This window comes from Scardinius erythrophthalmus, assembly GCF_964197995.2.
Source record: "Scardinius erythrophthalmus genome assembly, chromosome: 16".
NCBI lineage: Eukaryota > Metazoa > Chordata > Actinopteri > Cypriniformes > Leuciscidae > Scardinius > Scardinius erythrophthalmus.
The window spans coordinates 10,817,820-10,889,908 of NC_138236.1; positions in this window are offsets into that span (position 1 = coordinate 10,817,820).

Consider the following 72,089-nt stretch of genomic DNA (forward strand, 5'->3'; position numbering starts at 1 on the left):
CGACAGTCAGAGACAGAGGTTAAGGTCGTCATTTTCCTTGGTATGGCTACAATAATAGCATTTTACAATATGCATTTTACAAGGTCAGGCGTCACTGTGTGAGGAATTGCAAAAATATTCACTACTAGGGCCTCTTGTGCAAGGCTGGCATGTGATGTCAGTCTAACCTTTCAGCCTTGTCAGTGCATAAATTCCTGGAGAATATCAGTGCCGTGTTTTAGGTCAGGGTGACTCAGAATGCCCTTTGAAATGCTTGCTGGTGATCAGAGAGAGCAAACCACTGCCCTTTTCTCTCTCCTTTGGAAGGAGGCGGACCAAGAGATCGGCCACTATAGTTTCTCTTGAGCCTTTGTGCTCAGTCTGAGCGGCTCTCATTACCACGGCCTCGGGTTCACTTGTAGTCTTTTAGATTCAATTAGCTCCAGCGCCCAGGAAACTGTTGAAGGGCATTTTGATCAAGCGAGGCTTTGAGCGAGCTGGAAAGGTCAGCAAAGAAATCTCTTCCAACATGCACAGAGAAATCTCACATTCGGAGCTGCAAATACATGTAATTTTGCAAAAGAAAAGTTTACATATGTAAATGCTGTTGTGTGTTGCCTAAATTTGATCATTTCTTGTTCTAATGAACTATTTCCGAAACACCTACAACATATAATATAAAAGGCATTATTTAGGTTAATTGGGATTTGCTGTTGTTTCTCCCTGTGTGTCTGCTTCCTGTGAGGATGACCTTGGTGGGCAGCAGGTGTCAGCAAGAAGGAAATAATATGCCTGAAATCACCTGCTGGAGACATAAAATTCCCAATTAAACCTCACAATGCCTGGATGCATGCAGGAAACTCTGCACGTGCCGAGAATTGAAAGAACTAGCTGAAAAGTTTTAACCCTGTTAATGTAAGAAGGCTGAGCAAAATAATCACTTCTAAATATGATGCAAACATTTTTAAAACACAAGTAGGAACACCTGTTTGTCACATGATATTCTCCTGATCTATATGGATAATGTGTGCAATGATAAAAAAAAAAAAAAAAAAAAATGAGTTTGAGGTCATTCATCCATTTTTATAAGCATTATTTAATGACAATCACTGAAACTATCACATATTGTAAAACAAGACTTGTTTTTTGCATTTTTTTCAAAGCTATTAAATCAACAGTTTTTATAGCCTAATTGTTTAAATTGTACTGTACTAATCAGTTATACTGTGGTTAAAATGAAATGCCAAAAGTGCTAAATAAATAAATAGTCAAATGTGCATATATACTATATAATGAGTGTGTATGCATATTTGACTATATATATATATATATATATATATATATATATATATATATATATATAATTGTTTATATATATATATATATATATATATATATATATATATATATATATATATATATATATATATATATATATATATATATATATATATATATATATAATTGTTTTATATGTCACAGATCTGTATGACCCACCATCTAAAAATATAATTTTTTCTCAACATTTCCAGTGTAGGCTAATGCAACCCAAAGTTGCTGTTGAGTCAAAGACACTGAAAATATGTGCAAAGTTATTCAGACAGCCTCTTCACTTTGTTGCTCCCAACAAATTATCGAGAGATTAAAAGGTTGAGAAGAGCATCTGTTTGTGTCAAGAGAAATTAAACAACATTCAGCTCTTCCATGGGACATTGGGTATGGTGAAACAATATCTCTTTATTAAATAGCAGCACCGTCATCAAAGAAAAGTCAAGGACTCTCTGTCCTCAGAAGTTAACAGTATATGACTTTAGTTTCCTGCGGTATTTTGGAATAATCACGCTGGATTTAATAAACCGCCTGCCTCTCAAGATGCCTGTGTTGCATGAGATTTATTGAAGAGGTAAATGGAGCTTGCATCAGGTCAGGAGAAGGAATGCACAGACACTTTTCCCACAGTAGTCCACAGAGATGGCTGTCCTTCTTTAAGTGGAAATTGTATGAATAATGAATGTTATGTTATTATGTGCTTGACTTGCTGTAGTTCCCAGTCTTGACCAATTCTTACGCTACATAGAAACAGAGCAAAGTGGCGCTGAACGCATGAGCGGACTCATCGAAGATGTGGAATAATCTTTTTCTTTTGGGTCATGCTGTTACCTAGTGACTATCTTTCTTTGTGATCTCTAAAGCTGCACCAGGAACATAAATGAGCAATAAATGATACTGTGAGGAAAAATCAGTCTAAAGTGTAGAGAACTCATGAATCAATTGAATGGCACTGCCTTTCATCTGCAAACGAAACAACACAAATGGCTAAATGGATTGCAACACTCATGAATTAATCTTATTCTAGGGAACTCTCTGCCTCTCTAGTTTAAGTCTGACACAACAATACTAAAGTTGTCTTTCAGAGATTCAAATTATAGGATAAGCATCATACTGTAGTGAAGTGATGGGACATACAACAGTCAGCAAGACCAAAATCAATGATAATCAGATGTGCCTCTACCATCTCATTTTTCTTAGGCTCAATACTTGACAATTAACTGAATAAATCTAATTGGTGGCATTTAGTAATGAAAATGTTGCAGCATTCATATATGTAAATTCAATGATTCAGATTGAATGCGGTCTGGCTGTTTTAGTGCATATGAAACGAGTATAGGCATAACAGATTTACTATACTCATCTTTTAAACTCATATTTTAAGAAAACAAAAGGAACTCGCATTTGAAGAAAACGTGAATATTACCATATAGCTCGGTATGCCATTTATTCCAAAGGTCATTTTGAATGTACAGAAAACTGGAATTTGTGTGCAGTGGAAATGGCAGAATTTATCTTAAAGGTTAGCATACTATATATTACACTTCTGAAGATGTAGCGATATTATGAAAAAGGTTAAGTCTAGACCAGAAATTAAATGAAACAAAATCTTTACTTTTGTTATGATGACCCTGACTGACTGAAATATTTGCAGTGTATGTATTAACATATCCAATATATGCATGTGTATTATAATGATTGATTGGTGGTTAACAGGTGAAGAATGAGAAACCCAAACTTCAGTTTTAAACACCCTAAACCACAGTTATGTGATAAGCATAAAAATGCTGTCAAATTGTGTAATTGAGTGATTTAGCTTTTAATCAGTGTATATTTTATAAACTACGCATCCTCAGTGGAAGATTTCAATCAAACTATTTGAATGAATATAAAAGTTAAAAGGGTTGTCAAGCTCAAATTACTAAATAGCACAACAAAGTATCATAAAAATGGATCATATAATGGTTGACAGTGGTAATCAAAGCAACAGACAGGATTTAAAAAATCAATCAGTGCAAACTAATAGACCTGCTATGTCTTTTCTGTTTCTATGTAAACATTTTCACTTGACCTTATTGAGCAATGTTTAACCTACTTAATTGAAAATTATTTGAAGGCTACAAATTCTTATAATTCTTTAATAGTTGATTTAAAAAAAAAAAAACAATTGATAACAATTGACTGTTATCAACTAATTAAATTTAGACAACATTATTTTCTCCTTAAAATCACTGTTCCGTATCACTCAGCAACTCTAAAGTCCAGGCCTGAGAGAACCATTTGTATTCCAACAGTGAATATTCCATCCTCTTAAACAGTTGGCTTTGCCAAAAACAAATCTGTAAATAGAAACACATTAAATAGCTGTGCTCATATAGGGATGGCCTGGTTCTGCTGTGAAAAGGCACTCAGGGGTGTATCTGAGACAGTGGAAACATGCTTCGCTAAAGGTCTCCAGCATTCGTCTTGTCAGAGCGAGCGGTTCTTTTATACTTGCAAAAATGGTCGAGCATATTTCATAAGGACAGCAGGGTATCTCTCAAAAAAATCTATCCTTCGTCAGTTGGCTGAAGACCTATTGGTATTTCAGATGTGCTATGGTGAACAAAGAACCCCCCCCCCCATCCCATGGAACACAGAGGGCTGATCACCCACTGATCAGAATTCTTATACCTGACCAGGGTCTTTCAGAGGGGCACATGCTGGAAGGGCCTGCCAGACACCAATAGGCTGCATATGCTGTCTGCAGTTAGGCTTTGAATGGTGAGATGAAGAAAAACAAAAATCAATCAATTCAAGTCTCCAAACACTCGACCAAGTATTCTCTCTGACATTTAGCTTGCGATGAGCATTAGTTTTAATGCAGTTCTTACAGCAGGTGTTGGTGGTCATGAAGCAGAGTGGAATTCGATATGTTCATGTTTTTTTGTTTTTTTTAATTCATTTGGGCATATTGGATTGTTCGTAATCCTTTATTCATCAGCAATCAATTCCAATCATTCCATGACTTGCACTTCTGTTTGACTCTGCATGTTGCTTTGATTTGGTCTGTCGTTACTCCATTAGAATCTCTGTTTTTGACACAGCAGGCTAAAGTGGATATTGAATAAAAACAGCTGAACTCAGAGAGGTTATCATCTATCACCAGCAGCGAATATTATGTATTAAAGGGTTAGTTCACCCAAAAATGAAAATTCTGTTAGTAATTACTCACCCTCATGTTGTTCCAACCCCGTAAGTCTTTCGTTCATCTTCGGAACACAAATTAAGATATTTTTGATTAAATCTGAGAGCTGTCTCACTCCTCCATAGGCTTCTCTGGGGTTGGCAGAGGGGGCCAGTGCCCCCATGTCAACAAGCTTGGCCCCTCCTCTGTCCCCCCTAAATTTGGAATCATATAATCACATCAAACAATTTTGGGTACAATGTGCAATTTGTCCTGTGGGTGGCAGTAATGGGAAAAATAATTTGTTGTGCCGTAACTTTTATGTCAAGAAAGTGTGAGTCCGCGCACTATAGTCAAGAAGGAGTTTCACATGTACAGTGGAGCTGGCATAATTTATGGAACCTTACTCCCGTTTCTCTGTTTGCAGTGCGTTTTTTTTTTTTTTTTGCACCCGGGTCATTCTATATTTAGGGGTACATTTCATGTCAACCAAAAACTCAGTAAATCTATATTCTTTTTTGATCAATAAACTAGGTGGTTGAATAATATTTGCCCTTAAAGGGTTAGTTCACCCAAAAATGAAAATTATGTCATTAATGACTCGTTCCAAGCCTGAAAGACCTCCATTCATCTTCGGAACACAGTTTAAGATATTTTAGATTTAGTCCGAGAGCTTTCTGTCCCTCCATTGAAAATGTATGTACGGTATACTGTACATGTCCAGAAAGCTAATAAAGACATCATCAAAGTAGTCCATGTGACATCAGTGGGTTAGTTAGAAGTTTTTGAAGCATCGAAAATACATTTTGGTCCAAAAATAACAAAAACTACGACTTTATTCAGCATTGTATTCTCTTCCGGATCTGTTGTCAATCCGCGTTCACGACTCCGCAGTGATGCTGCTGACGTAAGACGCTGCTGACATAAGACGCTGCTGACATTAAAAATATATAAAAAAATATAGCAATACCAAAATACAAACAATGTAGAATAGCTTGAATACAGCGTGCGTCTCCCTCAGACTGTAAACGAAGCTCGGGCACACCAGATAACACGTCAACAGCGTCTTACGTTAGCAGCGTCACTGCGGAGTCGTGAACGCGGATTGACAACAGACCCTGAAGAGAATACAATGCTGAATAAAGTCGTAGTTTTTGTTATTTTCGGACCAAAATGTATTTTCGATGCTTCAAAAAGTTCTAACTAACCCACTGATGCCACATGGACTACTTTGATGATGTCTTTATGAGCTTTCTGGACATGGACAGTATACCGTACATACATTTTCAATGGAGGGACAGAAAGCTCTCGGACTAAATCTAAAATATCTTAAACTGTGTTCCGAAGATGAACGGAGGTCTTACGGGCTTGGAACAACATGAGGGTGAGTCATTAATGACATAATTTTCATTTTTGGGTGAACTAACCCTTTAATGTGCTAAATTAATTATTTGGCAAGCTTAAGCTCTAATGACTTTTTAAATATGTTAATTAACATTTGATTCATTATTTTGTCAACTGTGTTACGGACAAATGCTGTGTCAAATGAAACATGAATGAAGTATCACATGTTTAATAACACATTTGTTTGAATGTTTTTGAGTCTATTCACCAGATTTTTTGAGGTTATCTGTCTAAAATAGGAAAGTTATTAATAATAATTCGTAATTCGCAATATTATTGTTTTTACTGTTTTTTTTTATCAAATAAATTTGGTGAGCATAAGAGACAAAAAAAAACGTTTTAAAAAAATCTTACTGACATGAGTTATTTTTACAGGTGGGCATAGATTAATTTTTTTAATCTAGATTAATTTTGAAATTAATCTAGATTAATCTAGATTAAAATGGCTCATTTGAATTCTGCCGAAGGCATTCAGAATATGTGTGCTACCCAAATAATGACTATAAAAGTAAGTCTTTGAGAACGGGTTTCTCAAGTCAGGTGGCGCATTAGACCAGGGGCTCATCTCCTGTTTCCAAAATGCATCCCAAACTGCTTGAGAAAGCTGTTCTACTCACTGTAAAAGGTTACTACTGTACTGTTACCGTCCGTAGGCAACATTAGGTAGGCCTATGTTATTATCAACTACTAGCGATGTTGCCTAAAATCCATATTGTGATATACATTGCAGCCTCTTGCGATAACGATAATAAAACCATTTCAGAACAGGTTACACAGACCCTGCTAAACAACTGCTAAATGTATTTTTTTTTAAAGGGTGTATGTAGTTTTGAGAACATATATTGTGCAAAACTGTAAGTATACAACATAATTTTGCAGATAAATAAAATGTAAGTACACTAGCTGCAGAGACTTAAGTAGGTCTAATGTTTATTATGGCTTGGAGCTTATGAAACCCCAAATTTAAAATTAGAATATTGTCTAACTGATGTCTTTTCAGTTAAAAAGAAACACAACAACGATTCTTAAAATCGGGCGCAGACAGAGATTATGTTCTACACCACTCAGATATATTAGGGATAATACGCGCGCGCTGGTATTCAGTGATATGTTTCGTTTTGAATTTGAGGTGGTAGAACGGATAAGTCACGTTTTAACTTACCGAACTGTTACCTCACACACTCTGTCTATATAGTTTGCTGCTGCTCGTTGCACCGATCTTTTTCACCAGTTTTCACTTTCAGCTGTGTTACAGTGTTTACTTAGATGACGACGAATATGATGCGTTGCAGCCGGGTGTTCCTCGCGGCCGCGGGTAGATTGCGTCATCATAGCTTGTGTAGCTTGAGCCAGCTCCGAACCCAACTTGGAGAATAGATTAACGGCGATATTTTTTTTATCGCGCGATAAGAGTCTCGCGTTAACGCAGCGCGTTAACGCCGATAACGGCCCACCACTAGTTATTTTATATAGAGAATTAGAGCCTCCCCTTTGCAGTGAGTTTCAATGTACAAAATAAAAGAACATAAAGCAATTTGATATCGTTTTCTGACCAGATATTTTAAAATTATTCACAAAGTCTGTCTAAATGATTTGTTCGAATCAATCTACACCAATACCTGCTAATAGCACACAACTAAACAAAGGTCAGACATGCCAAGCTAATTGATTTGACAGCTATTATTCCAAGTCTTGCAAGGAATATGAAAAGTGGGGAGTGAGTGTAAGACATTTGGTTCAAAAAGGATGGATGAAGGTGCGATTAGGTCATGTCAGTTTTGTTTGCATTGCTACTGTAGAACATCCTTCGAAACACAAGACACATTCTGACCTTTGACTCATTCCAAATGCCCGTTTGTTTGATAGTTTGAATGTAACAAGGTTTAAAGTCTCAGGGAAGAAGGATGTGGGACTGGCAAACATTCACCAAACTTTAATTAAAAATGAAACTAACAACAAATTGAAAGTAAAGTTGTAGCCCCTCTCGGATGACTGCTGCACAAACATAAACAAAAGCACCGTCAACTCCAGGCCTGGTCCTCGTCTTGCACTGTCGTCACTCCTTTTTATCTTTCTGGAGCTCCTCAGTGGGACTCAAGACCGGTGTGACACACAGGTGACGCTCATTAGCACTCGCGCCACCGACCTCGCTCCGTTTCCACGGCTCTCGGCCCCGCCCTGCTTGCCACATTGACTTTAATCTCTTAATACAATATTCTGTTTCTTTTATTCAATTAACATAGGGGATGCGTGGGGTATATTCACTTGTGGAGAGCTAATGATGTATTTTGTTAACCATATACCTTACTTATCAAATTGTCGATTAGCGCTTGAAACGCAAGGAATTTCTTTTGTCAGTGCATGGCCCTCCCTCTTTCTTAAAATATTTTCTTCTCCACTCATTGTCTCAGCAACAATATTGATGCTGCAGTTTTTTTATGAGTGAGTCACTCTTTTGTATCTGCTTTGACCTTTTGTTGCTAGGCTTTGTGGTTGCCTGGATACACTATTTCCCCCGGCAACATATAAATCAGAAGAAATGAGCCATTAACAGATGCAGTAATTTAACTGTCACCCTCTAAAGAGACATGTCCATAAAGTGAGCTTTAGCGGTACATGAAAACAGATTAGATGGGAGATACAGACAGACTCTCCCTGCAGATGCTGTGGATGTGGTTAAAGGCTCTGCAGTGCTCTTGTGTCAAGATGGTGAACTATGCAAAGTGGGAAAGAAGTGGGCTGTTTATGTAATGGCTTTTCACAGTGGAGGAGGTGAAGAACAAAGATGGACTAGTCCACGTGTCATGCACCCACATTTAAAACGTACACATCTCTCCAACTCATCCCCCTACTCACAAGTCTTTATTGACTCTACTTGTATGCTTACAGAGCTCTTTCTTCATGTTTTGAGGTTTTTCGCCACTTTTGTGGTTTGTATTTTCGACAAAGACTTTCGGACAGACAGTAGAGCTTGCTCAACTGGAGGAGACCAACTGGAGTTCTCAGCCCGAGAACATTTTAATCTCATCTCTGATGTTTCTTCTAGATACATTAGGAGGAACCAAAAAGCTATAAAACTAACTAATGTGAAAATTAAAGCCTAGGTAAATTGGTCTTGAAAGATGAAAATTCTTGAATTGATATTGAAATGTTCAAGTTGACATGACCGAATCACATGGATGTTGGTGTCTTAGGGCCCTTTCACACCTACCTTATTTGATCCAGATTTTCAGACTTTTCAGTTTGGTCCGAATCAAAATTCCAGGTGTGAAACCTCCCCCGGAGAAATTTGATCTAGCCTCGAGTATTGTTGGTGCTGCAGGGAGTAATGCCATAATAATAAAAGTATAGTGGCAACGATATGCGTCTGTTCATTCATTCTTGTCAAAGTTACCCGCCGACTTGACAACACGCTGACGTCCGACGCACGTCCGTTTACAAACCAATCAATGTCACGATGCAGCCCATATAGATAATGACGTCAGGACGCAAGTACGTAATGTAAAGTTCTTTAGTGCGCTCGCATAATTGCAATGTGAAACCAAACCAAAACTAACCAAATGTATACAATGTATCAAAACATGACCTTTGATTCGGACCTTGGTGCAGACTTTCAGGTGTGAAAACGCCCTTAGCAAATCTTAGAAGTGACCTATTATAAAACTGAAAAAGACGCGTTTTCTTCATTTGCAAATCTCCATTTGCTCTCTATTGAATTGCTTTCTACAAAGTGGTTCTCAACTGGTTTTGCTTGAGGATCTAGATTTTGGAACCAGAAGCAGCCACACAACACCCTGTGACCCTCCAGTTGAAAAACACTCTTTTTCAGCAATTGAGACATTAAAGAGCCCTCAATTTGTGAACTCATTTTCAATGAGTTGTTTTTCTTGTACAAGTTTTATGACCTGGCTCATATGAACATAGTACTTTTCTCAAAAAGTCACAAAACGTGATTAACCAAAATCTATTTGAAGGTCACTGGAAAAATAAGATCTGGTAACGTGTGTGAGAAGTTCGGCCGTAGGCTTTGACCAAGTATGTCAATCAATGAGATAAGTGACCCCCCTCATCCTCCCCAGGGCTCAGGAAAGCAGAGACCTGAGAAACAGCCAGTCTCTTATTGCATTACACTTTCAATTCAGCGTAATGAAATCCACGATGCTGGACAATAGGCAGAAATTACATTTGAGCAATAGATGACCAGCCTTTAGATCAAGCCTCTCCACGCACCCCCCACCTCTTAACTCACTCGCCGTCTCCACCAAGGCACAGTGAGAACATCTGTAAAGATGGAATTTGCTTTAAAGATAATTTTCCTAATTAACCAACACAAGATTTAATTAAAACCCAGTCTGCTTTAATTACAGTGATTCTCGCTCGTGCGCTCTCTCCCTCTCTCTGGCTGAACAATGAGCGGTGCGTTGAGCGTGGAGAGCTGAGGCGTGGAGGGACTGCGTCTTCCATGAGGCCGAAGCAATATAACCTGATTGATGGGCTGTGAGTGTCCCTTCAGCATTGCCCTGTTTGATGTAGCCGAAGTTTTAGCTCCCGCTCTGCCCCCTTGCCCTCTTTTTTCTCATTCTCTCTATATCTCCGTCCCCGGGGAAGCGCTGACAGTTCACATTTTTATGCCTTTCCCAGAAGCAGGTCTGCGTGCTGACTAACGTCCTGTAAAAGAAATAAGCATTAATCACATTAAGATACAAAATCTGGATTGATCCTCTTAAAGAAGTGCGGGAAGAGGTGGTGGCATCCCATCCACAGAATCTCTACAGTGCTGATGTGTTTTTCTCCATACTTGCTGCATTGGCAGGTTGGCTCACATATAATGCCAGATTATTGTGTGTATCAAAGAGCAAAAGCATGGCGGTGACAATAAGCAAAGACAGATATGAAACTAATTAAGCTTATATCCCTCTGAAGACACAAGTGGTCTCAGAGAAGCTTCCTTTATAAATCAGATACACTCTTCAGATGGAGAAGGCTTCTCACAAACCGAGGAACTTTGGGATATGATGAGCTTTTATTGTTGTAAAGTTTGGTATGGTTATCTGCCCATAAACTTTTAAATAGAGTCATGCTGTCATCACTTGCAAATCAGTGCAACTAGCTGCCTTGGTCAACACATAAAAGGGATTGGTCACCCAAAAATGAAAATTGTCACTTAAAGGGGCCATGTGTCATAGCCTGGTTCTACCAGACTCTCGTACATTTCATTTGTACAGAGAGTCTGGCCTCGCTCCATTGAGAAACGTTTACTTCCTTGTAGGCGGGTACTCTGTTAAAGTTCAAAACTATTGGAACTGCCCAGAGTCACTCAGGATCTGCCATAGCCAATCGCTAACGTGTGGTCGTCCGAATGATCAGAGGATTATGTTTAGAATAAGCTGTCTGTCTTTTATAAAGTTTATAAAGCGACGAGAATACTTTTTGTGCGCAAAAACAAACAAAAAAAACGACTTTATTCCACTATTCATTTCCTTCTCTCTGTTCCTCGAGTCTTGATAAAGCAGCGCGTCTGTGTGTTGTACGTCACACGTAGGCTCACTATTGGCCGACGCTAGTCATGTGTGTGATCACATCAACGTCATCGTTCTCAGCCACTCCCTCTATTCGCTGATTGGTCCTACAAAAAATTTGTTTCTGGAAACCTAAGAATATACAGCAGTCCCAGACGTAGTACTGAAGGAAAATGAAATTGAGCGGAAGTACGTAGGAGGGCGGAGCCAGGCTACATGTGTCATGTCTGGCAAAAAAAAATCAAGTCATACTCCACATTCCATACCAGATGGGGGCGGTATACCTCCAGAAAGTGAATTGGTCTACTCTAGAGTAACAAACAAGAAACGGCAAAGTCTCTATGCTCCGCCCCTACCTTCTTAGCTGCACATATACAAGTGAAAATAGGGACAACATCTATTTAGAGTGTTACGTATGCTGCCCGCCTGAAGCTAATTTAGCAGCATATATCAAGTTTGATTTTCATTAGCAATACCACTTCTAGCTAAGTTATCATTAGTCACCAAAAAACATTTGGTCTCATTACACCTTGCAATGTTTTCCGTTACGTTTCGTGCGTCCAGGGTGTGTAAAGCAGAAGCAGCCTGGCCAGCGGCGGAGTATGCGCGATCCGTAAGTGCTGAAGACATTCTGCGCGGCTTTGATGGGTGCGCAGGAGGACACAAATGAGCGGCGACAGCTTCTTCCAGTGGCGGGAGCTTTTTCCTCAGCGCCGTCAACAGATAGAGCTTTACTAAAACTGTATACACCGCCGCCGACTTGAGCTGCAAAGAAGCTCTGGCCGCCCTGTCAAGGCCGCTTGTCAAAAAGTACGGGGAAACTTGACCGCTCTGAATATAGTGAGTGAGAGCGCGCGCGCGGCCGGGGCTCGCTCTCGCTCTCTCTGCTAGTTCTTAGAGGCAGAAGAGCGCTCGCACGCTTAAAATGTCATATTTTGGCATGAACGTTCACCCGCCAGTGTGGCGGATAGCCTTTTGAGATTTACTCTCCAAACAGAAAATCTACCCGCATATGGCGCTTGGCGGGTGTTAGTTTTGGACCCTGCGTGCGTCTATTTGGGGTTCATTATCATCGAAGACATTTCAAGCTTCTTAGGTAATGTTACATTTTAGCATCAGCTTGGTAGAGACGGGCTCTGGTAGATAACAGGTGAAAACCGGATCGGATCTGTGGGTAAGTTAGAGCTAATTATCAAACGCAGCTACGGTTAGCCATCGCTAACATTAGCACGTTTATCGAACAGCCTTCGATACATTTCTATGTTATAACTTCCCGAAAAAACTACACAAACATATAAAACAAACTTCCATCAGTTGTCTCCAGCGATGGAAAGCAGGGTTTACTCGGGTTCGGCTCCTTTTCTTATCTGATTTTATTTGTGCTTCAGAGCGCGGTTTTTCCCTGCAGCGGCAGGGTGGTGGTAGGGGTCTCTTGCCAAGGGCTTCAGCCATCCTTCCGCTCTCTTCCCTGAACTGAAATGTAGTAGTGAGCTGTACTTTCCACACGATTGACATCAGGTTCAAGTACGCCCACAAGCCGTGCGAGTTATTCGTGTATTGCATGTTTGGCTGGTGGTTATGTTGCCCGTATACCGCCTCCCATGGCCGAAACTGGTATTACGACACCTGTCGGGCCGTGGCTAGTAATGCTAATGCTAATTAAGGTTGATATCTCTGCAGCACTATAACTTGACATTTTTTAATGACATCATCGCCCTTAATTCTTCTCATTCTTTTGATGCGTGTAGCTCATTTTTGGGATATTTTTACCTCAATTTTTACACATGGCCTCTTTAACCTCATGTTGATCCAAACCAGTATTTTTTTTCATGCAGTTATACAATAAACAAGGACTAGCCTAAAGCTTTCAAACTTCAAAAAAATGCAAAAGCCCCATAGGTATTTTTTTAAGTCAGGTCTTTTTAATGAATCATTTTGACCCCGTTCACAAAATCGAAACCATTCAGACCAATTACATTTGCAGATAAAACAGTTGTATAGCTTTAGAAGACCTGGAATGTAGTCCATGATAATTTTATGGCGGTTTTAGCTAAACCAGTTGAAGCAAAACCAGTTGACAGTCACTTCATATAAAGGAGCTGTCACAAACGGTGGCTGTATTAGTAAATTCATGACTAAGGAGTAAGAACAAAAACAGTCTTTAATTAATCTAAAATAAACACTCAGGAGATTGCAGGAGAATAACGTAACCACGCAAAACGCTGACGATACGGATAAATGAAACACAGGAAACTGAGGGCTTAAATACACATGGGAAGCTAATTAAAAGAAACAGGTGTGTAACTCATCAGTAACCATAGAAACAAACCAGTGGCAGGAAAGGAAACAGGTACAGGAACTAGAACTAAACAAAACAGAGCATACGTTACATTATGCACCAAAACAGATGGCTAAGGAGGCCAAGGCGGAGGCCAAGGCAGAGCCGCAATGATGATCGTCTTAGGTGGAGCCAGGGGACTGAGGCGGAGCTGGTGGGAATGAGAATCTAGGTGGAGCTGGAGGGGACCAGCGGAGAAGGGGAAGCGGAACTGGCTGAATTCGGAATAGGAGAACGCGCAGAGAACGGTCTTGAAAGTTTGTGTGGCACACCAGTTGTAAAAAGTATAAAGAACAGAGCAGCTGTACTGCCAGTAAGTCTGTCTCTTTTTTTCTTTACTCAATTTGAGGGTTCTGTATTCTTTCACAAACGGTGGTCGATGAGTAAGTGCACAACAAAGGAATAAGAACAAAAATAGTCTTTAATAAATCCAAAATAAACACTCAGGAGATTGCAGGAGTATAACATAACCACGCAAAACACTGATTAACAGAGACAGAAGCAGGTGTTTGACTCATCAGTAACCATAGAAACAAACTAGTGGCGGTAAAATTAGAACAAAAGAAACAAGTACAGGAACTAAACCAAAACAGAGCATACATGTTACAGCAGTGAGATTCAATGGGGAATAAGTGGAGATTTTTTTTTAGACTGTTTCATAAATTTTTCTTCAGATTCCAGAAGTCTTTTCAGTTTCAGAAGAGAACACAGCTCAGATTTGCCAAGTCACCAAAAGACTCACTTATCCAATCACAGTGGTTAACAGCTTAGTGAAGGGGGTAATTATCAGTAAATGACAAATTTGTCTTTTTCCTTAAACAAAACAATCATTTAGTTTCAGAACTTGGAATATAGAGTTTGGATCGTATGGATCATTTTTGTACCCTTTTTGATGCTTGAAAGTTGCAGTGGCCATAAATTGTACTTGCATGGAAAAGAGCATAAATATGTCTCATTTTGTGATCTACAAAAGACAAAGTAATACTGGTTTGGAGTGACACAAGGGTAAGTAAATGATGGCAGAATTGTATTTTTTTGGATAAACAATTACCTTAAACACTCACTAATTGTGGTTTTACATTGAGGTATCACTGTTATGTCATAGTGCTAGTTTTTCTTTGCTTCTCTCTATGGACAGAGAAAATCCTTTGTTTACTGGGAAACAGACATTTTCTGTTGCCACATCTCCCTTGAGGACTGGCAGAGGGGACAACCAAAAATCAATGGCAATAAAAGAGCTGTGAAAAGAGGCATACAAATTACGGCACTCCATCAACACACAGCAGCTCAAACAGTAACTCACTCACCCCTCTCAGAGGTCTAACTGACTCCTTCAACCAAAAAAACAATACACACGATCAAGATACCATACAGCACTGAAGAAAAAGAAGAAAAAAAAAAAACTCTGCTGAAAACCGCTGGGATGCTCGTTGTGGAAAAAAAAATGGGGCTCACCTGTTGTCACAAGGTACGAAGACAGCGAATAAACACAACATTTGAATAAACATGGTTCCACTGAAAAAGTATAATTTGCCAAAATGTTCTCTGCCTCCTGATAATTGAAGCAGATAATAGTTTGTGTTCCTCTTGGAGGAGTTTTTCATTCACTTGCTGATAATTGAAACCAATCTCAGCTCATGAATAGCTCTGTGAAGTTTCTCTTGACATGACTCACAGCTGACATTTAAAAACATGCATTAATGTACAACATCATTGATTTCAGAAACAGACTTTTTTCCCCCGCCCATCTTAAAACAAAAAAACTAGTCTGACACAAAGAATGCCACATTTTCATTCAAGTCTCTCTAAAAAATAGATTGATAATTCTGAGCCTTTACCTGAGCTTTAATGACTGTACACAACAGCACAGGTCATGCATTTAAAAACAATCCCCTCTGTAAATATTTTGTTAATTTCTGGCAGGTTGCCTCTCCACGCCTTATGTATTTTGAATTATTTACCAGTTTAAAGCCTTTTGAAGAGATGAAATATCGATTCTCATCTCTGAATAAAACCGTTTCAGCAGTGAGTTTAATAAAGAGTTCTTTACACTCAGTGTAGTGCTCAATGACTCCCTTAAGGCCCCACACCCAACCACTTGCCTCCTAAATCTGACCACACTTAACCGGGGTGTAGCTAATAAAACTTCACTCTCAACTCAAGAATAGAAAGGGAATAGGTATGCATAGTTAAATATAACAAACATTAACAAAATTCTTATTTCCACACCAGTTTAAATTTGACCTTCTTTAACTGTTAACTTCTGAATACCAATCACCTCCAATATTTACCTGTGCCTCCGAATAAGCCAGACCAACGAAAACAACAGACACGACGGTCTCTGCTCGGTAGGATTATGCTAATTGTCTCCGCCAAACATAACTGCCCCCCTCCCTCGACTCCACACCCTACACTTTCCAGAAATGTGCAGCGCTTCAGGGAAGAGTTGAATGCAGCTGCCACTCCTACTCTCTCCATATTCACACACTCCTGTCAGCTTGCTGGAGAAAGAGAGAGGGGGATTTAATAGGATTTGAGGCCGCAGGCAGGCCGCAGTGTTTTTACAAAGGTGAACCGTTTGTTTGAAGATGATACACACGCAGCCCCTAGGGAGAGAAAACCCGAACACTGAGGCCTTTTGGAAGGCTAAGGCTGATTTGATTCTGTTGTGGCACATGGGGAAAAGGTTACATTCATTCAGTATTTCACCATTCCACCATTCTAAATAGTCAGAAACGTGTTTCGGAAGCATATTTTATTTGTAAATTAACTTTATCACGTCTCACAGAGCAAATTTGCTATGAAAGAACTGCAACCCATAGATGGCACTGTGTATTTGCGCTGTGTTGTTAGAGCCCGATGCACTGAAATGAAATTAACAAATCCAGTGCAAACATGCCCACAAATCTAGCTGAACTCCTGCAATTTGTGCATGCTATTTTAAGTGTAAAAAAGATTATTAACAGCAGCAAGAAATAACATTCTTATGCCAACACAATACTTTTTGATACCATATATTTATATCTGGCCCACGTTATATGCTGTAAGTGCACATACTAGACTCCTTAGATGCATAAAGGAATGAATAATACGCCAATAATCTTATCAAATGTGATGTTTATAAGCTCTTTCACCTTTCTGTCATGCGTGCACACACACATACACACCAACCAACCCTGTGAGAAAATGCATAATCAGAACCAATTATAAAGACCCATTTTCATTCATGCATTCAAACAAGTTTCAAAAACTCAGCCACTTCCTGATTGACGTTTCACAGTTCGCAAGCGTTGGTCCCGTGATTATGCGTGTTTATACGCCGTTCTCTCACTGAGTCGTTCTCAGCGCATCAGCAGATTTCAAGGTCAATTTGATTATTCAAACATTTTAAGATCTTATTTCTCAGCGAGACGCAGGATTAGGAGCAGCTGTCCCGGAGTGTAAGGGGTTAACAGAAGACAAATAACCTCCTGCGGATCTTGCCTTCACAGTGAGCCCACTGTCCCGCATTATAAACCCAGTCCCTGAAATCTCTCCCGCCTGCCTCTGTGGCTCTAATACTGCCTCTATTTGAGAAGGAACATCTTGCATGTTTCCGTATATTGAATCGGACTGGTTTATCAGTGTATATTTGTGGCTGTGAGTTTGCGCACCTGCATACTAAACATTTAGTGTGCTCTTTGTGTGTGCGTTTATGTGTGAGCATGTTTAGTGTTTGTTGTCTATCTGCACACAGGTTGGCTTACCCGAGGCTTTTGGCTGATAATACAGTGCCACTAGTCGTCAGCTGTCAGGAACTGCATGTGCTTGTGTGCAGTGAATCCTCTTGATCCTCTATGGTCCACCGGATAGAGACAAATAGATATTGGCACAGGCTGATTCCATGTAACTGTGCATGGGCTATTTGCTCAGAAAGACAAATTTAGCACACACACAAAAAAGGGAAAAGCTTTTGTTCTGTCTGTGACTCCATCTTGCGGTTACAAATCCCCCCTTTCTCTATACTTCATGCTCTACTAATCATTTATTGTAAAACTACAGTCATATTACACTTTAAAAAGTAGTTTGCTTCATTTTTAGTTTTTGCTAGTAGCTTAGATTGTAGACATTTAAATGGGAGGGTGCAACATTCAATATTTTTAACATTAACATTATTTTTAATATCTTACACTAAATACCAGCAATAAAGCTAGAAAATCAATATATATAGTGTATAATATATACATGTGTACAATATATATATATATATATATATATATATATATATATATATATATATATATATATATATATATATATATATATATTATTATTCAATGTAATTCTATACAAGAATAATACTGCCGTGCAAAGGCAAAAGACCGTAACTTCGTTTTTGGTCGAAAATGAGTTATTTATATTTTTGGCACATTCAAGACCTTCTTTATCATGTGGATAAGTATCTTGAATAAATTCCGTTTATTTTTTCGAGAAAATAATGATTTGTCTTAACAGTAACTTCCAAAAGCCCATGAGAAACCAAGGCAGAACACCGTAACATCAGTTACCGCTCTTTGGCTTTGTTTTGGAACGCTCAAATTACGAGTTACGGTGCTCTGCCTTTGTTTAGCCGCGCGTCAATATGAAGTTACGGTGCCGGTGATTAATCAAATAATGCTACCTACCAGATTGTAAGGTTATCTGCCTTTGTTTTAATGTCCATTAAAATTAAAATTACGGTGTATCCTGTGTACTTTGTACAGCTGCCATCAGTCGCTCTAACTTCTGATGTCCTCAGAGCGGTCAGAACATTTAGTATGGTCTGCTCCAACGACAAACGTGCGATTACGATCGCGAAGGATTATGCAGAGTTGACAGAAAAACGTTACACATTGCCGTATCAGATGAATACAACCATGAATTAAAGCTCGCAAACTAGCTGGCAGAGTGCCAAAACTTCGCCTTCAGCCCCGCCCTAAACGCGGTCGAGTCAACGCTGGACTAATAGGAGGTATTTTGTCATGTCAAATGTATTAAAAATGCCATCAGAATGCAACCAAAGCACAGGATAGCAATAAGTAGATGGCTATAAATAATTGTAAATCATACAAAATAAATGCCATGATCACTAGATTTTATACAGGTGTGTACTATAATGATTTTGTTAATGGTGATCAGCAACTAAATATTGATAATGTGGAAGTTACTGCCTTTTGCCTTGGTATGACCTCTCACTTTTTGCTGACAATACAAAGGCAGAGTACAGTAACTTTAAAATAGTGGTCAAAAGTCAAGTTTGAGCTCAAGATTTTTTTATGTATATAATTTCCATTACTAAAACATCTATTTGCCAAATTTCCAGTGTCCTACCTATAATTAATTAAGCGGGACAACTAAAAATCTTTAAAGTCATTTTTCTCAGTTCCACAATCTAGCGACTTAAGGTCTTTTGCCTTTGTAGGGCAGAATAGTGAATGAATTTAATTGGTGAATATTTTTTTGATCTAGTTCACTTAATTGAAGCTGAAGTCTGGAATCCAAAGACTGTCCATCCTCTCTTTTGACACTCCTCAGAGCCAGATCGAAAGTAAGAGAGAGCCAACGAGAGACGATCCGATAAGAATCGGTGTCAGCTCAGGTGATATCACAGTTCCACGGAGTCCTGCATTTCCTCAGAGGAAAACATTCACCCAGCACCAACTATAAATACACCCCACCCACCCAAAACCATTTCCTGCCTGATAAAGATCTATATTCCTGACGGAACTGGGAGAATGGACATAGAATAATGAAATTCTCCATTGGAGAGAAACGAGAGGAGGAACAGTGTGTTCTTAGTCTCAGTTGTGCGTATTTCTCTTCATTTTGTCCTCAGCAAACACGGACTGTGTGACAAGACCCGTCACCCTGTGAGGAAGAATGAGATACCGTAATGAGACAGAGAGAGTAAGAAAGTGAGAAAGAAAAGAAAACTGCAAGGGAGGGTGTGTGAGAGAGAGGAAGAGAGATATTAAAGCGGCAATAACCTTGTTTTTGTCCTTAGGGAAACCAAGAGACGGAAGCCCTAACTTCCGAAAGGTCAGTCACCATAAGGAAAACCTTCTGTAGAACAGAGAGCATGTCAGGGTATTCGGTTCGTAATGTCAAGTGACATGAGTGTTTACTGTAGAGATAATTCAGGAAGTTTCTACCTCTTTTATTGTATAATGGAGGTATTGCATAGTCACAGTGACCCTGTTAACATCAGCCCAAGGCGGTCTGAAATACTTGGAGATCCTATAATACCTAGAGAAGCAATTCGTTAGTATTATCATTCATCTGAAACAAAATGTCCCGTCTGATGTTATTCCCCTGGTAGTATTTGAAATCTGACATCTCAGTTCTGGAAATGGTCCATTTCACACTTGGAGAATAGAGAGATAAAAATTTGGTCACTGGTAAAACATCTACTTCTACAAAATATATATTTTAAAAAGTCATCAGTATACATTATACATTTGAATGTCCATAAATAAATGTCCATAAACATTCTGCAGCCAAATGGAACCATGCTAACCAACCATACAGTATATTGACCCCTTGAGCTGGACTAAAGAACCCAAGGTTTGTCCCCACAACTACTCGTCTATTCTCAATCATATTTATTTTTGCCTTACGAAAATTCTGTTCCTCACTTTGTGCCATATCATGCAGCTGAAGAATGGATTCAGAATTCATGAGTATTCTAACCCAGACCAATCAGACCACTTAGGCAGCCTCTTGACAAATTTTTCTCTGTCCTGCCACTTTAAAGGTTTAAGATAATTTCTAAATGAGAAAGAATTTGGCATGATTTACCACAGTGGCCAGGTGTGCACAATCATTTGAACCCAATTTGAAATGCATAACTCATGTCAGCCAACAGTGTACTCACTTACCTGGTGACATGAAGTCAACAGCTCTACTATTTGAAGAGAGCCAACTAGAATATGATGAGCCTGGTGGTCTACAGAACAAAAAGACCAGGTGTGTTGAACAGGTGTTTTAACATACCCATTTCTAACAGACCAAGGAGGCATATAACATATGAATAAATCCATTAACATTCCCTTTTATTTCAATGGCAGCTGCTCTACTGGCGCAGGACCCGCCAGAAGAACATGATTATAAATGTCGTTTATAATGATAGACGTTTGGCTGTGTGTGCCATGTTGGCATAATTGCCAATACTGATTTGTTGATGGTACTGCAAGAACATGCATGGTCCAAAGCCTATCTAGAGCTGTGAAAGGCAGAGGAAGTTACACTCAGAGCCGAATCAGTCATGGTGGGCCACCTGTTGTTCCACATCTGTCACATTAATAAAACATATTCATGATCGCAATGCTCCTTCTCGTATGTCTTCACGGTAAATATTATATTATTTCACACCTCTCAAAATGACCTGCACAGCAATCGGTCACTTGGCCACCATTACGTTTAGATGGCAGAAGATCAATAATTTCGTTCCTACATCATGAATGATGGAAAATGAAGCTTATTTGAGCAGAAGTGCAAGGCACTAACAGATTCGCTTGCCTCCCTCCAGGGTCAGTGGTCTCGTCCGCCTACTTTGTGTCTTTTTCCTTATGCTGGATCTGCACACATTGGCGGTGGGAGGGCTGACTCACCGCCTCATTGCACTGAATGGCCTCTTATGGGCTTAATTGAACATGAACGGGAGCTGTTGGAAATGCGGTGTGCGTGTGTAAGTGTGTGAATAGGTATGCATAACAGGGCCCTCTTTAGCTGTCATCCATAAAAAATTGCATGTAATGGCTCATCCCTTTAGAAGAAAGATGAGAGGGTGCAATCACTGTCATCAGTGACTACAAGCTGACAATTGGGCCAACAGACAAGGTTATAATACCTCACCCTCAGTTGGAAATCCGTAAGCGATCACAGGACTGTCACAGGAAGGGAAGAGTGTGTTGCTGTCAGATGCTTATGTCAGAGATTGTCAGTTCATCAGCCCCCGGCCCCCTCACGCAAAGCCTGCTAAAACACCTGGCGATACAAAAGTGTGTCCTCTATCAATCACAAAGAAAAGCATGTGGGAAGCAGTGACATCAGTGCAAGAATGTCCTCTTCTTGTAACGCAAGCTCTTGCTCAGGTTAATTGCATCTTTATCTTTTCCCCTTCGCATCTCGTGTCTTTCTCAGCACAGAGGCCATAATTTAGGGGCAGCGAACTGAAGCTTCAGCAAGCTGTAACTGTAGGTACATTTCACTCTGCAGAGACCCTTGCTGGGAGGAAGAGGGCAGGAAGGGAGATGGGATAGGAAAATCAATAAAGTCATCAAACATGAATTGCACTCTGAAATGACTTCTTAAGTCCCATCAGGCAGAGGTTGAGGAGTAGAGGGGACTCGGGCGATGACTTTTAAATGTCCTTCAGTGGCGTTGACACTCAGTCAACCTCTGTTCTACCTTCATTGAATGGAGCCCGACACTGTAAATGTGTTTGCCTATTCTCAGTCCCCTTTTTTCACTTCACATACACAGAGACACAATACCACCATTCAGCCTTCAAGTCCATGGGGCTCTTTTTTGTGGATGTTACTTAGACCACATGTTCAAAGATGGACAAAAAGTTTAAAAAACTTTTCAATCCATGAGTTTCAATCAGAATCACCGAAAGAGGAATTATGGAAATGGATTCAAAGTTGGTCAACATGATCACACATTTCGTTAGTCCAACACAAGTTTTATAAAAAATAATATGGAACATTGACTAATTATGCCTATTAATTTTCCTGAAATGCCTATTAATTTCCTGAAATGTTGATGCACTTTTTTAATTGTTTACATTTCTAAACTAATTTCAATATGGTCAAAACAATTAACCACAGATTTTAATATTGCCATATAGTGCCACAATATACACGTTATTGCATGATCAAATAATATACATTCAATATGTTCACATTTAAGCCTAATAGAATAGAATAGAACAGAACAGAACAGAACAGAACAACATAACATAATATGATATAATGTAATATACTTTTATTTCAAATTATAATTATGAGAAATGTATCAAATCAATAAAATATAATATATGATTTCATGAAGATTTATGATTTAATACAATATGATAAAATATGATAGAATATTACATTTAATAGCATTATATTCATATGTTTATGTAATATGTATCGCACTGTTCTTTTAAAACATCCAAATTCTAAAACTTGTGATTCAAACTGTTTATTCAGTGGGGATAACTTTTCTTAAGTTTAACCGTAAGCACTGATTATACCATGTTTTACATTCCCAGGATAGCTGAGAATCTGTTTCAAACATTTTGTACTCCCAACTGATAATAAATCCCTTTAAAAAGATCAGAATGTTTTATCCAGCTTGATATGTTGACTATTTATCATTGTCACAATCAATATTTAAAACACACACACACACACACAGCTCAAACGTTTTCACATTTATCTATTTAAAGGCAGAATCTTCAGATCTTGTAGTTTATAATCTGTAGTGTATAATCTGTAAGAAAGGCACCATCCCTCTCTGGAGGATTAAATGGCCTTGTATGCCCTTGTCTGTTCCCACGCTTGGGGTAAATAAAGGTGAATTAGCGAGATTACTCACTTATCCTAATTAAGCTGCTGTAAATGACCCCTTGACAGCGGCAGAACTGCCCTTACGAGCTTCTAACCAAGGCGGTGTAGGCGGAACCTCTTCATGAACATGGACTTTTATTTCTTTGAGTCACAATAGAGTCTCATCACGCTTTGAGGGTTGAGAGAGAAACATTACTGAAATAATTAATTCCCAAACACTTATGTACCCAGACATTTCTTTTTTTTCCACTAGTGCACTCACACATTTTTCTACACAAATATGAGAATATGGTTGTGCAGATTATCTTCAAACAATCCCCACACACATCATTATAAGGAGCACTGTCAATTAGCTGCACCTGGTGGCTTCGTCTCAGAAGAAAGAGACAGACTATTATTGAGGTCCACAGTTGAAGGACTCCAGTTAATCAGAAAAAAATGGTCCTGAATGTGAAGGGAGGTAATACAATGCAGGTTGGTCAAAAGAAATTTCAGCTATTCTTTGATCCGTTAAAGCAAAAAAATGGGAACAGAGAATGTAACAAAATTTTGTGAGCCTGTACTTACAAATATTGCACTAGCCCTATCAAACTAGGAAATATTTTTCCATTAATACCTTCCTCTTTGTTTTTTCTATATCTGTCATTTTGTGCAGTTCTGCACTTTCTGGGGCAGTAACTGTGTTTTTGGCGCTGTGGCCAGCAGCTGGCACAGCCTTTTCCAGCTGCCTTTAGTGATGGATTCATGCTGAGAAATGACCAGCTCAGCAGATAGAGAGGAAATAAGAAATCAGGTTGCTTTTGCCAAACAAAATCAAATGGAATCTCTACATGGAGAGCTGTGAATAACTGTTGTCACTTTTATGACTTTCCCAAAACAAATAAAGTTTTTTCTTCATCATGAAGATTTTTTTATGCGAATGGGGAAGTAGTCCATTTGAGGCTGAATTCTACACCAAGAGCCATAAAGAGGGTGTCAATGGAGGCATAAAAAAGCTTCCCCATTTAAAACAGCCAGCTCATTAGAATTTTTGTTTTTGTTTTTGATTAATTGATACACTGAAGTTGGCTGCAATAAAATAAAACAAGCAAAACACAAATGCCAGACACCCCCTGAATGGACAAATCAGACTCAAACAAGAAAAAGAAAAAAAAGTTTTTTGTTTTTTGTTTTTAAAGCTAAATAAATAAATAAAATTACTAAAGACTACTACGATTAAAATGAAAACTGAAATAAAATAAAAGCTAATTATAAACTATAAAAATAAAAGCTAATTCAACATTACAAATAATAACAAATAAAAATAATATACTAGTATATAAATAATACTAAAATAAAACTGCTAAAACTGTTAAGTACATAGCTAAAAATCTGCAACAAATGTATACCCAGAAAAACACATTTGACCTGATATTTGTATGTGTCCCTTAAAATCCCCAACATCATCTTCTGGGAGCAGCTTTATCTAATAATTTCATTGATTACCATCCACTCATAACAGCCTCCATCTCCCTTTGCTGCACATCTGGTACATCCACCACTGAGACTCAAGAGCACTTCAAGTGTTCCACTTTCCTAATGTGTGCTCACATACGCATACGCACACACACACACACAATCTGGTTCACTATCTTTGTGGGGACTCTTTGTGGGGGCGCAATGATTTTTATACTGTACAAACTGTATTTTCTATTCCCTAACCCTACCCCTAAACCTACCCATCATTTTTACATTTTCAGAAAAATATAATTTAGTATGTTTATTAACCCATTTCCCACGTGGGGTCCCCTGCTGGCGGTCCCCTGGCTGGTCCCCACAATGTAAGTGATCTCAGGTTTTACTATCCTTGTGGGGACATTTGGTCCCCACAATGTTATATAAACCTGTACACACACACACACACCTTAAAAGAACATCCTTATTTACCCCTTAAAGGTTCATAGTAGTACCTTAAGTTGCGTATTGCTACTCTAAGATGCACCTTTTAGGGGTACCAAAAAAAAAAGGTCACAAAAAAGGCCCCAGTGACAAGCCATTGTACTTGTACCCCTAAAGGTACAATGTTTACAATTATTTTTCTGAGAGTGTGCCAATACAACTATCCAACAAAACATTTCAGAAGATCTAGCAAACTCCAAACTGTTACATGCTCTGTGGCAAGAACCACCACAGGAGTGATGCTTGCTTCTAGTCTATGATGAATTCCCTATATCATCTTCCACAATCGAGAGACAAAAGAAGCACCACTCATTTATACTGAGGGATCTGGCGGCAGGTGATTAATCAGCACAGCCAGGTCGGGGGCAATGGCACGGATGAACAGTCACATGAGAGCACCGCTGGGTCTCAGTGGAGAGCCTACTTCCTGCTGAGACAGGAAGTGTTCTCATCTTTAGGCCAATCAAGATGTAATCTGCACTGCTGTGTCATGCAATAGTGGCCTTATTCTGAGGAGCAGGGTTGGGAAGAATGGGTTCTACAGTAGAGGAAAAAATAACAAAGTAGTAAAATTAAAATTAACAAAATAGTAACAAATAAAACAATCTGGCTGCATTTCTATTCATATGCCTATTGAATAAAATTAATAATAACAATCAGTGGTTATAATACTCTTCTTTGGCATTTGATCGCTGCTGCAGTAATCATTAGAATCATTAGATTCACTGGATACTGAAATGCCAACTGCTCTATGCAAATACTAGGGGTGTAATATATATCGTTTCACAATATATCACAATACAAAAATGCAACAATATGTATTGTGGATAGTGACAATATGTATTGTGTATAGTTCACCCAAAATGAAAATCACTGTGAAGTTTACAGAGTTTTAGTGTCAGTACTACATTAAACTACTATGTTAAATATAATATACATACCGGTAATAATGCAATGGGGGAATATCTGTGGGTCCTGCCAAATGTCTTATGTTACCAGTAAAAAGTGACCAACATTATTTTAAATATATCTAGTCAGTGAAAGAGTGCAAGCATGTTCTTCTGAAATAATTCTGTTTTCAGCTTCAGAATCATGAATATTTGTATTCTGGTGTCACCATTGTCCTGTGCATTGGGTTACAAGCACCAAGTCCAAGGCTATTCATTTACACCCACAATATAATATCAAATTTAGCATTTTAATCAACAGTTCATTTTTTGTTAACCTTTTACCATGTCTTAGAGTATCGCAATAATCAATAATATTGTATTGTGAGTTCAGTATTGTGATATGTATTGAATCGTGACATGAGGGGATTCGTTACAGCCCTAGCAAATACACAATTGTTTTGTCTTTGCGTCAAAAACTATTTCTGCAATGAAGACCACCAACACTATATTGTCAGGGAACTGTGGGTGAGCAGTTCTATCATCTCAATCAAGATTAAGATTCTGTTTCTGATTATACCCTCAAGTTCCGGACCCTCGCAGCGGCCAGTGGGTGGTACGAGCGCTTGCTCCTCACCACCTATCTGCAGGGATTAAATCCTTGACTGCGACTGCATCTCACTGCATATGACGATGCCATTGGTCTCGAACGGTCCATTCATCTCACCATCCGAACCAATCGTCGTATGCAGCCCTGCTTGGAAGACCTACAGGGCCAGCCTTCACCTTCTCTGCATCATCAGCCTGAGTTTACCAGCTCTCCAGAACCAGTCCCTATGCAACAGGATAACACTTGTCTTTCTTATACTGAGCGGCAGAGGAGGCTGACCCAGGGTCTATGTCTGTACTGTGGCGATGGTGGACACATTATTTCTGCCTGTCCCATCCTTCCACCAAAACCACATTCCTCATCAGTAAATATGAAACTGCTTACTACTGAAGTCATCCTTACTGCCTCACATGTCTCTCTTCCAGTACACGCCCTCCTCGACTCTGGGTCAGCCGGGAACTTCATCTCCGATGCCAGCTCAACCTCCAGAAGATGTCCAACAAGGTCCATTATCAAGTTCACTCGATAATTGGCAAACCTCACAACAAGAACAATGTGTGTTTGACCGTGGAACCTATCCAGTTGCAAGTGGGACAGTTACACACAGAATCTATCTCCTTCCTGGTTCTGGAGAATTCCACCTCTGGTATAATTCTAGGGCACCTGTGGCTAATGCAACACGATCCGGAGTTCTCCTGGACCACGGGAGAAGTCCAGAAGTGGGGCAATAGCTGTTTTCCACATCTGCCTCAACCTATGATTCCTCTACCGGTCCATTCAACCTCCATCAAGAGCCCTGTGGAACAACAGTCCATTGAGATTCCAGCCTGCCACGCCCCCTTCGGTGACGTTTTTTGCCCCAGACACATTGTGAGAGCGAAACCACCTACCCTCCAGCCAGGTCAGACAGTCTGGCTTTCCACATGGGACATCAAGCTGCGGCTGCCCTGCAAGAAGCCGAGTCCCAGATTCGTTGGCCCCTTTACCATCATCCGACAGATCAACCCAGTCACTTACCAGCTGCAGTTACCCTCACACTACAGGATTCACTCTACCTTTCATGTGTCACTCCTCAAGCCCTATCACTCACCTGTTTCTGTTCCCTCCACAGAGCCTGGTCTGAGAGAGGAAGCCCCCCTTTTCCATTAATACTGGAGGATGGAACAGTCTACACCGTCTGTGAGATCTCGGACTGTTGACGCTGTGGTGTCAGTCTGGAGTACCTGGTTGACTGGGAGGGCTACAGACCAGAGGAACGTTCATGGACACCTTGGGAAGATATCCTAGATCCGACCCTCCTTACCACATTCCATGAGACTCACCCAGATCGTCCAGCACCCCATGGAAGAGGCCGGCCTCCACGACGTCGGGGTCCATGGCCCTCAGGATCAGCCAGGCTCCACCACCACAGAATCACAGAGATCGCTGTCCCCTGAGTACTAATCACCCGCACCTGCACGTCATCTGATCATCAGCACAAAAGCACTCACCTAACACAGTCACATTGTCTGGTCTCGTTTGAGTAAGGACTCACTTCCCTGTTACTCTTACCTTCCTACGATTGATGTTTAGTGTGATTGTCTACCGTCCTGTTTCTCCAAAGTATCCATCGTCTTCCTGGTTTCTGTCATCACTCAGCTACTTACCTCTCTTAGTTCCACTGTGTGTACTCCAGCAATCTCTCACCACAGCATCTGCGACCTCCTTCATCATCTGCAAAAGAACCACAGACTGTCAGTATATCTCACCATCATTATTCAAAGACATTCTCCATTATCGTCACCCACTGGTGCTTACCGCTACTTGTTTCAGTAAACCTGTTTCTTACCAGTATAATTTTGTCTTAAGTCTCTGTTCCATAACATATACATATTCTTTTCCCATTTTATGATTGCAACGAAAATGCTTCATTATTTTTCTTTTCCTGCTGTGTTGATAAAACTGTTATGAAGCAACCTTGGTCACAGCAGCTACGGTCCAGTAAGCGTCACTGAGTATTAGGCAACAACAGCAAACTCTGATCAATAATTCCAATTTAATGAAACTGTATACGCGTCAACACCATATGGATTTTTGCTTTATGGCCAGGACCTAGAGGTCATCGTTAGACAATAAAGTTTGAGCCGTCATACCGAGCAACATGGATTTAAGTCCAGGCTCTCCTCCCAGGAGCTGATTTTTGATGAGCTGTCAATTGATGCGGCACAATGAAGCACCACAGAAATCTATGCTCAATGACACATTAATGTTATTATCTCCCTGTCGCACTAAACAAGCCGTTCACAGGAGCTGAGGAAAAAAATTACAAGCCCGCTAAAGTAGCTCATTGCCTGCCCTCGCCCGTTACCTTAATAATAAGGTATTGATTGGATTTGCACAGACAGAGTTAAAGGTTCAAGAGCAGGAAAAAACTGGAACATGTCATTTAGAGAGTAAAATGGCTATTAAGAAAAGCACACTTACTCATGGGGTTTACAATGGCGCACATAAATGTCACACCAGGTTACGGCTAAAAACACTTTGTTTTCTGTACCTGTGCCATGGTATGTGAGAATCTAGAGCAAGGAAAAAAGGTGAGAGAAGCAATAAAATAGTTCATTATAGGAAGGGACCTTGTCACTCCACGATGGATATTTGAATTGCTTATGTAGGTTGGTGTGGGTCAAGGTTTGACTGGTAAGCATGGCCCAGTTAGTCCTCGCTGGTCGATGTCATAACTACACCATTTGGCTGCAAAAAAGCATGTTTCTCCATCGATACCCTAATTCAAAGATATTATCATCGATACCTAATTCATAGAAAAGATTTGTTGAACAGTCATGAGACTTACAATTTACAGGCTGTAGACAATTAAAGTCACAGTTACAATAACTTAGTACACTAAAGAGAACTTTCTATTGACTAAAAACACCAGGACAAAGATGCCCTGGGTCCTCCTCAAAATGCCATAGTCCTGCTGTAGGGAGGCATGAGGACTGCAGATGTGGCCAGAGCAATAAATTGCAATGTCGGTATGTAAGACGCCTAAGACATGAGGGACAGCTGATTGTCTTTGCAGTGCCAAACCACTTCTAACCATGTGCCTTGTTGGAAGAGTGGAGTCTCACAGCAAGAACTGACAAATTCGCTGCAGTCCATGAGAATGAGATGCACTGTACTTAAAACAGCTGCTGGCCACACAAGATACTCACTGAGATTTTTGATATTGACTTATAGCCAATATAGATATTGATATAGTCCCTTTGTTCAGGGACTCGTTATTCCAGTTCTGTAAGTCAAATGTCTTTGAAATTTGTTCAGTTTATATTTTGTTCATTCAATCTCTTTATGTTCATACAAATATTTACACATCATAAGAAATTTGCTGGGGGGGAAGGCAATTAAAAGTGTATTTTTTTGCTATGGCCAAATATATTAAAGTCTTTACAAAAGTCTTCTTAGGCATGTTAGTATTTTCACCCCCCAAAATTTTTTTTTGTTGTTGTGTGTCAGTATGGAATATCAGTTTACATTTCCAAACATTCATTTTGCAATTAATTTTAATAATCCAGTGAGTTGTTTGTATGCACAAGGAGTCTGACAACAGCTGCTATGATCCATACGGAGATCTGATCTCACCATCGTCGAGTCTGTCTGGGATTACTTGAAGAAACAGAAAAACTGAGACAGACTAAATCCAGAAGAACTGCAACAACGTCTTCAAGACACTTCATAGTGTCCAAGAAACCTTCCTGCAGACTCCTTGTGCATAAAAATCTTGCTGGATTATTACAATTAATGGCAAAAGGAATGTTTTGAGATGTGCAGGTAAACTGACACACTATAGCAAAAGATATAAATAACTTTAAAATTAAAATATAAATATATTTTAATATTTAAAAAAAAAAAAAAATTACTGCATGGGTTCCGCCCAGAGATCATGTTCCAGTCGAGCAATTGCCTTTGAGGTGAATGGGAATGGTAACAGATACCCTGCTTTAGGTATTTCAAGCTTCTTTGGCTGTATTCTGGAGAAAGAGATGGATACAGAGGACAAAACAAATAAGAGGTCAAAATGAACATGTATTTTGTCTTTGCACCTTAAGCAATATAATTATTTTACCACCAGGCCTTCAATTACATTTTAATGATCTAAAGCCACAAACTATGAAAAACGCGGATCGATTAAGGTCAACGTGTATGGAGAGGTGAAGAATTAAGTCTAAATTAGAGAGCTGTCCTCCACATCCACCTCAGCAACTATGAAGATCCTACTTTGCACTTTTTCAAAAATGGGACAGAAAAAGCCAGGAATAAGTGCAATCACACTCATCACGTGGCTTTGTGTGACATTTTTGGAGGATAGGAAGAAGGGTAGATCACTTAAGATAAAGGAAGTAGTGGGTGAGAGAAAGAAAGAGAGAGAGGAAGATTTCAATCCTGAAAAATAATCACAAATGAACTTGAAGCAGTAACACCACAATGACCCAGCTATAGCTCCCCCAACCTCATATTTATTCATCAGATATGGCTTTATGATCTTTTTATGGAAAACTCATCTTTCAAAAGCTTTCCTTGCTTCACCAACCAATCCGGCACAGTTGAGTGTGTGTTTGTGAGTGAGTTTCCCCTGAAAACCCATTTTGATCTACAAACCTCTGTTCCTAATCGATGATCTGCCAGGAGCGATTTAGCCGATAAATACAAGTCCCTATATCAGTCACTCTCTCACTCAATCTTTGTTCTGCTTTGAGCAAAAAGCTTTAAATGTGAATGTAATTTGGTTACACCAAAGAGACTTATAGGTGGAGGAAAATCTTTGTTCTAGTAGATCTGAGACAAAACAAAGTTTGCTAAAGGATTTTTAAAAAATTGTTTGTAGATATCTGTTTCCCTGCCCACTTGTGTTGCCCGTTGTTAGTAGGCAGGGAAGATAAGTGTTTGCAATCTTTTTTTTAAGTCATTCTTCCAAATATTGGACTGTCAGTGCAGTTTATCAACTTTATTATGACCGCCGCTAGCGTAGCTAGCGAAAGCGGTCATATAGGGATTGTCAAAGTTTTTTTTTTTTTTTTTTCCCGTCACCTTACTGAATTTTTCGTCAACGATACCAGGGACACCGAAGCACTGGGGAACATGAAATTTGGTGGGCATGTAGCCCCACTAGACTTCTAAGGAAAAATTTCGTTTGGTCCCCGGGGGCCACTCCCCCCCCGCGCTGGGCCCCCCCAAACCCCAAAAAATGCAGTTTTTCCTAAATAACTACCTGAACCGTGGCACCGAGGATGAAGAAATTTTTATGGTATGTTGGTCTACTAGACTTTTACGGAAAAATTTCGTTTGGTCCCCGGGGGCCACTCCCCCCCCCCCCCGCGCTGGGGCCCCCTTAAATTTTTCGTCAACGATACCAGGGACACCGAAACACCGGGGAACATGAAATTTGATGGGCATGTAGCCCCACTAGACTTCTAAGGAAAAATTCCGTTTGGTCCCCGGGGGCCACTCCCCCCCCGCGCTGGGCCCCCCCAAACCCCAAAAAATGCAGTTTTTCCTAAATAACTACCTGAACCGTGACACCGAGGATGAAGAAATTTTTATGGTATGTTGGTCTACTAGACTTTTACGGAAAAATTTCGTTTGGTCCCCGGGGGCCACTCCCCCCCCCCCGCGCTGGGGCCCCCGTAAATTTTTCGTCAACGATACCAGGGACACCGAAGCACCGGGGAACATGAAATTTGGTGGGCATGTAGCCCCACTAGACTTCTAAGGAAAAATTTCGTTTGGTCCCCGGGGGCCACTCCCCCCCCGCGCTGGGGCCCCCGTAAATTTTTCGTCAACGATACCAGGGACACCGAAGCACCGGGGAACATGAAATTTGGTGGGCATGTAGCCCCACTAGACTTCTAAGGAAAAATTTCGTTTGGTCCCCGGGGGCCACTTCCCCCCCCGCGCTGGGGCCCCCGTAAATTTTTCGTCAACGATACCAGGGACACCGAAGCACCGGGGAACATGAAATTTGGTGGGCATGTAGCCCCACTAGACTTCTACGGAAAAACTTCGTTTGGTCCCCGGGGGCCACTCCCCCCCAGCGCTGGGCCCCCCCAAACCCCCAAAAATTCTGTTTTTCCTAAATAACTACCTGAACCGTGGCACCGAGGATGAAGAAATTTTTATGGTATGTTGGTCTACTAGACTTTTACGGAAAAATTTCGTTTGGTCCCCGGAGGCCACTTCCCCCCCCGCGCTGGGGCCCCCGTAAATTTTTCGTCAACGATACCAGGGACACCGAAACACCGGGGAACATGAAATTTGGTGGGCATGTAGCCCCACTAGACTTCTACGGAAAAATTTCGTTTGGTCCCCGGGGGCCACTCCCCCCCCGCGCTGGGCCCCCCCAAAACCAAAAAAATGCAGTTTTTCCTAAATAACTACCTGAACCGTGGCACCGAGGATGAAGAAATTTTTATGGTATGTTGGTCTACTAGACTTTTACGGAAAATTTTTGTTTGGTCCCCGGGGGCCACTTCCCCCCCCCCGCGCTGGGGCCCCCGTAAATTTTTCGTCAACGATACCAGGGACACCGAAGCACCGGGGAATATGAAATTTGGTGGGCATGTAGCCCCTCTACACTTCTACGGAAAAATTTTGTTTGGTCCCCGGGGGCCACTCCCCCCCCCCCCCCCCGCGCCCCCCCCAAACCCCAAAAAATGCAGTTTTTCCTAAATAACTACCTGAACCGTGGCACCGAGGATGAAGAAATTTTTATGGTATGTTGGTCTACTAGACTTTTATGGAAAAATTTCATTTGGTCCCCGGGGGCCACTTCCCCCCCCCCTGCGCTGGGGCCCCCGTAAATTTTTCTTCAACGATACCAGGGACACCGAAACACCGGGGAACATGAAATTTGGTGAGCATGTAGCCCCACTAGACTTCTACGGAAAAATTTCGTTTGGTCCCCGGGGGCCACTCCCCCCCCCCCCCCGCGCTGGGCCCCCCCAAACCCAAAAAAATGCATTTGTTATTGCTTTGTAATTTGTAATTGTAAACATTTGTAGTTGTTATGGTATGTTGCTCTTAAGGGCCCACATCAACCTAGCCCATAATCACTCATTTGTGATTTGCGCCCCTCCCATAAAAAATGAAAATGCAATATTATTCTGCTTTAATCGCCCCTATCTTCAGTGGAGATGTTCAGAACTGCACCATATTTCATGTGTATGATTAACTTGACATCCTCTGGGGGTATCCTCTGCTAAGTTTTGTAGAATTTCATCCATGGGGGGGTATAACATAAATTCATTTATGTGCACATTTAGTGACTGTACACTCATCGGCCTGTAGATGGTGCTGTTGAGCGAAGGGTTGCTGGTTTAGGATGATACTGTCACACACACACACATGCAGGAATACAAACAAACGCAAGCATGCACGCACACTGACATCCACACGCACAGACACACACCCATACACACACATACAAATCCACATGCACAGACACACACACACAAACACACACGCGCACACATGTACGCACACATACATACACGCACAGACACACACACACACACACACACACACACACACACACAGACACACACATACACACACACACACACACACAGACAGACATGCACATACTATTACTTTTTTTAGGTATATACATAAACACGCAATACAGCCAAATTACTCCACATCATTTATTTTTGTGGAAAGCCAGTGCAGGCCTGAGCGGCTGTCATATTTTGTACCGCGATGCGGTACATCTAGTTAATGAGTAGTTTTCTCCTAGGTAAAAACAAGCAGTTTAACATGCCAACTCTGATTATGTCATCACTGAAGGATAAATAGGATACAGACCTACAGAAATTCAAACTAACTAGACCAAACAAATGTAGTCTATTAAGCTTGATTTTATTCTGTGGTGGCTTTTTCCATTTCCAAATTTGACTTCGCTAACAGTCACCAACCCTTAGGTGACCTTTACACGTATAATGTCTGTGAGGGCAATCTCTTATTCTGGGAAGATTGGGTTTTAAAGTGGGTCTAACAGCACAAGAGACAACCCACACTGACGCATCTCATCAGAAATTCGAAGGCGTTGTTGTCTTCGGCTGGCGAGCTGGACAGCCAGCCATCTTGATGAGGACTAATCTCATTTTAGATGAATGTAAATATTTATCGAGCCTCTGATTTAATCACAGAGAAGCATACTGAAAATGCACCACTCACCCATTATCTTGTAAATCTTGCTGCACACTTCTCCGTTTTCTCTATTACTGCACACCGTAATGAGTTGAGGGCTGCCTGAAGGAATAATCACCCAGCATGCTGAGTGGCCACGTGCCTCCCCGAGCACTTTTTTTTTTTTTTTTTTTTCAGCACTTCAGTTCGTGGATGTCACATCTTATCCTGGATATAACATATCTCAGGAACAGAATTATTGGCTCAACAACTTTAAGTGTTAAGTGTCTTAAGAAGAGGAATGGTTTAAAAATGTTATGAATAAAATAAAATATTTATATTTGGTAGGCAAGAGAGGTGTATAGAAATGGGCCAATTATAAAACCTAATAGTTTTTTTCCATTATTCATTAGTTTGAAACTTACCTCTAGAAAAAGGGTTTTTAGGTCTACCCGTTTCCAATTCTACTTCTATCAGACTGTTGATGAGTCTGAGAAAGTAATCTTAGAGATAAAAAGAAAATACACTTAATAAAGTCAATAAAGTTAGTAAAAAACACTGTGAAGTGTCATCTGGGATTTAACCCTAGACATTTACTCTTTTACTAGACTTTCTTATTTGTGCAATTTATTTAAATTATATATTTGTAAAATCTTTTTACATTATATAGTTTTAGCATGTTAATGGATATAACAATGTTCATGTATTTGGTCTTGGCGGGCTAGATCTGCTTATAGATCTGTTATTTGCCTCCACATTTGATGCACAGTTAGCCATGGATTATCCTTTATATGTATATATATAGTGTGTGTATATATATATATATATATATATATATATATATATATATATATATATATATATATATATATATATATATATATCTCACTCACCTAAAGCAGTGGTTCTCAACTCCAGTCCTCGGGACCCACTGCTCTGCACATAATAGGTGTGTTCGACATCGGCTGCGGCTGGATGTAACCGATCGTAGCCGCGTGCAGGCGGGGAGGAGCTACAAACGGAGACATGAAGTCGGACAATTTCTGGTTCCCGTAGTGACCGCTCACGTGGTGTTTGCATACTTTACCACAGTTGAAGTGAAATAAATGCAATATTTGGCAAATAATTCACAGATGTTTCTGAGACATTTTCATTCAATACTTTATGCTTCATACAGCGTCTGTTTGAACAAGAATAAAGTTCAACATAAGCTACTATCAATGCAGTGGAGTCTATGTTTTTTAATCAGTTTTTATTTGATACACATGAAACAATATAACATCGCAACTACATGAAAATAGTGTTTACTGTTATAAAAAATTATTTGTGAGCTTTAGAGGAACTAAAGGTGTTTGAATAAACACGCAACACATGTGATCATTGTCATGCAATGGATCTGGCCAATCGTAGAACAGCTGTGTCGTCATCAGCCCTCGTGCAGCCGCTCTTGAGAAGCTGCGCTGGCTGAGTTCTCCGGCTACTCTTGAATCGCTCTCGCGGTACTTTGATGGCATACGTCACAGTCACGTGGCGTCGGCGCTGGATCAAGTCGGACAAAATTTCTAACCGGCATGCACTGCTTCAAGTCAGCCGTCGATCGGTCTGCGCAGAGCTGCATGAAGTCGAACAAGCCTTTTGTACAGCCGTTTCTCAATATGCGTTCTTGTCTGTACTTGTGTTCTTGTGGACTTGTGAAACATCATCAGTCGCTGCCCTAGTACTGTGCCAATTCAAAGTTCACATCTAGCCAAGTCCAGTTCGAATCCCCGGATGTGTTCTTGATCCGCCCCTTTTACCGAGGATGCATCAAGAGGTGACTTGTGCGGACTTGACAAGCCAGGTATCCCAGAATGCATCTCACACCACCAACCAGCAAGCGTCAATAGCAGAGGAGAAACCCCGCGTAATTTAAAAATACTGCTATAAATGTGTCACGAAATGTAGTTTTAAGACTATTTCAGGCGAGAATGTAGTTGTTTAAAGCTCAAATCTTTGGTTTATTTATAAAGATATTGATATCTATTGATATATTATTATTATTGATAAAGATAGCGCCTATTTGAAAATTTGATCTGACGTTTTCGGAGTTGTGAGAACCAGGCAATCGGACACTCGGCGCTCGTACCCCGCCGAGAACAGCCTTTCCTCGGCTAGTGCTGCTGACTTGCCGTTGGCTCGGATGTCTCTAGTCTAGTGGTATAACCTTTTACAGTCTGGGTATAACATGAGATTTAAATCGTCTTGTGTATATCCAACAGGCGATTTATTTATTTTATTTGTCTCATTAATGTATTATTTGTTCCCTGGCAAAACGTTTTAGCTGAGGGCAAAGTGAAGTTATAGCTTTATTTAACGTTAGTCTATTTAACTATGTAGCCTAGAGAGCTGACTTATGTTTGACTGAATCGTTGGCTTTATTATTGTATAGCTTCTTATACCTTTTAGGCTACTTATACTTTTAGAATGGCTATTATTGATCATTAAAACTGACATTTAGCAAAAAAGGTTATGTCATTTTATTTTATATATTTAAAACATATACAATATTTTATTATAATAGCCTACATGTTGCCTACATTATCTTCACTGTATATACATATATGACACAACCCTGTCTCTTTTTGCTAAATGTTCGTTTTAATGATCAATATTATAATGTTTTTTATTCATCATATTTTTAAAATGAAAACAAAAAGAGTCAGGGTTGTGCTTTATATTTCGTGTTGTTGTAAATATGCAGTGAAGATAATCAATTGCGTTGCCTGAACCTCATTTGTGTGGCCATTATGTTAAAGATCTTTTTTAAATGAAAATGAAAAGAGGCAAAATGGTGGTTTATAACATATTTTGTTTTATTTGTAGCCTATAGCCTAAAGAGATAACCGGAGTAGCCAGAGCAAGCTGAGTGACGCTATCAAGTACGCCGCTGTTCCATTTGCAGAATTAACATAAAAATAAATACATATGAGTATTGTGAACTTATATATATTGATGACTCAATATATATAAGTTCACAATACTCATATGTATATTTTTTTTTAAACTTAAATGGTTTGCCGCAATCAGTTTCCTCAATCGGATCAGTTTCCTCAATCGGTTCAGTGTGGTCGTCGACAGTTTCCAAGACACGAAAAAACAAAGCACAGCGTTCAGGCAGTATCTCCCTCGCTGCTCAAGGTCCAGAAAGGCTGCCGCCATCGGCCTCCTCATGTCGGCAGGGTCAAAAGGAGAGTGTCACTTCTAGAGGTCCCCGTCAAAGAGCTTGGGACTCTAGGAGGCGCTCTCACCCACAGCCTCCTGATAAGGCAGATCTGAGGACCTTCCTTCAGGCCAGGAAGGCAAAGGAAAAGAGGTCCTAACTTTCCTCCTTTTCAAACGAAAAGAGGTCCTAAATTACATCGACATTTTGGCTCAGTCTCGAGAACTGGCGGTTCGGCATCGAGATGTCTTCCTTGGCCATATTCAGAGCTTGGGGTTGAGACTCAACACGAAAAAGAGCGTTTGACACCCACCCAGCGGACTACGTTCCTGGGGGTGGTGTGGTACTCCTGCACTTATCGAGTCCATCCTGGCCACAGTGACCAGGATAAAGCTAGGCCAAGCTATCACAGTGAAACATTTCCAGAGAGTGTTAGGGCTCATGGCAGCAGCGTCCAACGTGATTCCTTTTGGCCTGCTGCGCATGAGGGCCCTGCAGTGGTGGCTGAAAACCAAGGGGTTTTCCCCGAGGGGAAATCCATTCCGCATGATAAGGGTTACGCGCAGATGCCTTCATTCCCTATCAATGTGGAAGAAACCTTGGTTTCTGTCTTAAGGTCCTGTGCTGGGAGCGCCATGTCGCCGGGTAGCCGTTTCGACAGACGCATCCCTCACGGGCTGGGGCGCAGTCATGGACGGCCGCTTTACAAGAGGTCTGTGGCAGGACCAGCATTCTTCTTGGCACATAAACTGCCTGGAGATGTTGGCAGTGTTCCGGGCTCTGAGGAGCTTTCTCCCAGACCTCAAAGGTCACCATGTTCTTGTGAGAACAGACAATACGTCAGTGGTGTCCTATTTAAACCACCAGGGGGTCTGAGGTCATGCTTTCTATCCAGACTGGCGCATCAGATCCTCCTATGGTCCCAGGGGAAAATATTGTCTCTCAGGGCAATGTATGTCCCAGGGGACCAGAATCGGGGAGCAGACATCCTGTCAAGGCAGGGACTGAGGCCCGGGGAATGGAGACTGTGGTTCTCCCTCACACATCCAGCCCTGTTGGGGTTGAATGCCATGGTGCAGACGTGGCCGAGGCAATAACCACATTTCCCCCAATCGCTCTGCCTCTAGGAGTTCTGGAGAGGGTCCGTCGCGACGGAGTCAGTCTTTCTTGTAGCCCCGTTGTGGCCAGCCCGAGTATGGTTCTCAGACATGATTTCACTCCTGGCAGGCCCCCCATGGGAGATCCCCATAAGGAGGGACCTGCTGTCGCAGGCAGATGGCTTGATATTTCACCCTCGCCCAGAGCTGTGGAAGCTATGGGTCTGGCCCCTGAGGGGGCAGAGTACCTAGAGGCTGGCCTGTCAACAGGAGCAGTTGAGACCATTCTCAGCTCCAGAGCTCCATCCACTAGGAAGCTGTACGGCCTAAAGTGGAATGTTTTCCACATGGGATCTGGCAGTGGTTCTCGAAGGGCTGGCTGAGGCCCCCTTCGAACCTCTGGAGTCGGCTGAGGCCAAGAACCTGTCACTTAAGGTGGTCATTCTCCTTGCCATTACCTCTCTTAAGAGGGTAGGAGATCTCCAGGCATCCGAAGTGCCTGGAGTTTGCTCCTGGGAGAATTAAGGCCATCTTGCACACCAGACGGGCTATGTCCCTAAGGTGCGGTCTAATATGGCGAGGTTGATGGTTCTGCAGGCATTTCATCACCCATCTCATGTGATGGCGGAAGATGGGAGATTTTATTTGCTCTGCCCTGTCAGAGCACTTAATATCTACGTTCAGAGGTCTTCTCAGTGGAGGAAGGCGGACCAGTTGCTGGTGTGTTTCGGGACACCCAAGAAGGGACTCCCCGCCTCTAAACAGACCATCAGCATCTGGATTGTTCAGGCTATTTCCCTGGCCTATCAGGTGCACAGTTTGCCTTCACCTTTGGCCATGAGGGCTCACTCTACCAGAGGCATGACGTCCTCTACAGCCCTCTTTTCAGGGCCACCTATTCATGACATATGTGATGCGGCTGGCTGGGCCACTCTGCACACATTCATGAGATTTTATAGCCTGGACCTCCCCTCTACACCCGGTGCATGAGTGCTCTCGTCCTGATTCAGCTTGTGCCTGAGACAGCTTCACACTGGGACAGGCAGGGCTCGTTGTGGCATAGTGTCGTATCGACGCAGCTCGAGTTCCCTCAAAAGGGAACGTCTCGGGTTACGACTGTAACCCTTGTTCCCTGAGAAGGGAACAAGACACTACATCCCTCCGCCACGCCTTCCCCTGCCTGGGAGTGACTTGCTTCATCACGAAGCTAACTCTGTTGTGTGCCAGTATCCCTTTGTAACTTCCGCGTATGCTGTCACACATAACATCATCATGCAATGCCAATAGGATTGGATTGGTTTCATTTATACTTCAGACGCGTTACGCTAAGGGGCGTTCCCCATAGTGTTGTATCGACGCAGTGTCTCGTTCCCTTCTCAGGGAACAAGGGTTACAGTCGTAACCTGAAACGTTACTGTAATTAATGTTTCCCAGAAGAAAAAAAATAAGTACAATTTACCTTGATCTTCAAATTAAAAAAGTTTTTGTCCTCAGCGTGAAAAGATGGATATCAAAATAATACAGCCACTGCTGAAAATATGCTAAAAAAAATTAAAATATGCTAAAGATGCTGGAAAACCAAAGAATGTGTAGGACCTGGAGGATTGAAGAACATTGGGCAGTTTAACTGTTCAGGACAAACAAGGGACTCATGAACAACCATCACAAAAAAATAAATAAATAAATAAAACAGAAAAAAAAAATTGTAATGACACACAGTATTAAGAATCAGGCGTATGTAAACTTTTGAATAGGGCCATTTTTTATAAATTCATCTATTATTTTCTCTTGTGGACTATTGTTGTGGAAAATTGTCTTCTCTTTCTTGTAAATGAAGCTCAAGAGTTCCGGAGTTCCAGAAATCAAAATAAGACTTTATTGAACAAAGCAACAAAGCCAAGATGCTTGCAGAACATCTGAATTTTCCTTTGACCAAGATGCAATTATAATACCGTTTTCTTATCTGTTATTTCGCAATAACCAAGTGTCATACGTCTGGTTAGATTCACCCCTCCTGTTTTCCCATCATTAAGTTCTACATCTTTTGCCTTTCTCTCTAATTGTGGCATTTTGCCAATTGATGGTCAACTCTTTCTCGTAGGCAAAATGTAACATTCTCCAAGGCCAATCAACTCTTCCTAGAGACAAGAAACCTACATAACATCTTTTAACAATGGTCTTCTTTTTTCACATCGTTTGGTGTTTACCAGAAAATCCCTGATTATGCAAAAACTGCTCAGTGGCTGCACAAACTTCTCATCTTGACCTTTGTAGTCACAGTCACATACTGTAGACCATAAGGTCTTAAAACACATCTGTCTTTTTATTGTAACTAATTCTACAATTGTTTTCTATAGAATAGATAAAATATTTCAACACTATTTGTATGTCACGGCTCCACCAGATCTACAGACTCCACCCACTCGTTCACTCTCCCCTGATTACTAATCACCACACCTGTACCTAGTCACCTGTTCACTATATACATTCACTTGCACCACTCTTTGTTGCTTGATCTCTTTCCATGGACATACAGATTCTACCCCGATCCTTATCTGTTCCACTTACCTTCCATCCTTGTCTTCCGATCCTGGACGTCTTACGAGCCTGCTATTATCGTCAGTGACTCTCATCCACATCTGCCATCAGCCTCGTTCCATTCTCTACCCGTGAAGGACAATACTGTTATTCATCAGCTAAGTTCCATTCAACTATCTTCATTGTGTTCAACTCACCATTTACATCTGCTGGTTTCTGTGCTTCTGTTCATAATAAACTTCTGTTATATTATACTCGCCTGTCTGCCTCATCACTCTCTGTGACATTGTAAACATTTTACGTAAAATCTTATTTTGGACAGTACTAATTAAACTTTTTTTTTTTTATTAATTTATTTTTATGATCCCTCTTATTGTGTTAAAATTAACATTTTTGCAGATTCGGTATGCTTTTGAGCACAACTGTGTATATATAAAGTGTGATTTGCAGTCTTCACAATGGTATTTATGCAGTCTTCCTGCAGAAGACAGTATTCTGTGGAACTCACTCTGGGTGTTGCACAACTTCAGGATGTAGAAATTAGGAGCGAGAGAAAAAGGAGCGAGAGAAAGTATAAATCCAGGAAAAGTCACTCACTGTAAGATGTGGTTTCTTAAAGGTTCAGTGTCGTACCACCTCTGCTCAAATCTCCACTTTTGTTCACAATGGAGTTGAGCTTTTCTACACTCTCTATGGTTCAGGGGTTTTAAAGAAAAATTCTTGACTTCACTATTATGGTTATATTTGGAATACCTCAATCAGTTTGCCACTTGAAAGCATAGCACCTTTTTGTTACATTTTCTGTTTAAAACAATGTTTTGTTTTTGTTTTTTTTCTAGTTTGAACCCATGACTTGGGATATTCAATATCAACGCCAAGGTCATCCAATAAAAATAAATTAAAAACAAATCTTAAAGGAACAGTTCGCCCAAAAATTAAAATTGTCATTATTTAACCTAAAGCTGTTCCAACCCTGTATGAATTTCTTCCATGACACATTGTCAAGGAAAGTCATACGAACTCCTTTGGATGAATTCCTTTAATTGTGTATGTCTGTTAAAAGTTTGAGGTTGTTTGACCTCTGTTGAAGTGCTTTAAGCAGGTAAACAGTTTGATTCTAAGGTTGAAGTGCCTAATTCAGAAACTGACATATAGCATATCCAACCCAAGACAACTTTCCCTGTCAAACAAACTCCAGCCAGGTGAGATGACCTTTTAATGTCAATACTTGATCTTTTGTTGAATCACACTGACAAATTAGAAATGAGAAAGGGTCGATCAGGCCAGGGTGGAAATTAGGAGGAACTTGGAAGGCTGTTTCGTGTTTTTTTTTTTTTTTTTTTTTGGTCCGTCAAAACTCAAGCAATCTTCTATTTATCTCTACACATAAAGCAGGATGCATCAAACTACCACTCAGTAGCACAAATTGGTCACAGAATTTTGGGTAAGACCATGCTGCCTGAAGGTAAGCACAGGAAGTCCATTTAAATCATTAGTGAATTTTACTTTGAAGTTTGATAAGGTGCTTCAAGAAAACTGATTTCTCAGATCAAGCATTATGGAGAATATTTTTTTTTTTTTTTTTTTTTTTTGCTTTTCTTTGCCACAACTAAACAATAGATTATCAATTCAAATAGCAGAACTAGAGTGGCAGTAAATCAGCTTATAGCTTTGGCACCTTCCAAACTTATTGACTCCCTGAGCAGTGTGAGGTCTGAATAAGGGCTCCCCTAATTGAATGCGGCACCAAATTTACATTTACGACCTCAATCCGATATAAATTCTCATATCCCCGGATTAGATTGATATTATGTCAGGCCAGAGTGCAATAAAGAGTCGATCAGTGGGTCGGACAAGCGCCATCAAGATCTAATTGGGATTTATTCTAAAGACTGACATGGCTTTTGCTGAAGCCAATTTGGGGGTGATCAATTGGCACAAGTCATTCATGTAGCCAACTCCCCACAGAACATTAACTGACCACCTGGCCACCGCAAAGCCACTGAGGTGAAGCACTGATGTATATGAAGCAGCGATATTATCAAAAACGCAGACCCCAAGGATGCATGTGCCCTAGAATTGACTCTACAAGAACCTAGTGGCTGATAAACTTTGTTGTTGATGTAATACAGTTATAAATTAGGTAAGCCAGGTAATTTTCTTAGAAGAGGATTTCACAATAACCGCATATTGGTTCATTATGGAGGAAAGTATCAGGGGAGTGATATTACAGAGATGGGCTGAGAATATAATGTGCAAAAATCCATGCCATGGAGCGGGGCATTTGGGTTGATTTATGGCAATGTCAGGCAGATTGTAGCGCCCGCATGGTTGAGGTTGTGCCCCGTAATGGAGCGTCATTAGCAAGTCGCGTGTTTGCAGCGGATGGGGGCCGAGGCCAAGGCACGGGGCTCAAGACCGCTGATTAGATATGCAGAAAGAGAACTGTGACTGCCTGAAGGGAGGCACTCGATGTGTGGTCAAACGAAAATGAATTTAACGGGATCTAATGGGGTTTGAGCCCTTTCTCTCCCTCCCGTGAAGCCAGTGGCGTAGTTAATATCTAGCGGGAAGACGGGCGGATCACGGAATGGAAGCTGAAGGGAGAGTGGAAAGGATTCTAGGAGCTCTGGGGTCAGCGTCGCATGTCGCTTCTGGAGCGAACGCTCACGACGTGCTACCATCAGATCTGAGATCAGTGGAGTAAGGCTTTTGTCTGCATCGACGAAACCGCCGCATGAGCTGTCGCCTTGAGTTTAGCTGATGCCAGCGTCGTGCTGTTTAACGTGCAGGACATGACCAAGCAGCCGAGCTGCTCCGCATTACCAACTGCTGCCTCTACGAGACCTTGGTGAGACATTAACAGCATGGAAGAGGTATAATTGCCAACGTTGCATATGGACGAGCAGAATGGACTCACCTTGAAAATGTTTTACAGCCAAAAAGGGAACGGACTCTGGCAAGTGTACTTTAGTTCCCCAGTGAGGTGTTTAGCTTCTTTATGGAACACACATATGGCGTAATGGTAGTGTTTGGTTTAACTGGTCATTTATGAGGAGGTCGTCTCATTTGATGGTCGAGGTCCACGTCAGCACAATGTTATTAATTCATATGAGAGCTCCTCTGCTGTTGATAGTGTTTCATTGCCAAAGAGTTTACTGCTCCTGAAAAAAAAAAAGACAGTATTAGGATTTTTTTTTTTTTTTTTTTTTTTTCTAAAAGGAGAATTGTTTGTGTGTTTGGCAGGTGCGGCAGTTTTCTACTGTAATCATGGCTGTTGCCATGCAATTTCAGAGCCATTACCTCTGGCCTGGATGGAGAGAGGTATCAAAATTCCTATTGTGAATGGCACTCCCTAATGATCATCAACATTGTAGCTGTCCTATTCTCTCTCTCTCTATCTATCTCTCTCTGTTTCTCCCTTTATTTTTTTCCCTTTGTACTACGGCACCTGTTTGCTGAGACTGTCTTGCACACAGTATAATTTTAAGTTTTAGTAGTATAATTATTAATTATATGTTTTATGGCCACAATGTTTGTCACCTCCAATGTTTTATATTGTCAATAATGATAATAAAAAAGTAATAGTTTTATGCCTGCAATGTTTGTTACCCTCATTGTTTTTTTTTTATTGACAATAAGTTTATTATTATTATTATTATATTAATTATTATTATTATTATTATTTACTAATATTATTTTGCATTAAATATTTATTATTTATATAGTGCCTTTCCAAAAGCTTTACAATCAAATGTACAATCAATCAACCAACAGTAAAAAAAAAGAAATATTCAAGAACAGTGCAGTCACATATGCAACAGGGCTATGCAATATGCTCCACTGTGTGAAAAGCGGAGGAAATGGGATTATACATGCATGCATAATTAAATAGCACATACAAGCCTTTAAAGAACAATTAAAACAGCAGTAGTCCACATATACCAATTATGGTTACTAAGCATAATCACATTAACATAATCATAGTATTCTATGAGCTCCAACTTGCAGTACTACTTTAATCGCAGTATAAGGGGACATGTAAATGTAACCATTGACACACCCTGGCCAAAGCTTTGAGGACATTTAGCTTTTAGAGAAGCAATCGCTGGGATACATGTTAATGTCCGTTGCATCTGAGTACTGTCAGGTGCGAGTGGTACATTGCTTCTATAATGAGCACAGCCAACACAGTGAGGCAAGATCTGGAAATGTGTGTGTGTGCTCTGGGGAAGAATGAAAAAGGTCACCTTGTCTTGCGCCTCTTGCTCTCCTTAGCAAGGACTAGCAGTGAACTCATCAGAGATGGGAAGTCTGTCTTCCAATGTTCTGAAAACTGTCCATGTGTGGAACTGCAACACACCAAAGAAATTTGCATGCACACAAATACGCACACACTGGCATGTTTATTTTTCTGGAACAGTGCCATGTTTATACAGAGTGATAAATCTGTGCATTCATGAATATGCAAAGGAGGCTTTGTGGGATCCTCTTCTGACTCCATCCACTTGACAGAGTCGAGATCATAAAAAGGTGTTGATGTCTCTCACTTAATAGGTCAGCGTTAATGTTCGAGGTCCGGGTCACTGAAACTGATGAATCACATCTTTATAAGTGCGTGCTCAGTTTTTTATTTTAATTACCATCATTAAATCAAATGAGAAATATTAGATCTATTTCATTCTCTTCAGTAGTTTGAATGCTTCAGGTTTGTGGGCAGACCTATCATTGTTCAGATAAATAGCATAAATCACATAAAAGACTTTTTTTTAGCATATTTGACTCAAATCTCTTTAAAATAAATAATCACACATGTATTGCATCCTATTTCTTGAGCTAGATAAAGAAATGTATTTTGTCTCAAACTGGAAAACTTTAATATGATAATTTAGTTTGAATTGCGCCTCATGTAGACAACAAGAGAATTTTGAGAGAATTCACCGAACAGAAGTCCACTCATTCTGTCATGTCTCAGTTGTCAAGTGATCAGTTGACTTAACTTAAAATTATTAAGTAAATAAACTTCATGCTTAATTGAAAAAATTAAGTAAACACTTTTACATGACTGCAGCATTGGCCACATCGTATTGTTGACAAGAAAATATATGAGTGTTAATGTTTCTGGTAAAATGTTGTTCTGACAACAAACTGCAATCTCAGCTTTAACACTTGGGCATTTGCTTCCTGTGGGGATCACTGTTGTGGGATGAAGTTTAAAATGGCATTATATGCCAATTAAATAATCACAATTTATTGCATATTAATGTTTGCTGAGACAACCCACAAGCTTAAAATAAAGACAAATTTCATTTATTTTGTAATTCATTAAATTGAAGAGATATTACCAAAAAGCAGGATTAAATACATTTACATACTGAACATAAAATGCATATTTTTTCTGATTTTTTTCAATCATTGTGCATGCTAAATTTGAAAAATACAAGTAAAAAAATAAATTACACTAATTAAACACAAATTGAAGTGGGAATGCTGATCAGTTTATTCCTTGAGCTTTTCATCCAACAGTTGAACCAGCAACGTTAATTCCGCGACAACAGGCCCATCTGTGCTACAGAACACAGACAAATCACAGTCATTTATGAAGAATTCACAAACACACACAAACGCATAGACGGAAAGGGGATTTAATTCCCTTTGAACCCGGATGTTCCCTTAAGAGGGACTAGACCTGATTAACACTTCAAAGAACTAAAAATCACAAATACAATCCACACAAGTCAATAAACAATGCCACATACACACACGTACACACCACCAATGTCCTCAGACACGCGCGCACACACAAATTTGACTTCAACAAACAGCCTGTGGAAATGAGATTCTTTTCATGGCTTAGGCCTAAGCGTTCCTCCCAAATTTTGCACATTTAATCAGAGCAGGAGAAATGCTAGGCAGAACATCAGTGGACCGATTCAACAAAGCACAGCATATAATCGCTCTAAAAAAGTTCAGGGCCCGACCGAGAGAATAGTGCTTTGAGGCAATGACATTGACGTCCATCCCATTGAGAAATTGCCAGAGGACATTTCAGGCAGCCAAGTCTGGTAATTCTCAAACCATCACGAGCAATAAAAGCATGACTAGGGGCCTACTGCACATCTTCCTCATCCTCTTTTGTCAGAAACGTTGGCTTCTATAGTCTTTTATCCACTATAGGCATAGGATTTCAGACAATGCCAATGAGGTATTAGCTACACAACAGCCACGAGAAGACAGGATGAAATTATATCATGGCGAGAGTTGTCCATCTCACAGATTTGAAAAGACATTAGAAGCATTTAAGAGATGAAAATCTTCTCCACATTTAGAACTGGCCGTTTTGGCATTGCTTGCACTCTCGCTTACTATGCTTGATTGATTGAAAAAAAAAGAAGAAAATTAATTAAGCCAACACAATTAAACAGAAATTCTCTGGGCTGTATTCATCCCCTCTGATATTCAATCATGGAGTAAAATTGTTTCTGCCACTCACATATTGATTTAATTGTCTCATCTACTGTGTTAATTAACCAGACTTGACAGCCAAGACCGGTGCCCACCGGTGGAGGTTACCACCCTAAAACAAAGAGCTAAAAAGGAACAGCTGCACAAGTGCAAAACTAAAACGACACATGGGATGCAGCGTAACACTATGTGCATTCAAGCTTTGGTTAAACCTTTGATTAAAGCTTGCTGCGACAAAATACAGCTACTGACTCTTTCCGAACCATAGAATACCTCAAGAATTTAATGGTCTGGAGCTTCAGTTATAAAACTAGCATCATATACATATAAAATCAATAAATAATAAAATGATAAAGAAGAACACAATATACACACGCTTGGGGTCAGTAAGATTTTTTTAATATATACTGTATATATAAAATGGGGAAAAGTTATTTTAAATTGTAATAATATTTCATAACACTATGGGCCCTATTTTAACGATCTGAAACGCAAGTATCAAACGCGAAACGCAAGTAACTTTGTGGGTTTTGTTGTTCTTGTTTAGGACATTTCTCACACCACTAATCAGTAAGTTTAGTGGGTCAGATTCCCAAATCTTTATTATGCATTCCACTTTATGCGTCTCTTATCTATCTTTCCTAAACTTCTTGTATACTCATTTGGCCATCAGAGAAACCAGGGCACAAGGCCCAGATGGCAAAGACGGGAGCACAAGTAGCTAAAATGAATCAGAGTCTGTTTGGGACTAGTCCATTCCACCTCCTGCCAGTTGTTTTTCTGGCTCCTTGTGCATGCATGACATTTGCCGCCCCATAACAGAAGGGCTGTTGTGAAAGCTAATGGCTCTGTGACATACAGAGGTCAGGGGGTCATAAAATAAGTGTCCCCTGAACCCACCTGAGAATAACATGCACATCTGGAGTCCATCGGTACCTGTGTGTGCAGTGCATGCGTGGAAAGAAAACATCTGAAAGATGTAGGAGGAATGGGAAATAGGAAAATATGGATCATCTCTAGCTTCTACTGAGATATATTTTGAGCCATTTGTGGCTCTCACCTTGAGAATTAATGTTGTTCCCGCCACACATGCACAGACACAAACACAGACATCTGTTTTAATTACTCTTCCTTCTAATTGAGACTGTGGAGGAATTCAATTAGCCATATTCTGTGTGCTAAGTGCCTGCGCCGCTCCACAAAAGCAGAGGTTTCCAAACAGGCCTGGGCAGCAGATGGGCTTCATTCACCACAAATGGGCCCTCCTATTGAGGTAAGGCTGATGGCATATCACTGCTAACAGGTTCACACCAGCTCGCCACGCATCATTCAAATGCTAATCAAAAGTGGGTTGCTTGAGGACTTTTTCCAGCCCACCTCTTAATACCCACGTCCATTTGGCTACCGCTCTAAATCTTTCATTGACTGAAGTGCCAATTACAGCTCACAATATATCATCCTCTGCTCCTACAGACACGCCACAGCTGAATTCAGATATCAGAACAGATGATAATACGTAGAAGACTTGTTATATATGGAGTGTAAATGCACTTTTGATGTTACCCCAAGTGACGCAGGGTAAAATCTGATGAAATATTTATTCAACAGAGCACATAACATCTTTGACCTCTCTCGGCTGGCAAACCCAGACCACTCTGTGTAAAAGTTATTGTATCTTATTCTATTTTTCGTCATAAAGTTTTTATAGGTGTAACGAAATTAAAAACAAGCCGTAATGACTTCGTATCTCAGCATGATTGAACCTCCATGAAAATTTAATGGTGCTTCTTGGCATGCTACAGTAACCCACTTCCAAATAACTTCCTCCTCCAAAACACACAAACCGTTGCTCACACATAGAGAAATGTTCCAAAGTGACTAAATAAAACCAAAGTACTGACAAAAGTAAAATTTTTAGCAATAGCACTGGGAAGTTTGACTCATTCCTGTCAATTGATTAATTTGGTTCATGTAAAGTGTTTTCTATGTTTTCCACTCAGTTATATAAATAACATTTTTGGTCACACTTTAGATTAGGTTCCAATTCTCACTATTAACCTACTATTAACTATGACTTTTACCTCAATAAACTCCTAATTACTGCTTATCAATAGTTAGTAAGGTAGTTGTTAAGTTTTTGGGTAGGATTATGGGATGTAGAATATGGTCATGCAGAATAAGGCATTAATATGTGCTTCATAAGAACTTATAAACACCCAATATCCTTGTAATATGCATGCTAATAAGCAACTTTAGTAGTGAGAATTGGATTGTTAATAAGTGTTATATTAATTTGTAATGTATTCATTTGTTCCCTGGTTTTAGTTAAATCATAGCCATGTTATACTAATTCATTCCTGGGTTTTAGTTAATGAGGTCATGAACTGCATTTAAAAAAAAAATGTTCTTAGAGGTTTTCAAGAACCACAAACAAACAGCTCGTTGGGACTACAACATGCTTTTTCTGGATCTTGTGAAGTCACAATGGCTACGTTTACATGCAACCAAATAATCTGTTGGTAATCGGATTGACGGCTCAATCATTGAGCTCGATCAGAATGAAATTTCGATCGGATTGAAAGGGTGGTTTATTCCTTTTCTAATCCGATCGAGAGGATATGTAAACTTGATCGGATTGAAAACCAAACTGAAAGGACTGTGCAAGTGTAACCTGGCCCTTTAAGTCCCTTAACTGCCTACTGTATTCTTGTAGCTCATTGGATGTTCAGATATGCACTCCTAAGTATAGGGATCTCCCAGTCACGTGACCCCTAGCCGCGTGTCAGCCATTTTGACGGAATACTTCAGTGCACCTACATACATGAGAATGCGGATTATCACATGTTTTATGGCTGCGAATTGATTAAAATAATGAATAATGGTCACTGTATTAATTATCTTGAGCCTGCTGAAATGTTCCTATAAATATATTTTCTTTCCAACTGTGCAATCTGAATAAAAAATAGACTAAATATATGTATCCACTAAGTTGCAGCAGTCCTATGCTCCCATTAACAGTTTTTTTTTTTCTCTTTCTGACATTTCATACCTGTTGGGTTTATATTTTTTTATAAATTGACTATAAAAAAAAAGATTGCTTGTGTGTGCTGGTGTTTATTCCAGTCTTTTAAAATAGTTGAATGAATGAATGTTCGCGAGGTGCCTGTAACGATGTTAAATAGGCTAGGCTATTTAATCAATAATGTACTTTGAATATTATAGCATTTTGGGCATAAACATGTAAATAGTGAAAAGATTGACATTGAAAAATGACACAGAATGATTAAAATTTAATATTTAAATATTTAATCCAAATAAATAAATGTTTGTGGTTCGCACTGATGTTATTCATTTGTTCTCACACACTTCAGCGTCTCGGTCACTAGTTTAGACGAACACTGACCACTATCTATTATTAGCGCAGTGGCCGTCAGCTAACTCTTCACGTCATGTCATCACAAAAAGAAAAATACAAGATGAAGATAAAGGAATTAGGAATCATAGATCCATATGAAGCACCACAAGTTCTTTTTACAGGCATTTAATATAGAGAAACTTCCTGACATTGAGTTCGGTGACATTTACAGCTACCTTATTCACTTCCCATCACGCTACACCGGAGCTTCATTTAAAGCATACAAAAGCTTAGCAGGCTATCGGTATTACAGCATCGCTCGGGCATGATAGAAGAATAGATGAATATTTCGCGACGAGCTGTATTATCACCAGCGGTTTAGCATTTTCTATTCCGTCAAGATGGCTGCTCCAAATGGCGTGACGTCACGCGGGACGTCCTTGTAGAGCATGAAGTGACGTTGGTAGAGTTGTTGTTGTTCTCGCTCGCATGCTCATCGCACGTCGGAAAAACTGCCGTCCCGTGCCGGAGCAAGAGCGCTTATCAGCTGCAGCAACCTGATATAAGTCTGCGTTCACGAATGTGACACTGTGAGTGTGCTGTGAACTGTAACTTACATCTGTGTCCGAAGAACCAGTAAAGATTCTCCTTGTCGTGGCTCATTCCACCCGCGTTTCCATGTGCATTAATACATCAACGGCACGACAATATCATTGTCTCCAAATTATGACCAGAAATGGATAAATATTAAGTCTGCTGTTTAAAACAAATAAAGAACCAATGTAGGAGAATGGTTGTTATGCGCAAATATCGGGAAACTCATTCGTGCACTGTGCGAATGTCAAAAAATATATTACGATTTGAATCTTGTGACAAATAAATGCGCACATCAACCCAATCACATATTTAGCGTTCATATAAACATTCAGATTCATCAGTCGGGATGAATTCAGTTCGATTGAAACAAAAGTTGTGCATGTAAACATAGCCAATGTCACTTATTTAAATAATCCCCACCTACGGAATTTCGCAAAAAAAAGGGAGCGAGGCATGGTTGAGCTGCACTAGAGAAGACGAAGAAGAAGACATGTTGTTGCCATGTCGAAAATACGCTGTTTTTTCCACCCTGGTTCCAAGACCCCTTTGTTTGGCGTTCCGCGGATGAATTTTAAAAATCTATATAGATTTTTAACGCTGTTCCTGAACATTATAACCCCAGCGTTTATCTGTGTGCTGCACATTTTACGGAGGACAGCTTCCAGAACCTACAGTAAGAGTACAATGCCAGATACGCACAAAAGCTTCTCCTGAAAGATGGAACAGTTCCTACTTTGTCAGGAGAATCAGCTGTTTATGAATCACAGCCTGTAAGTATGTTTGATTATTTGTAGCTCCACTAGCCTGCTAGCTAACATTACAGTGTTAATGAAGTGTTTAGCTACGGGGCTCTCACTTTTGTAAGACTGTTCACCGATCTTTAGGAACTTAAAATCTGTAAAATCCGTGCTTCCAAAGGTTCTGCACGATATGTCAAAATTGACAGTGTCCTTAATTTATACCTGAGCAGATGAAACAGGTTATGGTAAAAGGTGTAACATTTCCGGAACACACTCTAAGCGGTTCGCCAATCACAACACACTGGCCCAACTAACCAATCTGAGCACATTTCGTATTTCGGAAGGAGGGGCTTCATCAGGAACTAAACAGTGCGTTTGAGACAAACTTGGAAGAGAGGTACTGCAATCATGTAAAATATACATTAAAATCCCCTTTAAAATATATTAAAATAGAACACAATTATTTTCAATTGTAATAATATTTCAGAATATTCTTGTTTTTTCTCTATTTTTGATCAGATTTTTATCAAATTACAAGTCAACAAGATAATCAAAGACCCTATCAAGTTCACCCATACCACCAACTGTGCCTGTTTGTGTGTGTGTGCAACACATCTGTATCAATGCATGTGTGTCTGATTAGATGAGAGGAGTGTATTGCCCCTAATGAGGGTTAATTGTTACTGTTGTGTCAGAACGTGTTTCTTGATTAGCTATGTGCTCCATGCTGCGAGGGGTTCAACCCCACCCCACTGGAACGGATCTCATCTCATCATTGAGTCTATTCCTCAACACAACCTGACGCCGCCCACTGCAGACCAGCTTCAGACCGACAGCGGGCAAGAGAGAGAGAGACAGATAGACAGCCAGCACTGGGGGGATGTTAATTGCAAGTTAGAGAGCTTTGGTCCCCTTGAAATCCACAGTTTTACTTCAGGACACAGGCACAACTATCAGTAAGCAGGGTACGCGATTGCTTACGGGCCCGGACCAATTGACAGCCGGGGCCCTCTATCGCATTTTACTACTTTTAGTCTGATCGCATTTTACTTTATTGTGAATTTATTTGAATAAATAATGACAACTACATATTTTACTGATCATTAAATACATGTTTGAAATGAACAATGGTGGATTTTGGTGTAATTTGTTTCGAATTGGGACTGGGGAATCCCCGGGTCGAATCCCGGATATGGTAAGTGAACATGCGCTCATGTTTAATCGACAACTTCGCACAGAGGAAAGCCTGGAAAACTATGTATAATGTGAGCATCTTTTTTTCAACGCATTCTCATCCTAGGGCGTCATATACTGACGCTTTTGACATTTCGTCTACATCCAACGCACATGGCACCCTTTAGCGTCAATATGAGACGCAGATAGCTTTGTTCGGTTATTATGGGTAGGTTTAGGTCGGGTGTAGGGTTAGGGTTAGACCGCTAGGAGGCGCCTTCTGGTGGGGTAGGGTTAGGGTTAGGGTTAGGGTTAGGGTTAGGTTAGGGTTATCTATCTGCGTCTCATATTGACGCTAAAGGGTGCCATGTGCGTTGGATGTAGACGAAATGTCAAAAGCGTCAGTATATGACGCCTTGGGATGAGAACGGGCTGCTTTTTTTTATGTATTTGGACCTAGGCTTGTGTGTGTGTAGTCATATCAGTGAGTAACAATGTGTTATGGTGCGCCGTCACCAGCAGTGTTTTTGCATGTGTTATGGTGCGCATTCACCAGTGTTTTTGTTGGTGTTGTGGTGCGCGTAGGCTACTCCTGATTGTGTCAGTCATCTCCTGATTTTGTCAGTCATCTCGCCCACCTTGATAATCCTGCATAAGGGCCCAGAGTTGGCTCGTTACGCCACTGCTTCAGGAGAAGCATGTAAGAAAGACAAGGTTGGAAAGCTCCTCCCACATCTTAACTCATCTTTGTGAATGCATGCACAACTTGATTTTCACAAGTATGACATGCTCTTTGATCAACATAATTTGTTGTTTCTACAACAACATATCTGTCAACCAGTCATAGATCTAACTATGGCCATGGAAATTTTACTTTTCATATTTGCACACAGCTTCTCTAACCTGCATTTTTAGCATTGGGCGAATGAAATCCATTCCTGATTTTAACTAAGACAGGACAACATCAGTCACATTGTCACCAATAAATGGCACGAAAAGACTGAAATACAGCAGAATGTTGCAATTTAACCATTTCATGTTTTCTATTGTTATATGATGTCATATGATCAATATTTTTGTTCAATTCATTATATTTACAGGAACAATGCATCATACTAGGGCCAAAAACAATTCAATAGGCTCTTGTCACCACAGTCTCCTTGTAGCTTTTTATTTGTTTAAAGGAATACAGTAGTTCACCAATATAAAATAATAACAGGAGAAAAGCAGTGATTTGTGATCATTTTGTTTTAAGATAAATGTGGAGTAAAAGCCTAAAGGTTTGTGTGTGTGCGTGTGTTTTGGCGCTTAAAATAAAGGGAATTTTAAAAAACAATTTTACAGATTCCATTCCTAATTTCTCTTCAGTTTACATTGTCTACACTGTATGTCCCTTCTACTCGGTAATTCTCGCCCCCTCTCTCATTCTCGCATAAATGTATACAAATACAATCTTATGAGCTAAAAGAGCCTCGTAGAGTGGCTACCTCAGTAATTTCTCCTTGTCCGCCCACAGCACTCTGATTATGCCTGCACATGGAAGATGCTTGCTTGGATTAGGGTCTGTCTTTCGCACACAAAAGCAAGGACACCCTCCACAACACCATCCATCCACTAATAGAACAGGCCAACCTGCGCTAAAACAACCACTATGCTTCTGTGCATGACTCTGTCAGAGCGCTCCAGCTTCAAGTTTCAACAGCATCTGAAACACAATGCACCTTCTTAAACATTTAATGATCAAACAAAGACATCTTATTGGACCTCCACTACGGTGTTGGTGTACAGAGGGAGTACATTAACCTCTAGTGCCTTCATTTTTTAGTAATGCGGAAATTAAAGGATCATAAATGTATGAATACAGAGGAAGTAAGGAAGACAGAGGAATGAAAGAGTAATATAAAGTGACGCACCCGCGGTGGGCACAGAAGGATGTGGCGTGCCATCGTGGGGTGGGTGGGGGGGAATGAAATATTCAAATGCTCCTCTGTTTGTGCCCTCTGAATGAGGCAGGAGCAAAAACAGCCACTCATCACTCTGGAAATTGAAATGCCCGCGGCCAAACTCGAGCATCGAGCATGAGCGATAATCACAGCATCTGCTTCCTGTCTCCTTCGTACACGATATCAGCCGTGAAGAAACACATTCTGTCCACGGTGAGCGGCTTCTCAGAGCCCCTTCTGGAAATTAGGCTTACTTTGACTAGTTTTTCTCTTATGAATATTTATAAGGGTTTTACTTTAACAATGACTCTAAGTAAAAAGATTCTAGGAATTCAAGGTAAGTCCTCAACAATGTTGGTTCTCAACTGGTTTACTTCAGGACTATAGGATTTTGCAATTGACATAAAATTGCAGCTCAACATAGTACCAAAATTGTTTAATTGTATAAGATGTCCTTTAAAATCATTCACTGTAATGCATTAATATTACCAGGGACTGCTTGTTCTATGTTCCAAAAGTTTTCAGTAAAGAAATTGAACAAATAATCACAGATTGTTAAGGGAGCAAACAACTGAGTTAATCACAGAGGGCTGAATGTCCCCGTAAAAGGGTCTGCAATTACAGTATCTTGGCAGGAATGGTGTTGGTTCATGCAAAATAGTCTATTAAGCAATGGCGACATGGCCTGACGTAGCACAAACAGTAGCACATTGCTAGTAACAACAAGGCCATGGATTCAATCTCTAGGGAGTGTTTGAACTGCTAGAACATATACTTTGATTCCATTCATGCAAATGGATTTATCTAAAGACATTTACCAACTCAGGTTTGAGTACTTTACATTTTGAGGTTTCGCAAGCTTGTTCTTGTTCCCTGACACACAAACTTGAATGTAGCATGTGTGTATAAGGGAAAACAAATTGCAAATGCAATATCCATTAAAAGAATTATAATGTGATTATTTTTTCCATATTGCACAGCATATTTTTCATTCAAATACCCCTTAATTGTTGTCTGTATTTTTTTTTTTTTTGTGACAAATATTATAGATTGCTTCTTAGAAACCAGTTATATTGCTGTAAACATGATGATAAGTCATGTTTTGTTTTTGAGGTCTCTATGGTCGTATCACGCACAAACACCACAGTTATGTTAAGTACAGTATAGCTACTAAGTGGGGTGTGGAGTGATGATTTAATTACTATTTAAGCAATCTGTGTTATTGCTTTCATTCAAATGACCCTGTTTTTTTTATAAATCACACCAAGAATGATTGTGATGTGCAACATTTTTGTGATTTTTGGCAGCAGAGTGGCTTTGTAGAGGAGATATCTGTAATCATCCATATGGGTGTTGCCAGTCACAAAAGATGGTGTGTTTTCTACAATGGTAAGAGCTTCCCTTTATCTACCAAAAGAACATGGTGTCTGATCTGATGCCAGAGTTGTGTGGTGCACAGGGGGAGAGCGAGAGAGAGAGAAAGCAAGAGACAATTTCCCTTTATCCCGCACATTTTTATCTAAAAGCCTGTCTCTCCCCACATTCTTGTTAACAGTGGTCGTTTCGCGCACGGAGGTTTCAGGAGCAGTCAATAAATGTGGCTACTTTAACACTGGTCATTAAAAGAACGAGGGAGAAAACACTGAAAACATAAAAGCTACCCATTCATTTATGAACACAAAAGATAAATCACTCCACAGTTTCTACGGGCATGTTTGTGTTTTGTGTGCATGCATGCTTTGTGAGAGAAACCAGCAGGGTCGCAACCTCTGAATGTCGAATCTCTTTAAAGCATGCAACTAAATTTGCTGGCCATACAACCAACGTTTGCTGCACAATAGAGATCTTTAGACAAAGATGAGTGGAGGGTAGCTAATTTCAGCCATTTGTTGTTCTTGATTACCAGCACCCATCGGTGGTAATTTGTTTCTTTCTTTCATTTTTGCCACTAATACAAAGGCATTTTCTCCCCAGGAAGCCAGCAGCACTCCAGAGTCCATTGTTGTTATTTTCACTTTAGATTTACAATCTTCCCTGCTGAAACCGTGACTTAAGCCCTTAGCGGTGACTTCCTATTTTCAGCGTTTGCACCCCCCAAATACATGATTCCCTTCTATTTAAGAATGAAATGTGTTATTATATTCTAAATTATAAAGACAACATGTTTCCAACAGGAAGGCAACAATATTAAAATTCTGGCTGATATTAAAATTCTTTACTATTTATTTTCATTAAATAAATAAAAAATACTTTTAAGCACTAAAAAATAAAATCTATTATTTTAAATGCTACAAGTGAATTTAGGCATCACAAAAAAATTACAATAGGAAAAATGGATATAAGATTTACATTTACATTTAACAGTGTTATTAAATTAACTTTAGTAAACTTTAGATGATGGCAGAGTCTAATCTAAATTTAAAAATAGGGGAACTTAACATGCAAGATTAAATATCCAATATTGTCCAATACCAGTAAATTAAAAAGTCTAATGTTCACAGATTTGGCAACAAATACAAACCTATGTTCACAGCAGTGAAAGTGAGATGTGAAAGAGATATAAACCATATGGGTTTTATTTATTTCTGTTAAAACTAGGGACAGAAATAAAATAAAAAGACTAATTAATCTTACAATTTCAAACTAGTCTTTAGAAAATAATAGGTTACACTTTATTTTCACAGTCCTCTTTAGACATTCTATAAGTATCTTTACAAATACATGTCAACTACTCTCATGAGAGTATTAGAGTTTGAGGTTAGGGTTAGTAGAACAAGTGTAGAATAAATGTAGTTGAAAAGTTAACTGTTGGTGGACTATCATAGTGTACTAATAATACTCTAATGAGAGTTAGTTGACATGTAGTTGCCAAGTTACTTAGTACTAAATAAAGTTATTAATTAGTTATTAATTAAACGTTTAACGATAGAACAACCCCCAAAATTTCCCTCTAGAACTCCTAGGACTCGGTCTAGATAAACGGATGATGGGATTGTTAGTGCTTCGGTCCTGACCTCTCAACTCTACACGGTTCATATCAAACCCATTTAGTCGTACCTGATAGCATCTCTCACTTGTCCAGACAGCACATGACGATTTTGCTTGAATGAGCGACAGCCCTTTGGGGACCTGTTGCACTGCCGTCCGCAGCCCCAACCACTAAGGGACCGCTGCCGATTAATCAGGTGCATCCAGCACAATAAAAATCAATGCGGAAGAAGAAGAAGGTGAGGCATTTACGGGGCCACTCCTTCTCTGCAAAAGCTCATCATTTTTATTGACTTGGCTTTTAACTGCCTCGAAACTGGCTTGCAGTGTCTGCATTTCTTTATTGGTTTCAATCTACCTATTAAAAAGCAGTGGGGAAAAAAGCAGCTGCATATCTGCTGAATAAATCATGCATGCATACAGCACACACACTCATTCCACCAACACACACGCACACAATGGGAAACGCACTTAAGCGCCAAGGGCAAAAAGTAAACCGACCGTCGCAGAGAGTGTCTGAGGAATACGGTGCCCAAAGGTATGACAGACTGTTATCATTTATCTAAATCAGTTGTGGGATTAGTGTTAGAAATATAATTTTATATTTTCAGTGAGCCAAGCTCGGAGTGATTACATCGTTGTGCGACATATGATGTTGAACATTCATCAAGTTATGTCCAACAGGCAGTGAGATACAGAAACATATGCGATATCCTACAGCACAATCTGACAGAAATGGGCACGGACAGAGATATGTGTACACACACATACAGGCTGCTGACCCGGGGTCATGAGTCCAACACTGTGAGTGAGTGATATCGCTGTTATCCAGAGAGTACCTGACGAAGCTCCTGAGACAATGGGTGGCTCTTATGTCCTCCGGGATTAGGTGTGAAGCTCACATAACAAACACAATGGCCTCTTATTGATCCCAGCATTTCTCAGAAAGGTTTGTGACCCACCGAAGCATCATTTGCAGGGGTGATACAGGAAGTCTTGGACCAAAATGGTCACAGATACTATCAGTGACCATATCTTTTTACTTGGCTCTCCCTCCTCCTTTGTGGGAATTGATTGTATGGTTCATTAACCGAATGAGTGGTGCTTCCGGATGTCGAATAAGGCAGAAGCTTGAGTAATGTGCTCATGAAATATGAGTGAAAATGCGGTCGAGGGTATAGTTGAGCAGACATTAAATACACACTGGAGCAGCAGTGGACCAATGATAATAGGAGGCGCCTGTCTGTTTGGATAGAGATATAAGAGGGAATCATGATGGAGAGAGATAAAGGTCTGGGATTGTGCTTGACTTACTCAAGTTCAGGCCACTGTACATTTGGTTCTGTCCTTGAGGGAACTGAATAGTGATCAAATATCCCATAAAGACCGTCCCATACCTACTTTGTGAGGACCTATCTTATGGCAAACACCATAAAGAGACTAAATAATTTCTTATATATCATGCAAAATGCCAAATGTTGTCTGTAGTATAGTTATAATTAGATTAGCGTAAGAACAATTCAATAGTCAATAGTAGGGTTTTGCCAGGATATGAAATGTGTGTGGTCATGGTGGCTAGTGACGGGGACATCACTGAGGGTCAATCTTGGTGCAATGTTTGTCCTTTAAAGAAAGGGCAAGGAGACAAACCACTGAAATTGCTGACCATATCTTCTGTGTGTGAGGTTAAATGCCAGCAAATCCTTACAATCAGACAACTAATAAAGCCACTCGCAGGTGTCGAACTAAATGGAAAAAAACATTGAGCTGCTTGTGATTCAGCTCTACCAAATGTGTGATGTATGCTGAAATATAACACATTATTAAGTATAATAGAGCGTACCCGTCCACCTATTTGATAGATTTGGTTTTGTAAGTAGCCTATTGCTTTCAATCTTTTTCTCCATAGTGATGTAAAATATAAAAAATTCTTTAACAAAGTTCTATGCAATGAACTAAACAATCCAGCATCAAAATGAATCGCATATAGTAGTAAAAAAAACATAATATTGTTACAATTTAAAATAACTGCTTTCTATTATTATATATATAATGTACTGTAGTTCTTCTAATATAGAACTTGGTTTGTAAATATATATATACTGTATATATTATATATATATATTTTTTTTTTAAGAATTTGAAATTACTCAAACTGGTTGCTTATACCATTGATTAATAAACTCTGTTGGTCTGTCTTGAAAGGTTTGTACAGAATAATTAACCATGGAGAAATTGAATAGATTTTTTTACTTACAGAACCACGTATTTGCACAGCACAGCAACACAAACTCCCTCTCTCCAAACACACATATTTGTCAATACATAACTTGAACACTAAAACAGAACAGGATCATTCAGCGACGTTGTTGATTAGCCATTAAGAGTGCATGAGAGAGAATGTGAAAAGCATGAGAGACACTGAATGGCAGTCAGGGCAATTTAGCAGTGACCTCTTTCCCACAAGGAGACTAAAGCCTAGCGCTAATGAGCTAGTCAAGTCAAACTTACGTAGGCTACATTCATACTGTCAAAGCGCAAACAGGCAGGAAGTCACCCTCAGAATGAAGTTGAATCCTTGCCATCAAACCCAGGAAAGGAACCTTGTTGAGCCACGTCTTTATTTAAAATGCTTTGAATGACAAAAGAGAGAGTTTAGTTCATTCAAGCACACAATGTATGAAAGACTGGATTACTCCAACTTCCTGCTTGCAAAAAAAGAGACAAAAACACAGGTTTTCTTAGAGAACTGCTTTGCTGAGGCTCATTGTGTATTTCAAACAACATACTGAGATACTCCTATGTCTTGACATTTCATTAAATGGGCTCCTCCGCTCTCTACAGCCTTTCTGAGCAGACAATATTGGCGGCACAGTGCCATCTATTGGTGAGAGGAAGCTGAAAGTTGGAGCGGGTGGACATCTCTTTTCTCCACTAACTCTCTCTATCATAGTATTTATTTAAAAAACAAATCTACAAGTCTAACGCTTAAAGAGATAGTTCAAACAAAAAAGAATATTTCGTGAAAAAAGATGGCCTCTATTGTATGAACCCCCTAAAACAGCATTTTTCAAAAGATCTTTTTTTGTGTGTGTTCCACAGAAGAAAGAAAGTCATACAGTTTTGGAACAACATCAGAATTTTCATTTTGTGGTGAACTATCCCTTCAATAAAAGAAACTCACAACTTTTTTATGATCAATATGTCGAGAAGAATGAAACATTATTTTAGACCGTCAATAAAGGAGCCAGAAAGAGTGAATCAGACCTGAAGTACAGTAACATGGTTAAAGCTCCTCAATAGAAACCAGAAGGTTGCTGGTTTGATTCCTACAAGATCCATCACAACTGCACTTTTAAACAAGACTCTTAACCTCATTTTGCTCTACAAAGATTGTTCCTTAAGGGTACTGTCATTTGCTTTGCATAAAACAGTCTGAGAAGTGACTACTTAACAAGCAATAACACAGTTTGGATCTGACTGCATAGTAGAGAGACCACGGTATCTTTTAGCTTTGCTTTTGAAGATAGATCATTTTGTGAGGTCACTGAAAATCGATGTTGACTGCACAGTGTAATCATCGCTGGGAATGCCATTAGCATATCTTAGCATGGATTGAGTTGTCTGGCTGGCGGGCAGAGGGAGGGAGGAGTGATTAGGGATTGATTGTTCTGGCTGGAGAGGCTCTGAGATTGGAGGACGGTATGAGAGAATGTTAATGAAGGCTGAGTCGGAGCCTGCGGCCCCCCGCTCCTTTAATTACCTGAGCATATCTACATGTCCAGGGGGCCCAAGCCTGCTCACGGCGTGTCCGATAAACATGAGCGAGTGTGTGCGTCTGACTCAGGCTCTGATTAGAGGGTTAAGACTCCTACTTTCTAGATGCTCTCCCCTCCCACACTTTCTTAATGCAGAGTACCTACACTCTCTTTCTTTAATGACTTGTTGGTCCGTAGAGTTCTGATAGTCTTGACCAATGTAAGGCCTCTGGCTGCATTCAGTACCTGGCAAACGAGAACTGTTTGTGTCTCTCCCTTTTTCATGAAATCTGCCGTACAAACAGACAGTGTCTCCATCTGCTTTGGAGCACCCGCACTTCCCCATGATGCTTCGGTTTGGAATTGGCATTAGGTGTGGGCTGCAGACGTTTATTAATATTCATCGGATCTCATTCTGCCTGTTATCATCACTGACGGAGCCGAAGACAACATCCTGCCGTGCTCTCAGCATTCAGACGTCTATGGAAGTGAGAGGTGGGCCAATGACGTGATGCTTATTTTTCTGTCCTACCTATTAATGTACGGTATAAAAAAAATAGATTAAAAATGCAATTTTTTAATTTAATGACTTAAAAATATTCCTTCTATGATGGGCATGTTTTTAATTTTAAAGTCAGCTTTCCCGATATCATGTTGAGGAAAAAAGTAGTTAATTAGTTTGACAATGTTCTTTTATTATTTCTTTGAAAAAACATGCAGAAAAAAAAGTATAGAACAGGAAATTAGATCATAAAGAGCAGCCTTGCAGACATGCACAACGCTGCCACAATAAGTCTCTTTAAAAAAAAAATCATGATTTGTCCATGTATGACAAGGGAATGATAGTTAAAGTTGTGTCATGTGGTGAAACTTCCAAAAAACGTAATATTTGCATTGAAGTTCATTATATTTATAAAAATAATTCCCCATTAAATGTATACTTGCTTTTAATAAATAGAATGTTACCGATTTTGTGTAAAAATACAAATATTATATTAAAGTAAGTTATATTGTAATATACAATTAATATACAATTATATTAAAGTTAGTAAATTACTAAAGTTAGTAAGTAATATAATATATATATGTATATAATAATAGTAATTGTGCTCAAATTGACATTTTGAGTCGTTTAACTTCAAATGTATTTGAAAATGTACAAACATTTTTCAAAACCATTTGAAATCAACATGAATACAAATTCAAGAGTTTAACAATTCTAGGCACAACTATATTTTATAAAATGTTTTTCCTTTTATTTATCATAGACACACTTATGCTCATGACCAAGGTAATAAATCCAGCTGAAAGACTCTGAACGACTTCATGACATCTTTGGATGCATTTGGAGATGCATTGTGAAGGTATAGCTTGAGATAACCCTCCTAATGGCATGCTTTAATTGCTGTCTACCTTCTGCACACTCTTAGCAAATGCATTTTTATTCAGGTCATATCATGTGTGACTGATATGTCATATGTGATTATCTCAAGCCATGTGGTTGACAGGTGCTGTGTCCATCATTGTACACACCTGTAGTGATCCAAAACACAGAGCATGAAATGCAACAGACATCCCCAAAGAACATAAGCTACTTGCTAATGCTAATATCCTCTTAAGCACAGCTGGACATTTGGATTTGGCCCTGTATACCGAGATTTCAACCAGCCAAGCTATCAAAGCAAGGACAGCCAGCATACCACCACCGATTAAGGGCAGCCTGCCCATAATTAGAGGAGGTCCCAATAGACATCCTCAATCCAAACGCACTCCCCTTTGAACACAGAGACATCAGCTATTCAGAGACCAGTGCCTCCTGTTGTCTGGGAGGGTGGTTTGATGTCACCATATTCTCATTGGATGGTGCCAAATGAGGTGGTTAATTGTAATTAGCAAGCTCCATGTCCTTGAGATGTGAACATTGCTTTCCAATAGTCTAGCCCCCAACAAATCAAATGCACTGTACTACTCATAAACACCGGCCAAAAATTCTAGCGCCATCTTGCATGGGTTCCATAGGCTACCAATTGCCTGGTGTTTTTTTCGTCCCCCAGGCTGTGGCAGATCCACTTAAACCAATCTGTCCAATTTCTCTCTCCTATTTCTCAAATAGCATCTCGCACCATCCCACACGGATTGGTATCTTTGAAAGAGGTGTTGAAATAGAAAATATAAATTTGGGAAAGAATCTGTTTCCTGAGCATTCACACACTAGGGTACGTTTTCTCTACCTGGTGTTCTGCCAAGGCCTGTGATACTGCTGTGATAGAGGCAATGTTGCTGTCTGTGTGTTGATCTCCTACTCCCTGCTGTATAAGACTGAATCCCTGTATAGGGATTCAGGTTGTACTCATGGTGGCACTCAAGTTGGTGCAGACGTACGTGGTTTCAGCCCAAAAGTGCAATGTGAAAAGAGATTATCAAAGGGGAGAGTGAATTGAATTGAATTGAGAATGCTTTTTAAATTTCGATTCAGTTACTAAATTTGAATGGGCAAAGCAAACAGAATGCAAATATGCATATTAACTCTTTCCCCATCAGCATTAAAAAAAAAAAAAAAAAGTTGCAAGCCACCGCCAGCATTTTTGATCATTTTCACAAAAATGTCATGGCCCCCAGAATATTTTGATATTTGAGTATCTGAACATGCAATATATCAAAAGAAAGAACAAGGCCTCTTCTTTGAAACAACACAAACAAAAAACATTTTATTCTAGCTTCATACATTGTTTAAATAAAAACTTTGCTTCATTAAAAAAGCAACATTTTGAACAAAAAGCTTAGAAAATCATGTTTTTGTCACAGATTACATCTGGATCGGATTCAAAACGATAATCAAAACATAGATGGAGAAGATCACTTCCCTCAACACCCCCAAAGCTTCAAAGTCCTATACCTCGTCCTGGGACGGCATTTCATTCGGTAACGTTGGGCAGTTTTTATTTATATAGGCCTATACCGTTTAATGTTTCATGATCACGTTATTTTGCATGTGCATAAGCAGTGCTTCTATCGCTTGTTTCTGCTTTTTCTTAGTTCTTTGCCTGTGTTTTGATCCGGAGATTCTGTACTCTTTCAGAAGATGCGTAATAGCTGCCCCTATCGTCAAATAAAAATTAATAGTTGTAAAGTTTTAATAAAAAAGCAAACTTGTCAAGACAAACTTTGAATAGTGGCTTGACAAAGTTACATTAGTTTTAAAAAGCTTTGAAGTTTTATACATTTATAGCCTATAGATAGATCAAACAATTTATTTATTTTTTACAAAATTTTAACCAATTTTAGCAAGTCAAACTTTGAATTTTGGCTTAAAAAGACTTAATTGTAAAGTTGAAGTAGTTTGATGGTTTATTTATAGATGGACAGACTGACACACACACACACACACACAGAGATACACTTTTTGCCTTTGACTGATGAAAATCAAAATGTTCAAGAGGTTAGGATATAATACGATTATTATAAGAGGTTGAAGGATATAATAAGATTAGCCATCACACTTACATTTAAAGTGACCAAATTTATTTTATTGATTTTTTACATTTAGGGGTAGGTGAATCTAAAATCAATGCTACAACTATCATTAATCAGTGACACTTTTGCACTTTTAGCAATATGCAACAGACTACCTGTAAACTGTCCATTGGCAGTTTGTGAGTCCTCTGTCATCTGAGACTAGTTATTGGCAGCTGGTTAACGGATGTGTTTTGTGTTTAGAGCAATTCATCTTCTTGAATAAATCTATTTTACCTTTAAGGATGAAGGAACTTCTGATCTGTAAAATTACACATGCCAAGAACCAAATGTGGGCAAAAACTGGCTTTGGTAAGTAAATAAAAACGTTTCTATGCAGTTGGAGCTTAGGACAGATCGGTTTCTCTGGAAGATAGAGGTCGAGTCAAACCAAAATACCATGAAATATCAAATCTAATTCCATCTATATTAAAAAAAAAAAATACATTATAAAAAAATCTGTCAAATACAGTTTCATGGCAGGTAAGAAATATTATATTTTGTCAGTTTACTCACCATTGGTAGGTGAAGAAAAAAAAAAAGAAGTTGTTAATTTTGGACCCTGGATACAAGCCGTCGTTACATATATATGCACTTTGGTCAATAATAGATAACATTTCCAAGAAGAGCAACTGTTCACGTTCTTGACTAAAATCCAGCTTCTCGACTAAGATACAACGCTGACATCTGAACTACAGTAACCTCTTTTAACTAGCATGTGGCTAATCTGGCTATTAATTCAACCAATAGCCGAGGCTGTGGACAGTAATAAAGAGGTGGTACTCCTAAAGCAACGGTGAAACGCGCATTTCTCTCCATCAGATTATCCGGTGCATAACTCAAAGCGACGACCAAAACCAGCTCCAGAAATCAAAGTCTTCATTCAGCTTTCCAATCCTCTGACTGAAACTGTTTGAGTGGCTCGGCGAAACTTCAAAGCGAAAGGAAAAGGGAGGGGTTTTTTAATTTCAGATAAGGCCCCCTGAGCTGAATGTGAACTGCTGGAACTCTAAAAGTTCACATCTTAATCGACGTGACCAGCTGAATTGTGGAGTGAAGAACTCATCTCCAGAGCCCTCATCTCCTGGCCTCTTTTTTTCTCTCTATAATCTGTATAATCGAAACAGGACGGAAAGCCTAAAGCAGAAAGAGAAGAAGAAAAACACAGCTACTCTCACTGAAGCCCATGCTGCTGAGAGACTTAAGCATTCTTAAGTAAGGACAAACACATTTGTTTTGTTGAGCGGGAGTCGCGTCAGGTTTATTGATTTACTGTAATGCTGCAATCATTATCGAGCTTTGATAAATCTCTTCTAAAGCAACCAATCTTTTCTGGTTTGTTTTCTCTTTTCTTTGTTTTTTTGTAAGGTTCCTATCTTAGATTATTGCATTTCAATTACAGAGCAAAGCCAGTGAGAGTGAACGTTTAAAAAGAAATTTGCATTATTACTTTTTAAAAATCAATATAACAATGATAGAGCGAAGAAGTGAGAATTATTTGAGTATTCATTCACCGTGAGTGCACATTAATTGTAACGCCCACAGTACTTGGTCGCATTGAAACAACTTGATGCAATAGCAGGTGACAGAGCATAATATGATCCATTAGGCCTTTACAGGTGCTCAATGATGTTATCTAGTGAATGTGTTACCCCCACTTATCCTCCAAATATTGAAGGATTATGTTTTCTGCATTTAAAATATATCCAAATGATACGTTTCTTAGGACTCTCGCCAAATTAAAACAGTTAAACCTTCTATAAATATATTTATAAAGACCTAATCGTTACATCCAAAGACCTATTAAAAAAAAAAACATTGACTTCAGGACAATGGAACGGGAAGGGTTAAAATGCTAACTCTTTTCCAGGTTCATCCCTGTAGCACCCTATCAAAACCATGTTGCTAGCATTGCCAGTGCCATGCTCTATACGCTTTAAACTATGAGAACAACAATCGTATTTAAAAAAGCAGAAAATTCACAGCAAGGTGTCATTTTAGAACCATGTTTCACTGCCCAAATACAAATGAGCTCTTTTACACTTCATAACCGAAACGCACAAAGATTTGTTCCCATTACCTTGATTTCGCTCTGTAATTAAATGCTTGTACCACCGTTCTTGCAGTTTGTTTGCATTCTGATGTCAAAAGCAGAGAAATGTTTTTAGGCTACATCACACCACAACACCAACCGCAGGAAGAAAATCTTGGAGGGTTCCCCTTAAAATAACAGCAGCTCAGAGTGAGTCTTAAACAGAGTGCATAGTGAGCAGATCAGATAAGGGGTTTTCTGTGCAGAATAAAACAAATCCTCCTCCTTGAGGCATTGATCGAGAGTGAAAGGAAGGAATGACTCTGGACAGATTCGACTAGCTCTGTGATGCTGGGAGTAAAACAGGGAACAATGATTATCTGAAACAGTAATCTACATATGCATGTAAATCAGAAGGCAGCCATTTCCAATGTGTGTGGTGTTTGCCAAAACTGGACTGGATCATGAAGGAAATGTAATTGATCAACAACAACATATATATTCATATTATTAAATTAAACAAAAAAAAGTATTTATTGAGTGTCACTGTCAGGGTTGTGTTTGTTTCTGATATGTTTCTCTGTTCATGTCTGAGTTTGTTAAACTTCTAGTCTGTTTATCAGTTCTCCTCTGTTCCCTACCTGTTTGTCTCCTTGGTTACTAATAGGTTCCTCGTTTCAGGTGTGTTGTGTTAATTAGTCTTGTTTGATATGTATTTAAACCCTCTGTTTCTGTCTGTTCCTTGTCTTGTAGTATTTGTAGTTCTATGTGATTACGTTTTCATGAGAATCCTTAGATTAAAGTCTTCTTTATCGTCTCCGTCGTCTGGCGCTTGATTACAGCCACCCATCCGTGACATGCTCATTCTAATATGCTGCTTTTGTGCTTAAGAACCCATTCATCTTCAATATTGAAAACAGTTGTGCTGATTAATATTTTTGTGCAAATCTTGATATATTTTTTTCAGGATCCTTTGATAAATCAAAAGTTCAAAAGAACAGCATTTATAATAGATCTTTTGTAACACTATAAATATCTTTACTGACACTTATGATGAATATATTTTTTTAAAATGACATAAATTTACATATATATAGTGTGTATGTGTGTGTGGACCTCTTTAAGCAAAACAACTAAAATATAAATGCAACAGCAAAACAAACGTTCAGCCCTAACAGAGGGGCGAAACATTTTGAATTAGAGAGGAAAAAAGCCTTTATTAATAACATCACTGTATTTACCATTTTCACTCTCTTAGCAGTGCTTATCTTCAACAATAAAGTGTGTGCCTACTTCTCATCTCCGTCAATGAATTGTAGATGCTGTGTCCTTGCCTGTCTGGAAATCTCAGACATCATTTATTGGAAAGATAAACAATTGAAAAAATGAGTGTACAAAAGAACAAAAATGCTGCACATTTATATAGCCCAAGCTCAAGGTTGAACGCACGTTTTCTGATCATCCACGCTCAGGAGCGTGCCACATCGAATTCAAACGTGCCACATTTTGAGCTGAGTGGATTTTAAATGCAACTTAAATCTTTGATAATTAGGTAACAAGAGGTTTTCTGAAATGCAGTGGCACAATTCACCTATATACATGTCTAAAGTCCGTCCAATCGAGTTAAACCTTGTGTCACCATCTACTTTCCAACGTGTCGCTCTAAATTCTCACAACATTTTGCAGTTGAACACAAAGGAGTTGTATATTTATCACTAGGCTGGATTTCAATTTCTGGTTGATTTATCAACCTAATATAAATAAATAAAAAATTGGGATTTGATCCTATTTAGCCTTTTTTTGAAATATATGAAGTAAAACACAGGTTCTCCCCTCAGAGCACTTGGTTTGTGTGTTTTCTGCTCTCTCTTTCTCTTGCTGAAGGCCTCAGAGTTTGTTTTTTGCAGTAACAAAGTGTGGTAAAGCAGGCCCACAGCTATCATAATCCAGCGGTCTGTGGCCCTTTCCATGGCGGAAATTCATGCCTCATCTTTCAAAAGAGGTTGTTCACACTTCAGAGGAGTCAGACAAGCTGCTGGAGGCTCTAGGATGCCGCAGAATTCACAAGCATGAAAGTAACAGTACATGCAGACGAGCTGAACGGTTATGAACAGAAGGGCAGTGGTACGAGAAAAAAAAGTCATTTTGAGCTGATCTGGTTTTTGTTTATTTCACGCGTGGCGGTGTTCATCATGACCTCTCTGCAATCTATTCAATCTCAGGGGAGAGTCTGTTGAAGTTTTACTGTGTAGCAAGAATGCATTTACATATATTTAGTTCTCAGGATTGCTCAAATTAAAATGCATGTTACATCAATGTTTATTTATAGTCCTTGAGTGTTAGCTTTAAGGTCATTCATGCTACAGTATACTCCTAAACAGTGACAAAAAAATGTTTAAAGCCCCATGAAATCAAAAGTTCTTGGCTTTTAGTATAAATAGTTTGTTAGCTTTACTGTTATCTAAGCTAGTGTGCTCCAAAACAATGACAAAATTCGCATTTAGAAGATATAAGCATTCACAACTTACAGTCTCTCAATTTTGCCAATATAGATCAATGATTTTGATGATATCACTCTGCACTTCAGCTTCTCATTAGATTTTCTGTCCAATCAAATGCTCTCTAGAATCTGAGCATCCCATTCCCTACATTATAAATAGAAGCTGAAACTGCTTCTAAAATCGGTGACTTGTTCACACAATTACTATTTTATACTTGGTGAATGGCACATAGTGCACTATATGGGGATAGGGAATGATTCAGACAGTGTAAATATGCTTTCCAAAGAAATCTGGTTTCACGTTAGTGCCACACACACACACACACACACACACACAGGTTGTTCTGGTCGAGAGACACGATAGCACAGAGCGGATATGTGCAACTCGGCACATAGCAGAAAACGTGTCAGATCCATTTGAATTCTGCACAGAATGCTATATTTTAAAGCGATGTGGAGGAGATTAGGAGGAAACTGCAGCTTTACCAAGCTCAACAGCTCTGGCAGGGCTGTAATAAAGTAAACACTATTGGCTATTTTAAAAAAGGGGAGGAACTGCTCGATATGTCCCAACCTGTCTTGTTTCAGTAGGAATTAATTACATCAACACATTGAATAATGCTGTGCATTTCAAGGCTGAAGGCACTTCAGTGGGCCTTTAAGCATATATGCACAAATGTACAGTCTCTTTAATATTTATTAAACACAGATCAAATATTGATGCTCTCTACAATGAGAATGTCCCTCCCTCTAAAACAACCTGTGACCTGACAAGCGTGTAGCAAATATCATAGCTCATGATGAAATATGGAGAACCACACATGGCGAGAGAAACAAGAGATTTCTTGGCCACAATTTATTCATGACCACATTTTATTTGTCTGTTTCCTCATTTTAGTTAAACTGTGGACACAATCATTCTTTCATTTCAGTGGCCCTATGCACATGACATGAAATGAATTTTAATTTAGTTATGTCATGGCCACAAATAAGTACTTTGTGGCCATGACTGAACTAAAATTCTTAATTTGTGGCCACAGAATCTTTTAAAAAAAGGAACAAACCGTTTAATCTGTCCCACCAAAACTTCTTTCACTATAGGTAATATGTCTACAAGGGTTTTAATTAATCAAAATTAGGGATGCTCGATATATCGGCAACCGTGTCGGTATCGCCTGATAAGAAAATTTGGCCACTATATTAAAGACGATAAATAATGGATTATTTCCTTCAGCTGAGACACTTCAGGTGTGCACTGGTTGCCATGGTGGTTTTGAATGGCTTGA